The 68,825-nt window shown below is 59.2% G+C and overlaps 3 protein-coding genes across 7 annotated transcripts in view; all 3 read left to right on the top strand.

The window, feature by feature from the left end:
* The first annotated feature begins 11,649 nt into the window (after window positions 1-11,649).
* Window positions 11,650-24,236, top strand: LOC123349942. Of its 2 annotated transcripts, none has more exons than XM_044988251.1 (4): window positions 11,650-12,186; window positions 12,282-12,344; window positions 18,598-18,897; window positions 23,819-24,236. In XM_044988251.1, exons 1-4 carry the CDS (start codon window positions 12,162-12,164, stop codon window positions 24,040-24,042), a joined length of 612 nt encoding a protein of 203 aa, XP_044844186.1. In that variant the 5' UTR covers window positions 11,650-12,161; the 3' UTR covers window positions 24,043-24,236. The 2 variants fall into 2 exon arrangements, with proteins under 2 accessions (XP_044844186.1, XP_044844187.1); XM_044988252.1 differs by lacking the exon at window positions 23,819-24,236 and adding an exon at window positions 19,805-20,190.
* Window positions 24,237-33,113: 8,877 nt separating this feature from the next.
* On the top strand, window positions 33,114-59,143 carry LOC123349939 (protein jagged-1b-like). 4 transcript variants are annotated; one of them, XM_044988248.1, is made up of 14 exons: window positions 33,114-33,119; window positions 36,738-36,802; window positions 43,414-43,716; window positions 49,221-49,284; window positions 49,657-49,911; window positions 50,141-50,201; window positions 51,111-51,241; window positions 51,871-51,990; window positions 52,895-53,008; window positions 54,067-54,180; window positions 55,015-55,061; window positions 55,800-55,976; window positions 56,485-56,587; window positions 57,026-59,143. In XM_044988248.1, the coding sequence occupies exons 3-14, from the start codon at window positions 43,456-43,458 to the stop codon at window positions 57,337-57,339; spliced, it is 1,761 nt and encodes a 586-aa protein (XP_044844183.1). In that variant the 5' UTR covers window positions 33,114-33,119; window positions 36,738-36,802; window positions 43,414-43,455; the 3' UTR covers window positions 57,340-59,143. The 4 variants fall into 4 exon arrangements, with proteins under 4 accessions (XP_044844183.1, XP_044844181.1, XP_044844180.1 ...); XM_044988246.1 differs by lacking the exons at window positions 33,114-33,119; window positions 36,738-36,802 and adding an exon at window positions 41,031-41,134 and having other exon boundaries at window positions 52,895-52,990; XM_044988245.1 differs by lacking the exons at window positions 33,114-33,119; window positions 36,738-36,802 and adding an exon at window positions 41,031-41,134.
* A 4,632-nt stretch (window positions 59,144-63,775) lies between these two features.
* Window positions 63,776-68,825, top strand: part of CALM3 (calmodulin 3) — an 11,613-nt gene continuing 6,563 nt past the window's right edge. The window contains exon 1 of the mRNA XM_044988255.1: window positions 63,776-63,993. Coding sequence (XP_044844190.1) covers window positions 63,991-63,993 — 3 coding nt within the window. The 5' untranslated portion in view covers window positions 63,776-63,990. The remainder of the gene's footprint in view (window positions 63,994-68,825) is intronic.

The following is a 68,825-nucleotide window of genomic DNA, read 5'->3' as shown; positions in this document are numbered from 1 at the left end:
TTGTAGTTTCCTCAGGAAATCAGTGGTGTCACGGAGATAGCTGGGCATGCTGGTGGCATAGGGTCTGAGTAGAGAGTCCACATATCCAGACAGTCCTTCAGTGAGAGTTCCAATGCCCGAGATGATGGGGCGTCCAGGATTTCCAGGTTTGTGGATTTTGGGCAGTAGATAGAATAGCCCTGGTCGGGGCTCTAAGGGTATGTTGACTTGTTCCGGTGTTAGTCTCCAACCTGGAGACTCTCATCAATAACCAAACTTCCATACAAACGGACTTCACTAAAAAAAGACAGGAGATCTACATCACTCACTTCACCTCTCTACAAAGGAAAAAGGACTGTAAGCTGTCTAAACTCCTACCTGCCACATGGGGCCACAACCGTGATACCCCTAACCCACCCAGCAATATCGTCAATCTATCCAACCACACACTCAGCCCAGAAGAAACGTCTGTCCTATCTCGGGGACTCTCTTTTTGCCCTGCCACCCCCACCAACATGATACAGTTCTGCGGTGATCTGGAAGCCTACTTTCGCCGTCTCCGACTCAAAGAATACTTTCAGGACAACACTGAACAGCGCACTGATACACAGTTACCCTCCCACCAACAGCACAAAAAGAAGAACTCCACATGGACCCGTCCTGAGGGTCGAAATGACAGTCTGGACCTATACATTGAATGCTTCCGCCGACGTGCACAGGCAGAAATTGTGGAAAAACAACATCGCTTGCCTCATAACCTAAGTCGTGCAGAACGCAATGCCATCCACAGCCTCAGAAACCATCCTGACATTATAATCAAAGAGGCTGATAAAGGAGGTGCTGTTGTCATCATGAACAGGTCTGACTACCAAAAGGAGGCCGCCAGACAACTCTCCAACACCAAATTCTACAGGCCACTTCCCTCAGATCCCACTGAGGAATACACTAAGGAACTGAACCATCTACTCAAGACACTCCCTACACTAACACCGGAACAAGTCAACATACCCTTAGAGCCCCGACCAGGGCTATTCTATCTACTGCCCAAAATCCACAAACCTGGAAATCCTGGACGCCCCATCATCTCGGGCATTGGAACTCTCACTGAAGGACTGTCTGGATATGTGGACTCTCTACTCAGACCCTATGCCACCAGCACGCCCAGCTATCTCCGTGACACCACTGATTTCCTGAGGAAACTACAATGCATTGGTGAACTTCCAGAAAACACCATCCTGGCCACCATGGATGTAGAGGCTCTCTACACCAACATCCCACACGCTGATGGAATACAAGCTGTCAGGAACAGTATCCCTGATGATGCCACAGCACAACTGGTTGCTGAGCTCTGTGCCTTTATCCTCAGACACAACTATTTCAAATTTGATGACAATATATATCTCCAGATCAGTGGCACCGCTATGGGCACCCGCATGGCCCCACAATATGCCAATATTTTTATGGCTGACCTGGAACAACGCTTCCTCAGCTCCTGTCCACTCACGCCCCTTCTCTACCCACGCTACATTGATGACATCTTCATCATCTGGACCCATGGGAAGGAGACTCTGGAAAAATTCCACCACGATTTCAACAGCTTCCACCCCACCATCAACCTCAGCCTGGACCAATCTACATGGGAGGTCCACTTCCTAGACACTACGGTGCAAATAATTGATGGTCACATTAACACCACCCTATACCGAAAACCTACCGACCGCTATGCCTACCTTCGTGCCTCCAGCTTCCATCCCGGGCACACCACAAGATCCATTGTCTACAGCCAAGCACTGAGGTACAACCGCATCTGCTCTAACCCCACAGACAGAGACCAACACCTACAAAATCTCCACCAAGCATTCTCAAAACTACAGTACCCGCACGAGGAAATAAGGAGACAGATCAACAGAGCCAGACGTGTACCCAGAAGCCTCCTACTGCAAGACAAACCCAAGAAAGAAACCAACAGGACTCCACTGGCCATCACATACAGTCCCCAGCTCAAACCCCTCCAGCGCATCATCAGGGATCTACAACCCATCCTGGAGAATGATCCCACACTTTCACAGGCCTTGGGTGGCAGGCCAGTCCTCGCCCACAGACAACCTGCCAACCTGAAGCATATTCTCACCAGTAACTGCACACCGCACCATAGTAACTCTAGCTCAGGAACCAACCCATGCAACAAACCTCGATGCCAACTCTGCCCACATATCTACACCAGCAACACCATCACAGGACCTAACCAGATCAGCCACACCATCACTGGTTCATTCACCTGCACGTCCACCAATGTAATATATGCCATCATATGCCAGCAGTGCCCCTCTGCTATGTACATCGGCCAAACTGGACAGTCTCTAAGGAAAAGGATAAATGGACACAAATCAGATATTAGGAATGGCAATATACAAAAACCTGTAGGAGAACACTTCAACCTCCCTGGCCACACAATAGCAGATCTTAAGGTGGCCATCCTGCAGCAAAAAAACTTCAGGACCAGACTTCAAAGAGAAACTGCTGAGCTCCAGTTCATCTGCAAATTTGACACCATCAGCTCAGGATTAAACAAAGACTGTGAATGGCTTGCCAATTACAGAACCAGTTTCTCCTCCCTTGGTTTTCACACCTCAACTGCTAGAACAGGGCCCCATCCTCCCTGATTGATCTAACCTCGTTATCTCTAGCTTGCTTCTTGCTTGCATATATAAACCTGCCCCTGGAAATTTCCACCACTTGCATCTGAAGAAGTGGGTATTCACCCACGAAAGCTCATGCTGCAAAACGTCTGTTAGTCTATAAGGTGCCACAGGATTCTTTGTTGCTTTTACAGATCCAGACTAACACGGCTACCCCTCTGATACTTAACATGATATAGGAATCCTGAGTATGTATCTACCGTGACCCAGCTGGACGAGTCTTAACTGTGCCTTAATAGGCAGTAATAGGACACAATACGTCTTAAATGTTTTTAAGAAAATGTCCCCTCTAAGCAATGTCATTTCAAGGGCACACTCAAACTTTAAGGAAGTCAGTAAATAGACCTGTTCCCAGGCTCTAACCACCTGGGAGGCTTAAGAACCCTCCAGGAACTGTAAAACAAAACCAAAAACGGTCCCAGGAGTCCATAGACTAATTCAAGAAAGAAAACGGTTTTTATTTTCCGTTTGAAAGACCAGCCGTAACGTTTTGTTCGGTGTTATGAACGTCAGCGTTACGAGCAGCCTCCAGTCCCGAGGTGTTTGTACCTCTGAGGTTCTGCTCTCTGGACAATAACTTCCTCTGATTTCCAGCAGGAGGTACTGAAACGGGTAAGGGACGCACTGGCTGTGACACTGAAAATAAAACAGACCAGCTTTGTGGGAGAGACTTAAGGAGCTCAGCACTCAACAGCTCTCTCCTGGTTCTCAGCCCATCAGCCTGGCGGAGGAGCTATTTACCTGCATGAGGTTCTTTGAGTGCCCTTCTTGTGCCAGGGCTAGCGCAGCTGCTGGCAGCGGGGGTGCGAATGAGCCCACAGTCGCCCGGCCGGAGAGGGGATTTGGCAACCTCTGTGCAGGGGTGGGGATGGACAGACAGCTCCCCGCTCCTGGCACGGAGCAGCCGGGGAATATACATTTCCCACATCCTGGAGTGGCAGGGTGGAGGGGCTGCGGGGGAGCGGCTGGTCCGGCTCCTCCAGGACAGGCCTGGAGGCCAACAGCAACTTCTGACTCAGAGCCCAGTTAAGGGCTGTGGGTTTCTCTCGCAGCCAGAGCACGGAGGAGCAGCTCGCTTTCCTGTTTGCACTCCTCTGTGGCAGGAAACTCGGGGGGGAGGGAGGAACAGGTGCCCTCCCCCGCACTTCCTAAATGACACCCCTGTAAAGAGATGCCGAGGGAGCCTGGGCTGCTGTGGGGCGCCTCGGACCCTCCATCTGCACTGGACAGGGGGGCCCAAGAGCCCCCCTGTCCCCACCCCCAGGGCAGGCAGTGGGTGTGTGGCTTCCTGGGTGGCTCATACCATGGCCGGCTCTGGCTTCCGGCCTGGTGGCAGGGCCTGGTGGGGGGAAGAGGAGGAGCGGGGGGGGCACAGTTCTCCCCACCCACACCCACTTCTACATGGGTTCCGGTGCTCCGGGGGCCCCCAAATTTGCTGGGGCCACTGGGCCCCATCCGTTAATCTGCCACTGGGGAGAGGCGATGCTGGAGGGAAGGATTCTGAGGTGTTGTTCATCATGGTGCATCCTCTTTCGGGTGAAGGTTCACACCAACGATTGGTCAATTCAGCAGGTGGTCCCCTCGCTGAGCTCCCACAAAGCAGCATCCGCGAGTAATGTTCGGTGCCCGGCAGGGAGGCTCCACCCCACCTGGTGACCCGGCCTCAGTTTACCCGTCTGGCTACAGCAATGCCATAGGCCTGGGCATGGAGCCGTCAGCCCTTGGGAAACTCCAGTGCCGAACACTGCTGCATCCACTCAGCAGCTGCTGCGAGCGCATCGTTCCTGTCCTGAGCGCAGGGAACAGAGTCCAGGACCCAGACCTGAGCCCCAGAGCCTGGCTCCAGGGATCTCAACCTCCGGGAAGAGACTGATCCATAGCTCCGCTCCTCTGACCCAGTGGGCCTCTCCCAGCTAGGGTGACCAGAGAGAAAATGTGAAAAATCAGGACGGGGGTGGGGGGTAACAGGAGCCTATATAAGAAAAAGATCCAAAAGTCGGGACTGTCTCTATAAAATCGGGACATCTGGTCACCCTACCAGGGAAGGCGCTTCCGCAACCCCCCCGAGGCATCTGTTCCATTGTCCTACTGTTCTTACAGTGAAGGGAGATATAATCTAAACCCGCTGGGCTGTAGTTTGAACTCACTGCCCCTTGGCCTGCCCTCTGCGGCAGGAGAGAACAACTTTTCTCCATCTTTTTTATGGCAGCCTTTCAAGTATTTGAAGACCGCTATCGTGTCCCGCCTTAATCTCCTCTTTTCCGAACTAACCGCACCCAGCTCCTTCAGCCTTTGCTCATATGGCTTGTGTCCAGCCCTTTGGATGCATAGATAGATAGATAGATAGATAGATAGATAGATAGATAGATAGAGGGGGTGTATTGGGGATAGATAGATAGATAGAGTGTATTGGGGATAGATAGATAGATAGATAGAGTGTATGGGGATAGATAGATAGATAGATAGGGTGTATTGGGGATAGATAGATAGTTAGATCGATAGATAGATAGGGTGTATTGGGGATAGATAGATAGATAGATAGATAGATAGATAGGGTGTATTGGGGATAGATAGATAGATAGAGGGGGTGTAGATAGATAGATAGATCAGGGCCACCCAGATAATTCAGGGGGCCTGGAGTCTTCAGCGGCAGGAGGCTTCCGCCGCCGAATTGCCGCCGAAGACCCAGCACTTCGGTGGTGAGTCCCAGTGCGGAAGGACCCCCCTGCCGTGGGTCTTCGGGACACTTCAGCAACGGGTCCCGGAGCGGAAGGACTCCCCGCCGCCGAAGACCCGGAGCGGAAGAAGCTCCGGGGCACGGGCCCCACGAGAGTTTTCCAGGGCCCCTGAAGCAAGTGAAGGACCCCGCTCCAGGGGCCCCGAAAAACTCTTGTGGGGGCCCCTGCGGGGCCTGGTGCCTGAGGCAAATTGCCCCACTTGCCCTCCCCGGGCGGCCCTGAGATAGATAGCTAGATAGATGGGGGGTATGGAGATTAGATAGATAGATAGAGTATATGGGGATAGACAGATTTTAAAATATTGGATTTAGCCCATCTTGTGTCTTCTTTACAGTAACTTGTGTCAAGAAATGGGCTTGTCGGGGAGTTGAACTTAAGCCCTCACCCCCCTGCAGCAAGAGTCATACCCGTGGCTAAGCTGCACAGCTGGAAGGCCTGGCAGTCAGCAAGTGACCTGCTATAATTGTCACCACGAGGTCTTTGCTCAGCAGATGGGTCCTGAGCGCCACCTGTTGGCAGAAATGCATCATCTCTCTGCAGTGTTGTAGCCACATTCGCCCCAGGATATTACAGAGACAAGCTCTCAGCATCTTTGTCACTCGTCTCTGGCCCCTTTCCAGTTTCTCTACATTCTTCCTATGCAATGGTGACCAAAACTGGACATAGGTGTCCAGCTGGGGCCTAACCAGCGCCGAGCAGAGCGGTACTATCACCTCCCGTGACTTGCAGGCTATGCCTCTGTTAATGCAACCCAAAATTACACTTGCTTTTTTTGCAACAACATCGTGTTGCTGATGCATGTTGAGGTTGGGATCCCCCACAACTCCCAGCTCCTTCTCGGCAGTGCTGCTGCCAAGCCAGTTACCCCCCATTCTGCATGTTTGCGTTTGGTTTTTCTTCCCTAAGGGAAGCACCTTCCATTTGTCTGTGTTGAATTTCATTGTGTTGTCTATAGCCCAGTTCTCCAATTTATCAAGGTTCCTCTGAACCTTAGCTCTATCCTCCAAAGTGATGGGAACTTCCCACCAATCCCACCCCGCCAGAACAGATCCCTGGGGAACCCCACTCAAGATGTCCCTCCAATCCGACATCATTCCATTAATAGTCACTCTTTGTTTGCAGATGTTTAACCAATTATGTATCAACTTAAGAGTATTTCCGTCGACCCACATTTCTCCAGCTTACCAGACTGTCATGTGGGACTGTGTCAAAAGGCTTGCTCAAAGTCCAAGTATTTTACGTCTACCACATTCCCCACATCCACCAAACCAAAGAAGGAAATCAAGCTTGTTTGGCATGATTTGTTCTTATTAAATCCATGCTGGCCGCTAGGGATTACTGAGACAGTCTGTGCCCTTATGTTCACCCTTTCTACAAGACTATGATCAGCTTGGTACAAAGTATGTCTTGTGAGGTATCATTTAAAACCTCATAATTTGCTGATCATTATTGTCCTCGTAAAATATGTGTGGCAACATTGTATGTAAAGTTATGAAATTCTACTGTATCAGATCTGTTCCAAGTCTGGGGAAACTGCTTCAGACCAGTTCCCCAGAGACAAAAGGCTAGCCAACATCTCAGCCAGGTGTCAACATAATCAAACAGACCATCACCTGGTTAAATGACCATTCTTTAGTAGGGAGGAGGGCATGAGTGAGAAATTTACATTTTGGCAACCGAACAGTTGAGGCTTTCCATGCAAACAGACTTGCTGTCACCTGAACTCCAGATGGAATAATAGAATCATAGACTATCAGGGTTGGAAGGGACCTCAGGAGGTATCTAGTCCAACCCCCTGCTCAAAGCAGGACCAACCCCCAACTAAATTATCCCAGCCAGGGCTTTGTCAAGCCTGACCTTAAAATCCTCTAAGGAAGGAGATTCCACCACCTCCCTAGGGAACCCATTCCAGTGCTTCACCACCCTCCTAGTGAAATTGTTTTTCCTAATATCCAACCTAAACCTCCCCCACTGCAACTTGAGACCATTGCTCCTAGTTCTGTCATCTGCCCCCACTGAGAACAGCCGAGGTCCATCCTCTTTGGAACCCCACTTCGGGTAGTTGAAAGCAGCTATCAAATCCCCCCTCACTCTTCTCTTCTGCAGACTAAACAATCGCAGTTCCCTCAGCCTCTCCTCATAAATCATGTGCCCCAACCCCCTAATCATTTTTGTTGCCCTCCACTGGACTTTCTCCAATTTGTCCACATCCCTTCTGTAGTGGGGGGACCAAAACTGGACGCAGTACTCCATGTGTGGCCTCACCAGTGCCGAATAGAGGGGAATAATCACTTCCCTTGATCAGCTGGCAATGCTCCTACTAATACAGCCCAATATGCCGTTAGCCTTCTTGGCAATAAGGCCACACTGCCGACTCATATCCAGCTTCTCATCCACTGTAATCCCCTTTTCTACAGAACTGCTGCTTAGCCAGTCAGTCCCCAGCCTGTAGTGCTGCATGAGATTCTTCTCTCCTAAGTGCAGGATTCTGCACTTGTCCTTGTTGAACCTCATCAGATTTCTTTTGGCCCAATCCTCCAATTTGTCTAAGTCACTCTGTACCCAATCCCTACCCTCCAGTGTATCTACCTCTTCCCCCACCTTAGTGTCATCTGCAAACTTGCTGAGGGTACAATTCATCCCATCATCCAGATCATTAATAAAGATGTTGAACAAAACCGGCCCCAGGACCAACCCGTGGGGCACTCCGCTTGATACCGGCTGCCAACTAGACATCGAGATGTTGATCACTGCCCGTTGAGCCTGACGATCTAGCCAGCTTTCTATCCATCTTATAGTCCATTCATCCAGCCCATACTTTAACTTGCAGACAAGAATACTGTAGGAGACCGTATCAAAAGCTTTGCTAAAGTCAAGATATATCACATCCACTGCTTTCCCCATATCCACAGAGCCAGTTATCTCATCATAGAAGGCAATCAGGTTAGTCAGGAACGATTTGCCCTTGGTGAATCCATGTTGACTGCTCCTGATCACCTTCCTCTCCTCCAGGTGCTTCAAAGGATTCCTTGAGGATCTGCCCCATGATTCCCCAGATTTGTCGTCTTCCCTTTTTTTAAAATGGGCACTATATTTGCCTTTTTCCAGTTGTCCGGGATCTCCCCCGATAACTACAAGTTTTCAAAGATAATGGCCAATGGCTCTGCAACCACATCTGCCAACTCCCTCCGCACCGTTGGCTGCATTAGATCTGGACCCATGGACTTGTGCATGTCCAGCTTTTCTAAATAGTCCTTAACCTGCTCTTTCACCACTGAGGGCTGCTCACCTCCTCCCCATACTGTGCTGCCCAGTGCAGCAGTCTGGGATCTGACCTTGTCTGTGAGGACCAAGGCAAAAAAGCATCGAGTACTTCAGCTTTTTCCACATCATCTGTCACTACGTTGCCTCCCCCATTCAGTAAGGGGCCCACACTTTCCCTGACCACCTTCTTGTTGCTAACGTACCTGTAGAAACCCTTCTTGTTACTCTTAACATCTCTTACTAGCTGCAACTCCAATTGTGCCTTGGCCTTCCTGATTACACCCCTGCATGCTCTAACAATATTTTTATACTCCTCCGTAGTCATCTGTCCAAATTTCTACTTCTTGTAAACTTCCTTCTTCAGTTTAAGCTCACAGAAGATTTCACTGTTAAGCCAAGCTGGTCGCCTGCCATATTTGCTACTCTTTCTGCACATCGGGATGGTTTGTTCCTGTGCCTTCAATAAGGCTTCTTTAAAATACAGCCAGCTCTCCTGGACTCCTTGCCCCCTCATATTAGCCTCCCAGGGAGGCCAATTCAGTTAGGGCGGATGTGGCAACTGTTGGGAATAGGTCCCTTTCGGCCTAAATGAATTGCCCTCGTTAGCACTGACCCTCCCATTTTTTCATGTGCTGCGTGTTTATACCTGCCTCTGTATTTTCCACTCCCATGCATCTGATGAAGTGGATTTTAGCCCACGAAAGCTTATGCTCAAATACATTTGTTAGTCTCTACGTGTCTGTGCAGCACCTGGCACGACGGGGCCCTGATCTCGGTCACTGTGTGTCTGTGCAGCACCCGGCAAGATGGGCCCCTAATCTCAGTCACTGTGTGTCTGGGCAGTGCCCTGCACGACGGAGCCCCGATCTCATTTGGGATCGCTGCCGTAATACAAACGAAAATCATGTTCTTTTCCTGAGTCAAGCTGAAGCCCAGCTAGTGGCTAGATGTGTTGTTCTCCTGAGTCCAAACACCAACCTACCGTCGAAAAACAAGTTCTGTCTCTCAGAGCCGTATCAGACGGAATTGCTCCTGAGCCAAATGCTGGCGGCGAGGAGCTGGGAGAGGGGACATGTTGGCACAGCTTCAAAACTAAAGCAGTTCTAGCTCCAGATGTGTTTACACTTGAAACTTGGTGCTATGTGGGTGGCTCAGTGCACAGGGATGTGCAACAAGTGCCGAGTGAGCCGTGCATCCATGTTGCAATTCTATCCCCCCGTGAAGTGGCTTTCACCCCGCTCACTGCAGCCCCGCTGCCCGGCGATGGTTCGAAGCAAACGCTCAGCATTCCGGTCAGACATTCCCAGGGTGCCTTGCGCTGCTGCTGGGCTCTGGGCATTCTGGGATTTCCCACGCTGTGCATTGTGGGATGCCTGCCGGAAATTCCGCGCTGGAGCTGTTTGGTCCCGCCGTACACAACATGAAAAGGCCAGAGGAAGGCCAGAAAAATACAGGGAGTCAAACGAACGCGGGGGGCAGCAAATGGGAAAAAACAGGCGAGGGGCCAAGGTTCAAAGTCAGGGCTCCAGCATGGGGGACGGAGCGCAGAAACTTGGACAACGCTCCTTGCGCTGCGAAGGAAGCCAAGGCCGCCGCCCAGAGGAACTCCACCCAGATGCACAAAACGGAGGAAGCGTGGCCGAGCGCTGTGATCCACATGGAAAAGGGGGGCTTGGAGGGCCCCCAAGGAGGCGCCGCGTCCTTCGCCCCATGCCGAGGCAGGATGAGTAGAAACAGCCAAGACAGAACGCGGGATTAAATCAACTGAAATCAACCAGCCTTTTCTCCTCCATCTTTTCCTGGGGCCGCTTCCCTCCGTGGACCGTCGCTGTTGGGCACCTGGGACTGACTGGTGCCACAGGCCTGGAAGCTCGCCCCTCCCCATCAGGATTTGGCACTGGTGAGGCCTCATCTGGAGAACTGTGTCCAGTTTCGAGCCCCACACTGCAAGAAGGATGTGGAAAAATTGGAAAGAGTCCAACGGAGGGCAACAAAAATGATTCGGGGGCTGGAGCACATGACTTATGAGAAGAGGCTGAGGGAACTGGGCTTATTTAGTCTGCAGAAGAGAAGAGTGTATGTGGGGGGGTGGGATTTGAAAGCTGCTTTCAACTACCTGAAGAGGGGGGGTTCCAAAGAGGATGGATCTAGGCTGTTCTCATTGGTGGCAGATGACAGAACAAGGAGCAATGGTCTCAAGTTGCAGTGAGGGAGGTCTAGGTTGGATATTAGGAAAAACAATTTCACTAGGAGGGTGGTGAAGCACTGGAATGGGTTCCCTAGGGAGGTGGTGGAATCTCCTTCTTTAGAGGTTTTTATGGCCTGGCTTGACAAAGCCCTGGCTGGGATGATTCAGTTGGGGATTGGTCCTGCTTTGAGCAGGGGGTTGGACTAGATACCTCCTGAGGTCCCTTCCAACCCTGATATTCTGTGATTCTATGATTGGTTCCGGTCAGCTGTCACGGGCACTGCTGTCACGAAGGAGCTGTCCCATGGAGTCACGAGGCCGGGCAATGCACGGCAGGCTCTCAAGGGCTTTTGCTGCTTTCAATACACTTGTGCATTCCCCCCCGACCCCCTCACGCCAACTCATCAGTCACCTCTGAGCCCTGCTGGTGGATCAGAAACTGATGTGAAATCCAACAGGCCCTGCACTGCAGGATCCCGGTATGCTTCAGACTAGCCACAGCTGTTAAAGCCAGGGCCCAGCCTGGCTCCACCACTGGAGCTAACACCAAATGACCCCAGCTGGGGAAGGTCGGACACTCGGGGTTCTGTGACCCTTCTTGGCTGTTCAGCTCAGCTCTCCGCTCCCCCCGAAACTGCTGCTTCCCTCAGGCCCCGCCGGGGCTCAGGACGCTGCTGTCAAAGCGCCACTTAGGCCGAGCGCCTGCCTCAGTTTCCCCACCGGCCAAGCAGGGACTGACGCTGCAGACGCAGCTCTCTGGCCAGCTTCGGGGTTGGGCGGCACCTGCACCAAGGGGCCCTCATTTCTGGCCCCTCCCTGCATCCTTAATCCTTGGGTCTCCCACGGGCCGGCTAGGCAGGATTTGGGGCGCCTGTGCCCTGACGTTCCACCTCGGGCAACACTCTGTCCTCCTCCGCCTCCCCCCCCCACATTGCATCATCAGCAACCTCAGCCCACTGGGTCCAGCCCATGCGGCCCCAGGCTGATCCCTGGCAGCCAGTGCTGGGATGAGCTCACAGAGACTGGGAAGGGGGAAATGGGGGAGGGGGAGGAGAGCAGAAATTCAGCAGTCTGGTTGCCAACCCGCCAGGATTGTCCTGGAGTCTCCAGGAATGAATCGTTCCTTGGAGCTTATGTCACGTCATGAAACCTCCAGTTAAAACGTCCAACCAAAAGGGGCCATCCTGGGTGGAGATACAGGACCCACCCCCGGCATTCGCCAATATATAGCCAGGGAGCTGCCTGCCAGCTACAGATCTCCACAGGGAGCCAGCCTGGCTTGGAGAACCCAGCATGGCCCAGATCCTGATGATCTTAGGTAAACGCTGCCGGCTGAGCCCGCCCGCCTGGCCCTGGGGAGCAGGGTTCAATGGGGCCGTGGCACTCACCCCTCTTCTCTTCTCCCCCCCTTAGCGCTTGGCACCGTCCTGACCAACGTGACCCAGGACAGACCGTTGCCTTGGCCTTGGCACCCAGGTAAGATGCAGGGAGCAAAGAGATTCCCAGGTCTCTTTCCCTCCCCCCTTTCCGTATTGTGGCAGGATCTCCTTTCATTGAGCCTCTAGCAACCTAAGGGTCTGCTGGGAGGACCCCAGCTGATGGTCCCTAGATGGCTTTGCCTGGAGGGATGGAGCTGGGGAGGGAGGTGTGTATCCGCCCAGGGGTGTCTGGGGAAGGCTGGGATGGCAGGTGCTGCTGGTCAGGGTTGAGGTGCACTGGAAAGATTAAATGTGCGGGGAGGAGCCCAGGACTGGGATAGCAAAGGGGCTGCAGATCAGGATTTAGGAGTTTCAGAATTATGATGGGTGGCGGTGGAGCTCAGAGCTGGGACAGCAGGAGGCTGCTGGTCGGGAGTGAGGGGCACTGGCAGAACTTGCAGGGAGCCCAGGGCTGGGCTGGCAGGGGTCTGCGGTCAGGGCTGAGGGGCACTGGCAGAGCTTGGGGGAGCCCAGGGCTGGGCTGGCAGGGGGCTGTGAGTTGGGAGTGAGGGGCACCAGCAGAGCTCAGGGGACACCCAGGGCTGGGATAAGCAGGGGGTTGCAGTTCAGCGCTGAGGGGCACCGGCAGAGCTTGGGGGAGCCCAGGGCTGGGATAGCAGGGGGCTGTGATCAGGGTTGAGGGGCACCAGCAGAGCTTGTGGGGCACCCAGGGGTGGGATAAGCAGGGGGCTGCGGGTCAGGGCTGAGGGGCACCGGCCAAGCGTACTGGGAGCTCCCTGCAATAACCACTCCCTGTGAGACCCAAAGGTTAATTCGGGCACCGGTTGGGCATTTAGGCTGATGGGCTGGTCTCACCCGGGTCCCCACGGCTCTGGACGTGTGTTACTTATCGAAAGAAACGTGACTCCGCCTCACTTTTAGAAATTGTATTAAAACGATTGACCGACCCCAAAGAAACCCCCGGAAGCCAGTCCCCGGAGCAGAGCTGCCCAGAGTGCCACCAAGCTAAAGCTCCCGCACTCCAACCAGCCAGTCCAGGTCGAATCTGTTGCATGGGAACGAAATCAGGAAATCGGATCCATGCAACAAATTCTCCGCCCTTCCACCGCGGGGGGCAGGAGCCCAGGACCATCTGCCCATTTCATTGGCCGCCCCAAGCCTCAGATCTTCACCAAAGTCAGTCGAATCCGGGGTGGTTGCTGCTGAATTCTTTGGCTGGAGAAACCAAATGATTGCGCAGTGTCAAACCGCAGCCCTGAGCTGGTTGGAAAACCGTTTGACTGTAGGGCCAGTGTGGCGGTTAACCCTTCCCTGCCCCCCAGAGAGATTTTCCATCGGGGCCCGGCTCTGCTGGGCAAAAGTCGGCCAACTTGCGGGCAGCTTTCGGTTGCGCAGGGCAGGCAGAATGCAAAGCTCATCTGAAGCCCTGGCCTTGGCCCAAAGGGATTTTTAGGCACCGAATTACCTTTGAGGATCGGCGACTTTGAGGCTGTCGAGGGCTGTTTCAACCCAGGGGTTTTCCCTCTGGCGCCTTCCCTAAACCCCCTTTCACCTCCTAGCAGGAGGGAGGAAGAAGGCTGGGATGGTGCCGGCCGACGTAAACAACAGACAGAAAGCAGCGGACGGGGCGATACGATACTTGCAATAGCCGGGAGGGTTCTCGCTCCAGCTCTGAGGCCGTGGGACTCCCCTGGCGCGGCCGTGCAATTTCACTAGCAGGTTCCCGTCGGGTTCAGGGAGACTGGTGGCGCCTGGCTGCTGGAGCTGTTGGCTTCTCTCTCCCCGAGGCAGCCGGCTTTGGGGCTCTGGGGCACCCCCTTTCTTCGGGCAAGGCCGTCTCCAATGTTCTCCCATTTGGCTTCATTGCGTCAAGGCCTTCGGTGCAGTCAGGGGTGCGGCTGGGGCACCACACAACATGGGCCAAGCAGTTTGGACATAGCTCCTTAGCATCCCTTGAGCGAGAGACAGATCAGCCCAGTAGTCTGGGACGTGAGCCAGCAGAAGGGGTCGACCTGGGCTCCATTCCCGCTGTGACCTTGGCCAAGTTTCCGTGCCTCAGTTTCTCCAGATGTGTTGGGCGGAGGAACGCCACAAAGATCATGAGGTGCTAGGCTGAGAGGTGCGGGAGACGTAGCTGTGGCAGACAGAATTTGGGGGAAAGTCCTCCTGAAGCCAGCAATTTAAAGCAAATATTTGTTCCCACTAAGGTGACCCTCCCCCGCAAAAAATCTCCAAAATACAGAGCAGATCCTCCTTTTAGGGAAGCTGCCACGATGGCAGCCGGATGAAAAATGCCACCACTTGACGGAAAATCCATCCCCAAATCCTTATGAAAATTGAAGCCCACTTAGCAACGAGCAGCCACTCGGTGTTTGTGCGTCCACCGAGGGAAACACGCCTCTATGCAGCATATGTGCAGATGGCCTATTTTTCCTTGGCCCCCAGACAACTCTCGAGAAACGTTATGTGGCAGAATCAGCTGATAGGTCAGCCAGTTTCTCTTGCAAAACTTCCATCTCGCTGGAGAAAAGTTACTTAAAAGTTTATCCGAGAAAAATAAACATGAATATAAAATGTAACAACGAGCCCTCGCCCTTAGTAGCAGATCGAAAGGAGGGCAGCGGCGACGGCCCCATTGTACAGCTCGGGAAACTGAGGCAAGGAACGAGGCAGTCACCCGGATAGCGTGAGTCCCCTGCAGTGCCTCTCCTGTCCCGCTGGGCTCCATGCCCAGCCCTGATTCCCGGAAATATAGGCTGATTTCTGCCAGTTCTTAACTGCAATAATTTGTGGCTCCCGGAGAGCGGCTCAGATGGACGGAACTTAGCTGAGGAAAGATGATGCTCCCGCGGCAATGAATGGGGACCTCAGTGGGGACGGAAAGTGCATTTCAAGTGTCAGGGATATTCGGACACTTCCGAGGGGTGTGTGTGAAAAAGCTGAAAATTTGAAATTTCCCACCAGAGGAACGATCTGAAATTCTTCCTTCCGAGAGGGACTTTTCCCTTCCTCCTGTTTAGACTCGAATGAGTTAAGAGCGGGCAGGACCCGGCCCTTCCAAACCTGGTTTGTTCAGAATCTAGAAACTGGAGGCGGGTGAGATTTTTTGGCCAGACTGTTTATTTGATGACCAACACGCCCTCAGTCAATCCGACACTGGTCGACAATTTGACCCAAGTAGATTCAGCTATTCACAAACTGGCTGGAGGACCATGCACACGTAGCCCTTAGGGTAGGGGTCCCCAAAATGTTGGCGTGCCCCCTAGGGGAGCATGGGGGGGTGGGACAGCCCCCACAAGGGAGCACCCCCCAGCCCTACTCTGTCCCCAGCTAAGTTTGGGGACCACTGCGTTAGGGAATGGCGGGGTACCATTTTGCCCTCTTTTCTGAATTAACCTTTATCGCAGTGGTTCAGCACCTGTCCCCACCTCCAATCCCTGGCGTGGAACAGATGCCAAAGGAAGTTTTCCAATTCACCAGAAATTCAGAGTTGGGTCGGCCGGAGCTGACAGGGTTGGGTTTTTTTGTCCAATTTCTCAGACCCATCCCTGACCCAGAGAATCACTGACTCCCCCAGCACCACTGGGAATGGGAAAGCCCAGGCTGGAAATGTCCCGCCCAACGCCATGTTGATGCTTGTTAACACTTTCCTAGCACACGATTCCTTTCGAAAGGAAAAGGCGTTTGGCCAGGACATAGCCGAAAGCTTCCATTCGGAAAAGGCGGAGCCTTTCGATCGTAGCAATGCGCCTTTGGCCATTTCTTTCCCCCAGAACAAAACCTCAAGGAAATTGGCACCTTCCCATGGAACATTGCAGGTCCATTACCAATTTTCCAGCCATTGCAAATATACTATTAAATAGTATTAGACTTGGCGGAATTTGGTGGGTTTTCTTTAATGATTGTGACCAATTATATCAATGTTTATTTTTAGGTGTTTATTTTTATTTCTATCTCTTTAAATTTTCACAGGAAATTAGGGTAGGTCAGATGATTATTTAAGGACGGTCTCTCATAATCTCTCAAGAAAAACTTTTCTTACTTTGCCTGTCTGTTAGTGCTGATGAGTATTGAGGCGTCCTGGACTCATAGGTCGTGCCCAATCTTGGCCCCGCACAGTCCCTGGGGGGAACCCCCTTCAGTGCGACAGCCCTTCTCGGGGCTCCACTCTCTCTCGGGGGTTAAGCCCCCCCACCTCCTGGAACCGCACCTCTCTGAGCCTTAGCATGTCTGTCTCTCCCCGTGGCTGCCTCAGGGAGTCCCCCGCTCTGGACCCCCGGGGCTTCCACTCCCAGAGGGAATAATGCCACCCTGCTCTCTAGCCCGGAGCGATTCTCAGCCAGCGTAACACAGGAGGGTTTATTGAGCGTCTGAACCCAGCACAGGAAACTCACAGGGCCTCAGGCCTGGCCTCCCTCAGCCCAGCACATCCCAGTCTCCCTGCATCCAGGTGGGCTCTGCCTGCTCCCTCTCTCCAGCCCAGAGCCCCCCTGCTTCCCAGCTGGGCATCTGATATCACCTCTCCCAAGCCCCGCCTCAGTCCATTGTCTTCTGTCCAGGTAAACAGGGTCGCCTGGGCCTCCTCTCCTCTCCTCCGTCCTCTGCCCCTCTGGCTGAAACCGGCTGGTCAGGTCACCGGGGTCCTCTCTCCGCAGCCCATTGTCCTCCCACTGGCCAGAACCGGCTGTGACTCCTGAGCTGGGCCTGCCAGTCACCAGCTGCTGGGGTCTCCGTTCTCCAGGCCATTGACCGGGGTCCCAAGTTCAGTCACTGGTGCTCTGTACCAACAAACTCCCTCTCCCATCACCTCGTTAAACCAGGGACACTCAGGGAAACCGAGTCTCACCCTCTCTGCATGAAAATTGTAGGAAAAACCAAGAATCCGCACACGAGGGAAACATTTTTTTCAGTGATTTGGGTGTATTTGTGAAATTGATTTGGGTGTATTTGTGAAATTGATGTTTATTGGCCTTGACTGATAAAAATTGAATCCTTCCAGAACTAAATAGTAAACAAATACTGTAGAACCTCAGAGTTACCAACTGATTGATCAACTGCACACCTCATTTGGAGCCGGACGTACACAGCCAGGCAGGAGCAGACACCAAAAACTAAAATAAAGATAAAGGCCAATACAGTACAGTGCTGTGTTAAATGTAAACTACCGAAAACATCAAGGGAAACTTCGAGATTTGACAAGGTCAGGGAACTGGCTCTGTGCTTGTTTCATTTAAATTAGGACGGTTAAAAGCAGCCTGTTTCTTCTGCGTTGTTAAGCCTGTATCAAGTCAATGTTCAGCTGTAAACGTTTGAAAGCCCAGGCCTAACGCTGCGTTCGGACTGACGAACAATTCAGAGTTACGAACGACCTCCATTCCCGAGGGGTCGGGAACCCCCAGGTTCTCCTGTGTGTAGACCACTCGGAGGTTCTATCTATGTAGCCCGCTAGGTGAATATGAATGTGATCATTTGGGTATTATATGCCGCATCCCATTCATATTTTAATATAAAACTTGAAATCAAATCAATGGAAATGACTCTGTCTAAACAAACAATGACCCCTGTACCCCCAAAAGACTGTAAAGGGACTGTGCAGGACGGGGCGCAGCCAAGGGCTGGAAGGTTAGGGGGGAACAGGTGTTTCCACAGTGAGTTTCTGAGCTGTGATCCTGCCTGTTGACAACCCGGGGAGATGGCGGTCAATTAGAGTGACCCCTGGGCTGCTCTAATCCACGCTGGGAGCCTCGCTGGCCTGGAATCTGAGCTGTAACAGGGTAACCTAAGGGCTAGGAGGCCTGGGGCCAGCCCAGCCCTGTTCAGTTAGCCCACCTGTGCTGTAATTAAGTGCATCCCAGCCCGAGGGGGTGGGACTTCAGGGGGTCAGGTGATAGACCAGCTGGGCCTTATAAAAAGGCTGCGAGTGCTCAGGCTGGGTGTGGACCTGTCGGTGAAAGGTGACCCAGATGGGACTGGGAGCTTACCCAGGCCACGGCTGGCCTGAAGGGCACCAGAACCTTTTTGTAATAGGGACTTTTGAGCTGGCCGTTTGTTGCTGGGGAAGGGGTGACATTGGCTGCGACTAGGCCATCAGGGCTAAGACCATCTCCAGTACAGACCGGGAGGTGTGGAGAGCCCTTTCTTTGGAAGGGAAACTGAGGCAGGGTGCGCTGGCTAGCAGGGGGCACTATGGGGCGACTATGCCCTATGCCACACCTGCACAGAACCGGTCCCAGTTCTGTGCCCGTGGGGGAGTGTGTAAGACTCCACTGTGCGTGGCTTTTTCTTGCCAGATCTGTGCCAAGCCTTTGGGTGCCAGGAGCCGGTGAAGCAGGACGAATGCGGGAAGGAGCTCTATAATATCCAGACCCATCTGTGCTGCGATAACACCACACACTGGAAGGTGAAGGAAAAACCCAGCCCGACTTACGACTGCTGCGGCTTCGAAGTCTACGATCAGAAAACACAGGAGTGTTGCGAAGACCTAAGCATAAAGCCCAAGCAGCACTGCAGACAAAAGGGCAAGCAAGCCGTCCCCTACAGATCAGGTGCGGAGAGATGCAGCTCTCTCTCAGCAGCGCCAGGTGCAAAGGGTAAGTAGGAATTGCCGGAGTGAGGAAAACTTGGTTACTTCAGCCCCGGCCTCTCCCAGCAGGGGGCGCTGTGGGGAGTGGGGCAGGAGCCAGCTGTGGGGTGCTCCCGGCTACTCCAGCCCCAGCCTTTCCCAGCAGGGGGCGCTGTGGGGAGCAGGGCAGGAGCTGGCTGTGTGGGGTGCTCCCGGCTACTCCAGTCCCGGCCTCTCCCAGCAGGGGGCGCTGTGGGGAGCCTGGTTTAGTTCCCTGGTGTCTGCCCTCCAGACACCCGCCAACCACACTGATCTTGGCACGCGCTGACCCAGGGCCCCGCAGCCGCGCTCGGCCACTCGCTGTGCAACCTGTCGCCCCAGAGGGCCTTCAACACCCCGGGCCTCGCGGGGCTGCCTCTCTTGAGACGAGAAATCGAGGGGGAGCAGTGGAAACAAAGAGCCGCAGGTTCAGGAAACCCCACGCCCCCCTTTCCAGCAGGCTTGTTCCCAAGAAGCCCTGTCCATCTGCTTCCTCTCTCAGGATCAGACACCAGGCTTCTCCCCCTGGCTCTCTGCTGCCCACCCCCACCGCCTGCAGCCAGGGAAATCTTTCAAGCCACACTAGTTGCGATGTGTCGTGAGGCCTTGGGCGGTCACCCCCCATTGTTGGAAGCTCTTTTTCCTATGTAAAAGGGCTTGATTGCTCCTGCGGTGGATCCTGAAGGAGGGCGTGTGGCCCAGCCACTGGCTTTAACGAGGGCTGTGATGGTCTTGAGGTCTCAGCCACTTGCAGACCTCTGGGCGCCATGACTTCCCGGCATGTATCCCACCCTGTCCTATAGTCCTGAGCCCAACAGCGCTCCTGGTCTGAACCCCCCAAGAACCACTCGGTCTCTATCACGCTGGCATCACTTTTTCCTTGTGTCTCTCTGCAGGAAGAAACGGATGATGCAGAAGACAAGGGCCCTGCGGGCAGGAGGTCTCAGCAGGGGGAGGGGTGGGGTTAGCGGGGGGCTGGTGTTTTTTATCCTGGGTGCGCTGTGGGATGGAGGGAGGGGTGGGCACAGCTTGGGTACACTGGGTGAAGTGCAGGGGAGAAGAGTCCTCGGGTGGGGGGCCTGGGAGATGCAGGGACTCTGGAGGTGGGCACTGGAGAGGGCATGGGAGCCACAGGAACCTAGTGCGTGGGCACAAGCGAAGGCACAGATCCTGCCCTCAGCCCCCCAGGGGCACAAGCTAGAACCCTCACCCCTCCCAACCCCCTGCCCCAGCCCTGAGCCTGCTCCCGCACCCCAAACCCCTCATCCCCGGCCCCACCTCAGAGCCCTCACCCCTCCCAACCCCCTGCCCCAGCCCTGAGCCCGCTCCCACACCCCAAACCCTCATCCCCGGCCCCACCTCAGAGCCCTCACCCCTCCCAACCCCCTGCCCCAGCCCTGAGCCTGCTCCCACACCCCAAACCCCTCATCCCCGCCCACCTCAGAGCCCTCACCCCTCCCAACCCCCTGCCCCGAGCCTGCTCCCGCACCCACACCCCAAACCCCTCATCCCCGCCCACCTCAGAGCCCTCACCCCTCCCAACCCCCTGCCCCGAGCCTGCTCCCGCACCCCAAACCCCTCATCCCCGGCCCCACCTCAGAGCCCTCACCCCTCCCAACCCCCTGCCCTGAGCCTGCTCCCACACCCCAAACCCTCATCCCCGGCCCCACCTCAGAGCGATCACCCCTCCCAACCGCGTGCACCAGCCCTGAGCCCGCTCCCACACCCCAAACCCCTCATCCCCGGCCCCACCTCAGAGCCCTCACCCCTCCCAACCCCCTGCCCTGAGCCCGCTCCCACACCCCAAACCCCTCATCCCCGGCCCCACCTCAGAGCCCTCCCCCCTCCCCCCTACCCCAGCCCTGAGCCCGCTCCCACACCCCAAACCCTCATCCCCGGCCCCACCTCAGAGCCCTCACCCCTCCCAACCCCTGCCCCAGCCCTGAGCCTGCTCCCACACCCCAAACCCCTCATCCCCGGCCCCACCTCAGAGCCCTCACCCCTCCCAACCCCCTACCCCAGCCCTGAGCCCGCTCCCACACCCCAAACCCCTCATCCCCAGCCCCACCTCAGAGCCCTCACCCTCCCAACCCCTGCCCCAGCCCTGAGCCCGCTCCCACACCCCAAACCCCTCATCCCCGCCCACCTCAGAGCCCTCACCCCACCCAACCCCCAACCCCAGCCCAGAGCCCGCTCCCACCCCAAACCCCTCATCCCCGGCCCCACCTCAGAGCCCTCACCCCTCCCAACCCCCTCCCCCGGCCCTGAGCCCGCTCCCACACCCCAAACCCCTCCTCCCCGCCCACCTCAGAGCCCTCACCCCTCCCAACCCCCTGCCCCAGCCCTGAGCCCGCTCCCACACCCCAAACCCCTCATCCCCGCCCACCTCAGAGCCCTCACCCCTCCCAACCCCCTGCCCCGAGCCTGCTCCCGCACCCCAAACCCCTCATCCCCGGCCCCACCTCAGAGCCCTCACCCCAACAACCTGCCCGAGGGCTGAGCCTGCTCCCTCACCCCACACCCCTCACCCCCCCGCCCACCTCAGAGCCCTCACCCCTCCCAACCCCCTGCCCCAGCCCTGAGCCCGCTCCCACACCCCAAACCCCTCATCCCCGGCCCCACCTCAGAGCCCTCACCCCTCCCAAACCCCCCTGCCCTGAGCCCGCTCCCACACCCCAAATCCCTCATCCCCGCCCCACCTCAGAGCCCTCACCCCTCCCCCCTACCCCAGCCCTGAGCCCGCTCCCACACCCCCACCCCCTCATCCCCGGCCCCACCTCAGAGCCCTCACCCCTCCCAACCCCCTGCCCCAGCCCTGAGCCCGCTCCCACACCCCAAACCCCTCATCCCCAGCCCCACCTCAGAGCCCTCACCCCTCCCAACCCCCTGCCCCGAGCCTGCTCCCGCTCCCGCACCCCAAACCCCTCATCCCCGGCCCCACCTCAGAGCCCTCACCCCTTCCAACCCCCTGCCCCAGCCCTGAGCCCGCTCCCGCACCCCAAACCCCTCATCCCCAGCCCCACCTCAGAGCCCTCACCCCTCCCAACCCCCTGCCCCGAGCCTGCTCCCGCTCCCACACCCCAAACCCCTCATCCCCGCCCACCTCAGAGCCCTCACCCCTCCCAACCCCCTGCCCCGAGCCTGCTCCCGCTCCCACACCCCTCATCCCTGGCCCCACCTCAGAGCCCTCTTCACTGCCAACCCCCTGCCCCGGCCCTGAGCCCGCTCCCTCACCCCAAACCCCTCATCCCCAGCCCCACCTCAGAGCCCTCACCCCTCCCAACCCCCTGCCCCGGCCCTGAGCCCGCGCCCCCACCCCAAACCCTCATCCCCAGCCCCACCTCAGAGCCCTCACCCCTCCCAACCCCTGCCCCGGCCCTGAGCCCGCTCCCACACCCCAAACCCCTCATCCCCGGCCCCACCTCAGAGCCCTCACCCCTCCCAACCCCCTGCCCCAGCCCTGAGCCCGCTCCCACACCCCAAACCCCTCATCCCCGGCCCCACCTCAGAGCCCTCACCCCTCCCAACCCCCTACCCCAGCCCTGAGCCCGCTCCCACACCCCAAACCCCTCATCCCCAGCCCCACCTCAGAGCCCTCACCCCTCCCAACCCCCTGCCCCAGCCCTGAGCCCGCTCCCACACCCCAAACCCCTCATCCCCGGCCACCTCAGAGCCCTCACCCCTCCCAACCCCCTACCCCAGCCCTGAGCCCGCTCCCACACCCCAAACCCCTCATCCCCGGCCCCACCTCAGAGCCCTCTCACCTCCCAACCCCCTACCCCCGCCCTGAGCCCGCTCCCACACCCCAAACCCCTCATCCCCGGCCACCTCAGAGCCCTCACCCCTCCCAACCCCCTGCCCCGAGCCTGCTCCCGCACCCCAAACCCCTCATCCCCGGCCCCACCTCAGACCCCTCACCCCTCCCAACCCCCTGCCCTGAGCCTGCTCCCACACCCCAAACCCCTCATCCCCGGCCCCACCTCAGAGCCCTCACCCCTCCCAACCCCCTGCCCCAGCCCTGAGCCCGCTCCCACACCCCAAACCCCTCATCCCCGGCCCCACCTCAGAGCCCTCACCCCTCCCAACACCCTGCCCTGAGCCCGCTCCCACACCCCAAATCCCTCATCCCCGGCCCCACCTCAGAGCCCTCACCCCTCCCCCCTACCCCAGCCCTGAGCCCGCTCCCACACCCCAAACCCCTCATCCCCGGCCCCACCTCAGAGCCCTCACCCCTCCCAACCCCCTGCCCCAGCCCTGAGCCCGCTCCCACACCCCAAACCCTCATCCCCTGCCCCACCTCAGAGCCCTCACCCCTCCCAACCCCTGCCCCGCGCCTGATCCCGCTCCCGCACCCCAAACCCCTCATCCCCGGCCCCACCTCAGAGCCCTCACCCCTTCCAACCCCTGGCCCAGCCCTGAGCCCGCTCCCACACCCCAAACCCCTCATCCCCGGCCCCACCTCAGAGCCCTCACCCCTCCCAACCCCCTGCCCCGAGCCTGCTCCCGCTCCCACACCCCAAACCCCTCATCCCCGCCCACCTCAGAGCCCTCACCCCTCCCATCGCCCTACCCGAGGACTGAGGCTGCTCCCTCACCCCAAACCCCTCATCCCCGGCCCCACCTCAGAGCCCTCCCCCCTACCCCCTACCCCAGCCCTGAGCCCGCTCCCACACCCCAAACCCTCATCCCCAGCCCCACTCCCCGATCCCGCACCCCGAGCTGGAGCCCGCACCCAAACCCCCAGCCCTGAGCCCCCTCCCACATTCCAAACCCCTTGGCCCCACCCCTGCCACACATCCCCTCCATATTGGTGCATATAATAAAATTCGCTCTGCACATGGATGTAAAAAATTAGAGTGAACATTGGTGCATGTGCTAACTGGGGTAAGCCTGGCTCTTGAACACCTTAGATGTAAGCAGCGCTTGTCTGGTGACTTTCGAGGAGGTCAGTGACGCTGCCCTATCGATAGCAGTTGTTAGCCAATCCCAGGGCGCAGACAAATTTCTACATCTCGATTGGCTGCACCCAAGAAGATTCCTAGATTCCAAGGCCAGAAGAGACCCCCGTGATCATCTAGTCCGACTTCCTGCGCAACCAGCCCCGAGAACTGCCCCCAGAGCATTTCCGGTTTGAGTTAATAACCCAAAGTAAAGTAACCCTTCTAATTTCCCTCTTGTCATGGACTCATGGGACTTGTGCCTCTCTCGGCTGCGTACGGTCCCTGGGGGGAGCCCCCTTCAGAGCAACAGCCCTTCTCGGGGTCCACTCTCTCTCAGGGGTTAAGCCCCCCCCCGCCTCCTGGAACCTCACCTCTCTGAGCCTCAGCACACCTGTCTCTCGCCATGGGCCCCCTCAGGGAGTCCCCCCGCTCTGGGGCTTCCACTCCCAGAGGGAATAATGCCACCCTGCTCTCTAGCCCGGAGCGACTCTCAGCCAGCGTAACACAGGAGGGTTTATTGAGCGTCTGGACCCAGCACAGGAAACTCTCGAGGCCCTCGGGCCTGGCCTCCCTCAGCCCAGCACATCCAGGTCTCTCCTGTATCCGATCACCCGGTTGCTAGGGTCTCCCATCTCCAGGCTATTGTCTGGGGTCCCGGCTGCTGGGCATGTTCACACCTGGCCCTCTGTAACAACAAACCCTGTCCCACCACCTCGTTACGCACGCAGCACACAGGGAACCCGACACTGCACAGTATTCATGCAAAACTCTAAGAAAATCCCCCACTTCATCACACTGCTGAAGCACCAGTCAGAGCGGGCAAGCACCCATCTGATGGGTTAGTCAATCGCAGGGTGACGATGAGCCACCCAAGGGATGCAGCTGCGGAAAGCGCAACGAGATCCCAGGCGAAGCATTTCCAGGAGCTGGGGAAGTGCAAGGCACGAGGAATTGCCTGGTGTCTTTGCATTCAGTTCTGGTCACCTCTGGGCAAGATGGATGAATTCACACCAGACCAGGTGCGGAGAAGAGCTCCCAGGCTGGACGGGGGGGAATGTATTGGGGGGCTTACGAAAGGCAACTGGAAGAGCTTGGCTGGCAGAAAGAAGGCCGAGTTGGGACGTGAATATATTGGTTAGGGAGGAGGAGCACCAGGGACCTATCGAAGAGCTATCGAAGCTAAAGGTTGACCCAAGACCAATTGGGGATAAACAGAGCAGGGATCAACATGAGCTGGAGACTAAAAGACGGTTTCTGAGCATCAGAGGAAGGAGGGTCTGGAACAGGACTTGGGGGCAAACAACCAAACTGGTTTGAAGATGGCGCTTGAGAAGTTTATGGACGGATGGCTGCCCTAGCAGGGTCTGGACATCATAACCCAGGGACATCATAATCCTTCCAGCCCTGTGTTGGCCTAGATCCCCTATGCACCAATGGGATGACGAAGGCAAAACATGCTCCCCCCGACTAGATCGCTGGGGGAGCAATATTTACTTCAGGATCTCTCTTGCATCTCGGCCTTTACAAAGACTTGTATACCTTTGGGCTGGTCTCCCCAAGGAACGTACATCAGTGGAATTACATCTCTCCAGGGCGTGAAAAGTCCACCCCCCTGAGTGGCGTAGTTAAGCCGACCGAACTCCCAGTGTAGCCAGAGCTACGTCAACAGAAGAATTCTTCCATCGACTTAACTCCGAGCTCTCAGGGAGGTGGATTACCTACGCTGATGGGAGAACCCCCCCTGTCAGCCTAGGTAGCGTCTATACTGAAGCACTCCAGTGGCCCAGTTACAGCTGCACCTCTATAGTGGTTGATGTGTAGACGTATCCTCAGGATGTGTGTAATAATGCAGGTTCTCAGCCATTGGCTTCATGGTTCAATGACCTATTGTTCCTAGGGGAGAAACATTTCCCCGGGGGAGAAAGAATTCTTGATACTTAGCTCCATAAATGCTTGTTCTCGCTTCTGTATTTTGTATTATTATTTGAGATTTAATATTTGGTTATTTTTTAAGTATTTCATGGTGCTTGGGATCTTGTTTAGTTAATATAATATGATTAATTATGCTATAATGAATGTTATTAAAATATATTTGGCAACTGGGGTGCTGTATGATACGAGCCGTATCTTCCTTTTTGTTTTCCTTTGTGGCGATGTGAGTAGAACAGGGAAAAGAAGCAGAACTTGGGCTTTACTCAAAACTCTCAGGGGGAGGGGTGACATACCAGGGGACAATCCAGACCTGGGTAGGGGGCTGGGCTGTGTCACCCTTGTCCTGCAACCCTGGGTGCCTTGCAATGTTTTGCTAAAGTCACTCCCACCCTGGGCCGCTTGCAAACAGCCGTCCAGCTTGCAAACCCCACCCGGAGGGTCCGTGGGGAACTGCTGCCTGCCAGCCACACGCTGGCTGTCACCAGCCTGGGTTATGCCGCAGGGTGACCCCAACGCACCCCCAGTCTCAGAGTTCACCCCAGAAATGTGTGTCCTGCACTGCCCAGCCCTCTCCTGGACCGTACAAAATATTTTAAGGCTGTCGTTCCTTAAAGGGATCAATATGCCTGGTTATGATCTCAAATACTTATCCAGACACTTCGGGTTGAACACACTGGATTAGACAGAACAAGTTGATTCATTACAAAGAACTAGATTTTAAGTGACGACAAATAAGAGTCAGAACTGGGTCCAAGAACATTAAAACTCAAACGCTCACCAATGCCTAACATAGCAAACTGTCCATGCCAGGCAAAGTTTCTCACCACATGCTGATGACTAAGCTGCAAAGGAAAAACTCCGGCTGGACGGTGCCAGCCGACTCCGGGCTCCCGGGGCTCGGGCAGTTTCATTGTAGTGCTGACGTCAGGGCCAAAGGAGCGCAGCTTTTCTCAAGCTTGTGAGAGGTCCCCTGGTGGGGCGCGTTTGGTTTGGCCTCTGCCTGTGTTGATAAAAATATGGGGGTGGGAATCAGGAGCGAAATCCCAGCAATCGGCCAGTGGCTCTGGAACAGTTTTAGTAGTGGGGGTGCTGAAAGCCAGCCCCCTTGCCCCTGTCCATCCTCCCCTCCCCCGAGACTGGGAGCAGGGCTGTGTCTCCGGGAGGGGGGACGCAGACAGGGATAATAGGGCTGAGACCACAGCTGTGGTCGGGCATGGGGCCAGGAGCGGAGCCTGGGACTCCTGGGAGTGAGGGGCCGGGCACGGGGCCAGTGGCCAGGGAGTGAGACCGGCAGCTGGGGCCCCAGGAGCAGCGCTCTGGGCACAGGGCCCGGCATTGGGCCAGGCACAGACCCAGTGGCTGGGGAGTGGGGCCAGCAGCCAGGACCCAAGCCCCAGGTGAGGTTGGGGTTGGGGAGCGGAGTGCGGGTGGAGGGCTCGGCCAGGGCATAGCACCCCCAAGTTTTGGATCAGAGTCAGCAGCTGGGGAGCGTGGTGCAGGGCCAGCAGCCCCACATAAAACTTGGGGGTGCTGCAGCCCCCCCTGCACCCCTACTTCCCGCACCTATGCACGCGGCCTGACTTTGTGGATCTTTTTCACTCTGTCATTTGCATTTTTGTCAGCTGAAAAACCAACCAGCAGACAGCGACTCCTCCCCGCTCGGGTTGGGCTGTCTGGCCAATGACAGGGGGCCGGCCTTGCAAGGCCCAATCCTGCACAGCTCAACTGGGGGGCAGTCAGTGCGGGGGACACGGGTGAGAAAAGGGGTGACATTGGCTCCTTGGTGCAAAAAGCCCCAGACGCCTCAGGCCAGCCCAGCACTCTGGGGGTTCCTGGCTTCCAAAGAGAACGGATCACGTGGCGCGCAGGGTTCGCGCTGGTGGGGGAGACACGCCGAGGGGGAAAGGGCTGAGTGGCTCGTAGTAATAAGCTGGGGGGTCAATACTTTGGGGGATCCTATTGGGGTCACCCTAATTATTAGGCTGGTGGCAGCCGGGGTAAGACCTTTATGCATTTAGGGTGGCGCCTGCAGTCAGGGCTCTGAGCCAGAGTGGCCTGGGATTAAGGCACCCAAGCTTACAGGGGAGAACCCCCTTTACCGGTTGGGGTGAACCCCAAAGTCGCTTCCGCCATTCGGGCTCATTGTGCACCCCGGGGCGCCTTGCCTCCCTCCATTCCCCCACCCTGCCATCCCCTGCTACTTCAGGTGCTCCCGGCAAGCCCAGATATCCTCTCCCAGCAGGGGGCGCTGTGGGGAGCAGGGCAGGGGTGCTGGCTGTGGGGGGAGCTCCCAGTTCCTCCAGTCCTGGCCCCTCCCAGAAGGGGGCACTGTGGGGAGCAGGGCAGGGGTGCTGGCTGTGGGGGGAGCTCCCTGTTCCTTCAGTCCTGGCCTCTCCCAGAAGGGGGCACTGTGGGGAGCAGGGCAGGGGTGCTGGCTGTGGGGGGAGCTCCCTGTTCCTTCAGTCCTGGCCCCTCCCAGCAGGGGGCGCTGTGGAGAGCAGGGCAGCAGTGCAGTAATTCCCCCAGCTGTAATTCCCCTAGTCTGCCCCAGTGGATCGCAACCGTACCGCGGTGGAGCGGCTCATGTGTTCCCATGATCCCGAGCGCGCTGCCAGCGGGAGCTTCACCTTCCTGGGGGTCGATTCCACCTCCACCCGTCCTCATCAGCAGAGCCGGCAGGGGAAGAGCTCATCTCTCGTCGGAGGCTGCCGCTGGACGGTGGGCGTTCCCTTCCCGCTGGATTAAGCGCCTCATTGGGGCACAGACTGCGTGGACACTGCTGGGCAGCAGGGGGCGCCGCCTTCAATGGCATCCCACCCAAGCGTTGCCCACGTTCACGGCCGAGTCCCATGGCCATCAGCAGGCAGTGACGGTGCAGACCAGCGAAGGCTGGGAGCTCCCGTCACCTGTAGTGGAGGCAGCGGGGGGCGACGCAAGGGGCCTGATGCCCACCTTTCTTTTAAACAGCGGCTCTGGGGGTCTGGCGAACGGCAAGGATCCCGGGGCAGGCGAAGTGGGGGTGAGAACCAGCCCAGGCCTGGTTTTTCTGAGGGAAACGGGGGGAGGAAAAAACAGCAGGGGAGAGCAGGCGCCCGTCCCCCCACCGCCCCCGAGCGCTGCTGCAGAACCAGCTGGTGGAGCCTGGCGCGAGGCTGCCCCGCGCTGGCAGAGATGTGGGCCGGTTGCAAGGGACCCAGCAGCTGGCACCAGAAAGGATGAGGTGCAGTCAGGGGGAAGCCAGGGGCTTGGGACCCCGGTGACCAAGTCACGTCAGCAGAGGGGCGCCAGGCACAGGGCTGAAAGGGAGAAAGTCCAGGGCAGGAAAGACAGAGATAGCAGGGAGATAAGGTGGGGGCGGGAATATCTTTTACTGGAGCAACTTCTGTGGGTGAGCGAGACAAGGTTTGGAGCTCCCCAGAGCTCTTCGTCCAGCCCGTTAACGGGCCTTGGAAATCTGGGCTAACTCCTTAGGCTAAACAATGTGTTGGGGACGGGACTCTCGGAGGTCGTTTCTCAGGGACCAACTGCGCGGCATGCAGAGATTGGCCATGTTTCCACGACCACATTCTGTGGCTCTAATTCCGTCGGCACGTGGCCACTTGCGTGTGTGTGCCCGTGGCTCCTTGTGTCAGCCGGCCTCACCAGGAGTCCTGGTCCCGATTGCACCGTCAGGATGGGGGCATCGTGGGACGGGTCGTGCGAGCCAGCAACAGGCGACGGAAGCAAGCAGCGTCTGCGCTGAGCTCACGACATCGCCCGCGACTCTCCGTCGCTCGGGGAGGGGGTGTTGCAAAATGGGCAAGGAGAGGCACTTACGTCGGCGGGAGCCCAACTTAAGGCAAGACCTACTTAGGCACTGACTCTGCGGGTGCTCCGGGGCTGGAGCACCCATGGGAAAAAATTAGCAGGTGCTCTGCACCCACCGGCAGCCAAGCTCCCCCCTCCTCCTCCCTCCCAAGCATGCTGAATCCCCGCTCCTCCCCCTCCCTCCCAGTGCTCTCCCCCTCCACCGCCTAACAGCTGTTTGGCAGTGCTTAGGACTTTCCTGGAGGGAGCGGGAGGAGCGGAGATGCTGCATGCTCTGGGGAGGAGGCGGAGAAGAGGCAGGGAAGGGGCGGGGACTTGGGAGAAGGGGGTGGAATGGCTGTGGGAAGGGGGCGGGGCTGGGTTGGGAAAAGGCGGGGTGGGGCAGGGACTTTGGGGAAGGGGTGGAATGGGGGTGGGGTGAGGGCAGTGCAGGGGCTAGGCCAAGGGCGGGGGTGGGGGGTCGAGCACCCATCGGGCAGAGGGGAAGTCGGCGCCTATGCCGCCACCGCTCGGTCGACACAAGGCAGCTTACAGCTAACCCTGTAGTGTAGACCAGGCCGGGAACAGCCACGAAAGGGACGCTGCCTTGAAGGAGGACAGACAATGCTCGGGAGGGTTTCAGTGGTAGCCGTGTTAGTCTGTATCAGCAAAAAGAACGAGGAGTCCCTGTGGCACCTTACAGACTCACAAATGTATTTGGGCATAAGCTTTCGTGGCCTAGAACCCACTTCATCAGATGCATGAAGTAAAAACCTCATTGTGATAGATGCCATCATGTGCCAGCAACGCCCCTCTGCCATGTACGCTGGCCAAAGCAGACAGTCTCTACGCAAAAGAATAAATGGACACAAATCTGACATCAGGAATCGTAACCAGGGGGAGAACACTTCACCCTCGCTAACCACTCGGTGACAGACCTGAAGGTGGCATTTTTTCAACAAAAAAACCCCACTCCAAAGAGAGACTGCAGAACTTGAATTAATATGCAAATTAGATACAATTAACCTAGGTTTGAAGAAAGACTGGGAATGGTTGGGCCATGTAGCGGGGTGAACCCCCGCTCCTGCCCTGAAGGGTTAAAAACAGCCCTGGGAGGGGTGGTTGGAGAAAGCAGCTTTTAGGCTGGGCTGATTGGGGGAAGTGGCTGCAGCTGGGGCCATGCCCCAGACAGACTCAACTGGCCCTATAAAGGCAGAGAGGCCGGGGGTAGATCATAGTCTCTCTCTGTTGGTAGAGGGAGAAGGGCCTGGCTGCAGGGAGCTAGAGACAGAGTACTGGAGTGGAGCAGGGCTGGGGAAAGGCAGAGGAGCTGGGGAGCTCAAAAGGTTAACAGGTACTGGGGGTTGCAGAGGGCAGCCCAGGGGTAGGCCAAGGCAGCAGGTCCAAACCCACCCTTGCCAGTGATGAGTGGCTGATACTGCAGTTGCCCCAGGGCGTGGTGGCTAGGCAATGACTGGCAGTAGCCATACGCTGAGGCGAGGTGGGGATAGACGGTGGGGGTTTCCCAGGGAGGGGAGACCCTGAGCGAAAGGGGTTACTGCCAGGGGGCAGCACCCCCATGTAAAAAGGCACCGGGGTCTAGGGAGGGACACGGGGGCCAGAGGACAGGTGGATCCCTGGCCTGCAGAGGGCGCTCCAGAGCTGGAATTGAGCTAATTCCCAGAACAGACCAGCAGGAGGCGCTGCAGGGGTGAGTCCGCACATCTACAGGCCATTACACTATCATCTCAATTATCACTTCAAAAGGTTTTTTTTCTCCTGCTGACGATAGCTCATCTCAATTGATTGGCCTCTTCCAGTTGGCATGGCTACTTCCACCTTTTCACGTTCTCTGTATGTATAAATATCTCCTGTCTGTATGGTCCAGTCTATGCATCTGATGAAGTGGGCGGTAGCCCACGAAAGCTTATGCTCAAATAAATGTGTTAGTCTCTAAGATGCCAATACAGACTAACACGGCTGCTACCCTGAAACCTTCCCTTGAATGGTTCCTCGTATTAACTACTTATGCTAAACAATCTGTCCCACCTTGTATTTAGCTATGACCCTCTGCCTGCTGTCCCCAGACCAGAGGAAGAGCTCTGGGGAGTGCCAAAGCTGCTCTCTCTCACCGGTGGAAGTTGGTCAATACAAGATGTTACCTCCCCCACCTCGGCTCTGCCATTAAAGAGCAAAAGGCTTCAGAAACCAGGTGAAATCAAGTTGTAGCAAAAGTAAGGAAATTGTGTGGCCTGTAAAACACAAAACCCGGACAGCGGCTGAAGGCAGAGACAGGAATATTGAAATCGTCAGCGAGCAGATGGATGTCGGCTGCAAAGCAGTCAAAGGAGAATTGTTCTTGTAGAGAAGCCAACCCATCGGGCCCAGGCAGATCTGTCTTCATTTAGGCTGGGCTCAGAACAGTAAACAAGGATTGCACAAGAAGGCTTACGGAGGCTGAAAACGGAGAGCGTGAGACGCTTTCGTCAATGTAAAGTGGTGCCGATCAAGTGAGTTTAATTAAGATAAGGGGAGTTCCTACGCAGCAGAGAACAGTTTCCGGCAGTGGTTCTCAGCCAGGGGCACACGGAGCCCTGGGGGCACACAGAGGCCTTCCAGCGGTCGCATCATCTCATCTGGATGTTTCATAGAATCATAGAATTCAAGATCAGAAGGGACCATTATGATCATCTAGTCTGACCTCCTGCAAGATGCAGGCCACATAAGCCGATCCACCCACTCCTTAAGCAAGCGACCCCTTTTACAACAGGCTACGTAAACTGCGCTAGCAAAGCCAGTACAAACTACAATTCCATACAGTCACCGGGTCAGTGCTCTGGAACGACTCCATACGAAGCCAGTCCGGACTCTGGGGGACCCTCCTCTCTCTGAGCAGACTGTCTCCAGGGCAAGAGGCTTACACAGCTCTGACCTCGGAGCATTCAGCATCCGCTTCCACACCGAGTCCGCCCGGGCAGGGCTCCTGGGGAAGCCAGAGGGCCCTGCACCCCAACTCTGCAGTCAGACGTGACTCTCAGCCAGCCGGTAAAACAGAAGGTTTATTAGCTGACAGGAACACAGCGTAGGACAGAGGTTGTTAGCACAGAAATCGGTGACTTTCAGCCAAGTCCATCTTTGGGGGGAGGGAAGCCGAAGGCCAGCGCTCTGGCCCTCCCTTTGTGCCCCAAGCCAGCCAAGACTGATCTGCTTCCAGCTGCCTGGCCCCTGCCCGGCCCATTGCTCCTCCTCTGGTCTTTGTCTCACTTCCCGGACCAAGAGTCACCTGGTCACACCCCCTTCTGGGTCTCAGGTTACTAAGGGGCGGCCAGAGCATCCGTGCAGGCAGCTGGAGCAGCCCCCGCAAGAGTCACACCCCCTTATTCCCACCACCTAGGCATTGGAGCAATACACAGGGAAACTGAGGCACACTCAGCAGTCATGCAAAACAGTAAGACTCACCTAGGCTGACATGCAACATAACCAGGGAGAACCCCCCACTTCGTCACACAGCCAATGACTGGTTTACACCACTCTGCGTACTAGACACTGAAATGTAAGTACGAGATTTATATTCCAACTGATTTCTTTTATAATTAGATGGTAAAAATGAGAAAGTCGGCGACTGGTCCGTACTCGGGTGGCAGTGACGCTTTTGTATTGTTAGGTCTGATTTTAGTGGTGAAACGCGGGGGGACGCCAGACGGATCAGACTCCTGAAAGGGAGACGGTCGTCTGGGAAGATTGGAGCCGCTGGGTTACGGGGCAAACGTAAGTAGCGGTTCCGGCTAAAACAACTGGCTCGGCTTTGCGTGCGTTCTGCTTGACTGTAACTGATGGAGATTAAACATCATTTAGCCTCTATATTCTCTTTCCCTCCCCTTACGGCCCTGACTCAGAACTCCTCTGTCAGGCGCCATTCGGCCCTGCCCCGGCAAGGTGGGCCTTGGAGCGCAGACTAGAGCACCCCAGAGACAGGTACCTGGTTTACAACCATCGCTTCTCTGGGAGGCTCTTGTCATATGCTGGAGTGCACCGCCCCCTGCTGGCCAAAGTGGGAAAGAGCCCCCACAGGAATCCCAGCCATAAAAGCCTTCATCCCTGGCATGCAAAGGGTAAGGCTCAGTGTCCAGCTCCTGCCCCTGCTCCCCACAGTGCCCCCTGCTGGGAGAGGCTGGGAGTGGAGTAGCCAGGAGCACCCCCCACAGCCAGCTCCTGCCCCGCTCCCCACAGCGCCCCCTGCTGGGAGAGACTGGGGCTGGAGTAGCCGCACCCCACCCCGCCAGCTCCTGCCCCGCTCCCCACAGCGCCCCCTGCTGGGAGAGGCCGGGGCAGGAGTAGCCGGGTGCCCCTCCCCCCCACCAGCTCCTGTGCACTCCCCACAGCGCCCCCTGCTGGGAGAGGCTGGGAGTGGAGTAGCCGGGAGCTCCCTCCTACAGCCAGCGCCTGTCCTGCTTCCCAGAGTGCCCCCTGCTGGGAGAGAGTGGGATTGGTCCTGGCAGAGTAGGGCAGCATGGGGGTATCTGAGCACTGGCCCTGGGAGCCTTGGGGCTCTGCTCCCTTGTGCCTTGCAGTGCCCAGGATGGGTCTTTGAGCCCTAGGAACCCCAGTGGGCTCCGCTCAGGGCTTCAACGGGGCCCCGATCCCGGTCGCTGTGTATCTGGGCGGCGCCCGGCCCGACAGGACCCCGATCTCGGTCGCTGTGTGTCTGGGCGGCGCCTGGCCCAACGGGACCCCGATCTCGGTCGCTGTGTATCTGGGTGGCGCCCGGCCTGACGGGACCCCAATCTCAGTCGCTGTGTGTCTGTGCAGCACCTGGCACATCGGGGTTCCATCTCCGAGCTCTGTTGAGTCCCATATGCACCAACACAAATAATCCTAATAACAACACACTGATCCTGATCTCATGCTAATGTTACAGCCGTGGTCAATCCTCTGGGCCAGGTTCTCCTCCCATTTACACCAAGGTTAATGGGCGTGACTCCACATCTACCCTTTTCCAAGGGAAAGCAGAGTCAGACTGTTTGGCCTGCTCTAGCTCCTTTCAGATGAGGACTTGGAGCCCTTGGTGAACATTAACTGACTGAGCCTCAGAGCAAAATGGGTCAACGTCAGCAGCCTCCATTATAAAGATAGGGAAACTGAGGCACTAAGACTGTAGGCGACTTGTCCAAGGTCACCCAGCAGAGTGAGGAATAGAACCCAGAAACCCTGATTCCCAGCTCCCCCGCTGTAACCACTAGACACCACTCCCCTCATGGAGCTGGGTGTAGACGCATGGCCCCCCTCTAACCATTCACTCTCACTGCCTTGCTGCTCTGCCATGCATGTGCCCAAGTAAGTGCAGGGCACGGCGCAGGACTGGTAAGGAGGATGGCTGGAGGCCAGTAAGAGATTTAAAGGCAGCGCCTGATGCATTTTAACAGCCCGTGCTCATACCAAGGTGCCCTGGCAGGGGGCAGTAACTGAATCCAGCATCACAATACCAGGGAGGGGAGAGGCCACGCCCAAGGCACGGGCAGCCCTGGGCAGGCCGCTGATGCAGAAGGCGAAGGCGGTGCTGGTGCTGGAGGGGGTGGCAGGCTGCGGCTGTCCCAGGGGAATTTGAGCTGAAAACGACCCGCTCCATCATACAGCAGGGAGGCAGCGTGTCCGGGGGACAGAGCTGGGGGCACTGGGAGTCGGGACTCCCAGCCCAGGTCTGGGAGGTGAGTGGGGCCTAGCGGTTAGAGCGAAGGCCGGCCTGGGATCTGGCTCTGGCTCTGACACTAATGTAGATGGCTCAGCAGGCAGCGTGGATCATTTCAGCGGCTGGATTCCTAGCCGAGCATGGGGGGTGGTCCTGGGGGGATCGGGGCAGAGGTTGGCTAGGAGCACGGCCGTCTCCTCTGCGTCCTTTGGCAGCGAGAGCCCCTCCCCAGAGCTGTGGCCACGTCTGTGTAGCACTGATCGCAGCAGGGCCCCATCCCCACCCAGCTCACCCAGGCAGGCTTCCCGCGAGGCAAGAGTTAACCCCGCACAGCCGGCCCGGCTTGCCAGCAATGAGCCCTTTTCAGTTTGCTCAGCCCTGCGTGCCCCGGCCTCTTGGGAAAGCCGTGACCTTGGCTGTTCTTTTCTCTTCTCTCCTCCTGTCCGTTTGGGCCCGCTCCCACCCATGGGACACAGCCCCCCGCCCCGGGGTTGGCAAACACAAAGAGGCTTTATCCGGCTGTTGGGCTGGGGAAGGGGGGGCCAAGGGTTTCTGTTTACATTGCCACTAAATAAACTGGCTGCGCCGGGGGGGCTGTGTGTGGGGAGAGGGATGCAGCAGTTAAAATAAGGGGGAGATCGGGGGGACCCCGCTGCAGGGAAGACGAAGCTCCCTTGAGAACGCGCCCCCTTGCTCTGGGGAAAGGACATTTCTTTCCAAGTCCATTTCGTGCTGGCGAAACTGACGTCCGATCTGGTTCCCATCCGGATCCAGTGGGGAGGGGCGGAGTCTGACGGTTCCCCCACGTCACGAGTTTGCTGGGTCTCCCTGGTGTCGCCTGCCACAAGCCATCCTGAAGGGGCCACGGAGCCTGAACTCTCTTACCCAGACGCATGTAAGGAGAAGCTGCCTCAAAGCCAGGCTTCGGTCTCAGCCCCACAGGGGCAATGGTTCAAAGTTTGCCGCTCCGGCCCCGTCTGCCCCTTGATTTACCATCAATAATAAATAATTTGTGTTATAGCAACGTCAACCAACAGAATGAGAGACCGTCCCTGCCCCCAAGGAGCGTTGGCAGGCAAAGGGTGGGAGGGGGAAACCGAGGCACCGAGTGGGGACATGACTCACCCACGGGCACCGGCAGAGCTGGACCTACATCCCAGGCATCCGGCATCCCTCCAGCAGCTGAACCCCAAGGGCAGCCTTTCCTTAGAGAGACAAACGCGTTGATGGGAGCGTTGGTCCAGCCCTATGCGCTGACAAATTGCTGTTTGAGACCCGGCCTGTTAGGGGGCTCCACCAGCCCTGCCTTTGCCCTGTAGGTGCCCTTCTCAGCCCCTGAATCCCTTCCAAGCATCCTCCTGGGGTACCCAGCCCCCTGATCCCCACAGAAACCCCAGCTCCTGGCCCCAAAGGAGCCGTGTTCCCCAGTACACCTGTGCCCCCCTAGCCCACCGCTCCTGCATCACGCTCGGTGCTTGCGGTCAGATCCCGCCAGGAACACCGGGGAGCGACGGGACCAAACGGTGAGCTACAAAGCCAATGCGCGAAAGGTGAGCTAGGGCCGACACTTAGCCGCTAGTTCCCTTTCCCAGCGCCTCAAGTCACCCCCAATTCTCACCCCAACGTTCAGCCTTTCGCAGCGTTTGCTGGCCCCCGGGAGCCAGGACCCCGTCTTTCAGGTCCCTCCGCCCTGCACTGTACCGGATCAGTCTCTCGTCTTTATTGTCTGCCGGGTTGGTCCCAGGGTATTAGAGAGGCAAGGTGGGGGGGGGGGGGAATCTCTTTGATTGCACCAGCTTTTTGGACACCAAAAATCATGGACTGGGTCTGTGGCTCATAACAGTTGGTAACCCACTAACCCCCTTTGTCCTACGATTGCTGAGGTGTTCGCTGCCTCCTTCCCCTGGCATGGTCCCTTGCAACACTTCTTACACTAAACAATCGGTTCTGCCTGTTATTCGGCTGTGCCACCCCGAGCCCCTTTTCCCAACCCTGGAGAAAAGCACGGAAGCTGGTCTCTCTCTCTCGCCACCAGAGGCTGGGCCAGTAAAAGATATTCCCTCTCCCGACCTGGTCTCTTTTATCTTTAGTCACAGCCGGGGTGATCCCCTCCCTGTCCTTTCCTCCCTTTTCACTTCCAAGCGGTTGCCATGTTCGTAGTCTGTCTCTGATGGTTTTCCGTTGACTTTTCTGGGCCGGTATAAGGGTGGACAGTCGAGCGATACATTCTGTAACGGGCTAGCCAGCGATGGGGGGGTGCAATTCCCTCCCGCTCGACTGGGCCCTCCCCGAGACCTCTCATCCCCTGGTGACACACTTTCATTCGCAGGGCATAATTTCCTGTACAGTTACATTATTCCTTAACTATCATCCACATGCACATCTCACAATGACTATGAGCGGGACCCTACCAAATTCACGGTCCATTTTGGTCAATTTCACGGTCATAGGATTTTTAAAAATCGTACATTTCAGGATGATTTAGTTGGGGATTGGTCCTGCTCTGAGCAGGGGGTTGGACTAGATCAGTGACTCTCAAACTTTTTTACTGGTGACCCCTTTCACGTAGCAAGTCTCTGAGTGCGACCCCCCTCCCCTTATACATTAAAACACTTTTTTATATATTTAACACCATTATAAATGCTGGAGGCAAAGCAGGGATTGGGGTGGAGGTTGACAGCTCGTGACCCCCCAAGTAATAACCTCGTGACCCCCTGAGGGGTCCTGACCCCCAGTTTGAGAACCCCTGGACTAGATACCCCCTGAGGTCCCTTCCATCCCTGATATTCTATATGATTTCAGCTATTTCAATCTGAAATCTCATGATGTTGTAATTGTAGGGTCCTGATCCAAAAAGGAGTTGTGGGTGGGGGAGGCCGGTTGCAAGGTTACTGGAGGCGGGGTTGCAGTACTGCTATCCTTACTTCTGTGCTGCTGCTGGAGGCAGCGCTGCCTTCAGAGCTGGGCAGCTGGAGAGCAGTGGCTGCTGGCTGGCAGCCCAGTTCTGAAGGCAGAGCCTCTGCCAGCGGCAGCGCAGAAGTAAGGATGGCCTGGTATGGTACTGCCACCCTTACTTCTGCCCTGCTGCCTGCATTGCTGGGCCCTCAGTCAGCAGCTGCCATCCTCCAGCCACCCAGATCTGAAGGATAAAAGCACACAGAAGGCCAGATTTCACGGTCCACGACGCATTTTTCATGGCCGTGAATTTGGTAGGACCCTAACTATGAGCGTGGGTAAGTGACCGGCTTCCAGCGGAGACCCCACACCGTGAAAGCAGTGTATTGGGTATAGCGCGTTTGTCAGGTCTGAGCTGCCAGTTGGCACCCATGGGCTCTGTGTCACGGGGGCCCACCGCCACGGTCGCCTCAGTGAATTCTGGGGCATCCCAGCCATACTGCCCAGGGCCAAGGCCGAAAGCAGGGGATTTGGGGTAATGGCCTACTGCCAGGCCTTGCATGGTGGGAAGGGGAACCCAGCAGGAGCCTAGCGACACGAGCTCCATGGCGATGTCACTGACATCGTTAACAGCGGGATCAGGGGCCGGGAGTGGCATTCGGACTGGGGAATGCTACTAGAAGGGTGGAGGACTGGCTGACTCGGGGTGGGGGGACAGGGAATGGGACACGAGGCCTTTCCCCACTAGGGGGCTCCGGCTCTGATCCGGCCCCAGGGTGGGGGAACTGGCTGGCTGGGGGTAGGGTGGGAATGGGATATGGGGCCTTTCCCTGCTAGGACAGCCACGGGGAGTCTGCTCCGGCGCGGTCCATGCCACACATGACCAGCAGGGGGAGCCAGGAGCAAAGCTCTGTCTGTGCAGGGCGCTGGGGGATGCGTCAGGGAATTGGCTGCGTGAGGCGGCGGGGGGGGGGTGAATGGGGGGACAGATGCTGAGCTGTGAAATCCTTCCCGAGGGGCTGAGAAGGCGCAGAAGGGGGCGGGGATGGCTGTAGGGGCGGGGGAGGGGCTGGGAATACAATCCTACTGGCCGGGGGCACCAGCTGCTGCAGTTAATGCTCCCTGGCCGGGGCACTGTTGTGGGGGAAGTTCACAGCACCTGGGTCCCCAGTTGGCCACTAAGAGAGCACTGCCGTGGGGAAACTCACAGCGTCAGAGTTCTCAGCTGGGCACTGGCAGGACACTGCTGTGGGGAAGCTCGCAGCGCTGGAGTCTTCACCTGGGCACCACTGACAGGACACTGTTTTTCTCAGGCTCTATAGCTCCCAGGCCGGCCAGGCGAGGGTCACCCAGGGTGGCTCTGTCCTGGCTTTGCCACATGCTTTTAGGAGCGACACCTGGCTGCCTTTCCCAGAGTAACTTTACTGTGTGCACAGCCCGAGTGATCCTGGAGGATCCCAAAGCACCTAACCAGTGACACCGAGAGATCCCTCACCCAGCACTGAGATGCAGCCACCTCTGAAGTGCGATGTGGCAATACAGCGATCCCTCACCCCGCACTGAGATGCAGCCACCTCTGGGGTGAGATGTGGCAGCTATTTATTCTTCAACCACACACCTATTGTCCTAATTTCTTTGGGCTGAAAGGGGGTAATTGTTTAGACCAAGACTGCTCACCCAGCGTTAAAACAGTCACCTCTAGGGCGGGGGAGGGCAACTGTTTGACACCCCTTCCCCTGAATGACAGTTTAGGACAGGAAGTGAAGAAGACTCCTGATGCCTACGGGTGATGAAAGGATGGACTGATGTGTGTGGGCGGGGGGGTGTATTGATGGATAGATGGACCGATGCATATGGGGGTGTGTGGATAGACTGATGCATGGGGGGGTGGATGGATGGACCAATACATAAGGGGGATGGATGGATGGAATGATGTGTATTGGGGGGATGGATGGACCAGTGTGTATGGGGGGGATGGATGGACCAATGCATAGGGGGGATGGACTGATGCATATGGGGGATGGATGAATGGACCAATGCATAGTTGGGGGGATGGATGGATGGACCTTTGCATATGGGGGGATGGACTGATGCGTAGGAGGGATGGACGGATGGACCGATGCGTGGAGGGTGATGGACCGATACGTGGGGGGAGAGGATGGATGGATGCATGGGGGGATGGATGGATGCGTAGGGGGAATGGATGAATGGACCGATGCGTGGGGGGCAATGGACCGATACATGAGGGGGTGGATGGATGTGTAGTGGGGGGATGGATGGATGCATATGGGGGATGGATGGGTGGATGGATGGACTGATGCGTGGGGGGCGATGGACCAATAAGTGGGGGGGGGGTGGATAGATGCATAGTGGGGGGATGGATGGATGTGTTGGGAGGATGGATGGATGGATGGACCGATATGTGGGGGGGGGCGATGGATGGACGAGTAGGGGGGATGGATGGATGCATAGGGGGGTTGAATGCATGTATGGATGGATGCATAGGGGGATGGATGGATCGATGTGTGTGGGGGGGGTGGATCCTGCAGTTTCCCGAAGAACCCCTGATTCCCCCCCCCGCCCCGGCCCGCTCCTGCCAGCGAGGGCGGGTGGGTGTGTGTGGGGGGGGGGGAACCAGCTTCCTCCTTTCATTAGCAGGGAAAGTTCTTAATGACTTGGCCGGGGGCTGGGCTGGCCCCACCCCATCCTGCATGATGTCAGGCGGCTCCCGGCGAACGCACCCGGCTGGGAGCCGCTCAGCGCCGCGGGGACCCGGCTGGGGAGGCAGCCAGTGGCTGGGGAGGCTCCGGCTTCTTTATGCCCCGCGAGCAGCGCGCTTGGGACTCCCCGGTCCGGGGGGGGCGGGCGGCGGCGGGGGGGCCGGCCGGAGGGGCAGGTGTGGCGGGGGAGGCAGCCAGCCAGAGACAATGAGGCTGGGAAGCTGCTGGGTCGTCTGCGTCCTCCTCTTGCTTCAGACGCGGCCCCAGGTGAGTCCTCCCCCCCCCCAAACCCCAGTGCCCCCCCGGGGGGCTGCCCTTTGTCTGGGAACTTGCCACTCTCCGGAAGCCGGGGTCCATGGGGCAGCCCTTCCCTGGCTTGGGGGGGGGCTGATCCCCCTGGCAGGGGGAGCCCACACCCCCCACAGCACAGCGGGGGTCCCTGGGAAGGCCGCCCCCCTGCCCAGGGGGCGCTTGGAATTGGCGAGGAGCAAGGGGGCCGCTGGCCCGGGCGGGCGCCCCAGTGGGTGGCCTCCAGGCGGGGGCAGCTGAGGTTCCTCCCCCCCCCAGTCCTGTGCCCCCCCAGATGGGGTGTGGCGTAAATTGGGGTGGTGGGATTTAAAGGTGACACGAGGGCGAATGCTGGGAACCCCAGCTGGGGAGAGCCCATCCAATGGGTCTGACTCCCCTTGGGTCCGTCCACACCCATCCTGCCCAGTGGGCCCAGCCCTCCGTGGGGCACCTGGGCCTTGCCTCACCCTCGGGATGCCGAAGGGAGTTCGGTGCTGGGGAAAGGGGCCCCCTGAACTCTTGTTTCTGCCTGGAGCAGGGGGGGCAGCAGGGGGGGCAGCGGGGGGGCAGGGGGCTTGCCCATGGGTCTGAGCCCTGCGGGGGCAGCTCTTCTGGCACATTCCAGCCGGCCTCCGCCCACCACACCTGGGCTGGCTCAGCGCTTGGATGGGAGGCGGCTGAGGAACCGCAGGGTGCTGCAGGGAGCCGGGCGGGGGCGCTAGAGGGTGCCGTGCTCCCGGAGGGTGCTGGCTTTCGAACGAGACGATCAACCAAGATCTTAGTGACCGTCACAGATGTGACCCCAGGCGTCCCGCTGGCTAAATCCACCGTCAGTGATTCCATTTGACTTCCCCCCATTCCCGCTGCGGACTCAGTTGGATGGAGGCATCTTCCAGGCAGTCCAGTGCTGTTAAACAGGGGCTGCGCCCCACCCCAGAGGTGGCTGCATCTCAGTGCTGGGTGAGAGATCCCTGAATAAACAGCAGTTGCGCCCCATGCCAGAGGCAGCTGCACCTTAGCATGGGGTGAGGGATCTCTGTATATTTGCTGCCTTGGGCCTGCTACTCCATCTAACGGTGGGTCCTGTTTCCTCCGGCTGGGCTTGGGGGCTGAGCTAGGGGGGCGCCACCAGGGTCTGGATCTTGGGTTTGGCGTCTCCCTGCCCAAAGCCAGAAATGGTCCCCGGTCCCAATCCCTCCTTCCTCTGAGCCAATCTCCCTGGGAGATCAGGGTTTGAGACCCGGCTCCTGCACAGGCTGGGGACCTGCCAGGGGGCCAGGTGGGTCTGGGGGGGGATGGGAGACACCCCGGGGAGCAGCTGCTGAGACTCCGTCAAAGGCCCAGGTGCCCCTCCCTCCGAGGAAAGCAGAGCAGAGGTGAAAGCAGGCTCATAAAAGACCAGCAACGCCCTGCTATTCCCCGGGAGGTTGTTTTCCTTCCGGCGGCGACGTGGTGGGGCCCTGGCGCCCTGGGGCAGGGCACGATCTGGTGGGGTGGGAATATTCCCTGTCCCCCCCTTTCCTCGCACTCAGCTCGGGGCTTGCCTGGGATCAGAGCTGGAGGGGCGCAGCAGTGGGTGCAGAATGCCTAGACCCACACCCCAGCCCTTGAGGAAGGGGGGGGCTCTGTGGGGTTGGCTCCGGGCGTTCACTGTCCTGTGGCGGGGTCCATAGGTACTGCGTGAGCTGCCTGGGTGTCAGCGTCGGTGTTCCTCCCCAGCGTTACATGCTGCCTGGATGCTGCGCTCTGCCCCAGAGGTGGCTGCATCCCCATGGAGCTGTGGCAAAGCCCCAGAACTGTGGGGTGAAGCCAGGTCCGGGAGAGAACTTGGCAGCCGTCTCTCTGAATTCCCTGGGTTGGGTCCAGCTCCCAGCCCTCAGCCTCAATCCCTAGTAGTGATGCCCGGCAGGAGTTCGCCCCTCCCTGCTGCTTGCTTGGGGGCCTGAGATCATCGTGACACCCCCCCCCTCCCCTGCATCTCATGAATGACAGCAGGGGCTGCTTGGATGACAGCAGGGGCTGCTGCTGTTACTGCAAAGGGTGTGGACATGCCGCTGCCCCCCGCTGGATGGAATCAGCACCACTGTGTGTCATGGGCCCTGTACTGCTCAGAGCTGGCAAGGGATTCTCCCTTCGCGCCTGCAGCACAATGGGAAGAGCTGGGCTTTCAGAGCTGGGAGGTTGTGAGCTCACAGTGAGCAGGAGGGGAGGTGTGGGGGGACTCTGACCCACTGTAACTGGCTCCTCTCCACTTCCAGGTCCCCGAAGCAGCTGGCACCTTCGAGCTGCAGATCCGGCTGATGCACAATGAGCGGGGCGTGCTGGCGGATGGGCGCTGCTGCCGGGGCGGGACACAGCTGCCATGTCCCGCTGGGGTGCAGTGTCAGACTTACTTCCGGGCCTGCTTGAAGGAGTATCAGCTGCGTGTCCTCCCTGGGGGGCCCTGCGTGCTGGGGGCCGGCGCCACTCCCGTGCTGGGGGGCAACACGTTCACAGCCAAGCCCAGGAGGGGCGCAGAGCATGCGGGCAGGATCACCATGCCATTCCAGTTCGCCTGGCCGGTAATGGCCCCGGAGCTCTTCCGCTGGTGGGCGGGGGGCTGTGGTGTCATGCTAGGCAGCAGCAGCTCTGGGCTGAGCTGGGTGTGCAAGGGGGAAGGGTTTATCTGCTCTGGGTGTGCAAGGGATGGGCTTTATCTGGCGTGGGTGTGCAAGGGGGAAGGGTTTATCTGCTCTGGGTGTGCAAGGGGGAAGGGTTTATCTGCTCTGGGTGTGCAAAGGGGAAGGGTTTATCTGGTCTGGGTGTGCTGAGGGGTATTTGGTCTGGGTGTGAAGGGGTGGGGTTTATCTGGTCTGGGTGTGCAAAGGGGAAGGGTTTATCTGGCCCGGGTTTGCAGTGGGGGAGGGTTTATCTGGCCTGGGTGCGCTGGAGGGGATGTGTGTGTGTAATCTGGTCTGGGTGTGAAGGGGTGGGGTTTGCCTGGCCTGGGTGTGCAAGGGGGAAGGGCGTGAAAGGGGTGGGCTTTATCTGGTCTAGGTGTGCAAGGGGGAAGGATTTATCTGGTCTGGGTGTGCTGGGGTGTGAAGGGGTGGGGTTTGTCTGGCCTGGGTGTGCAAGGGGGAAGGGTTTATCTGGTCTGGGTGTGAAGGGGTGGGGTTTGTCTGGCCTGGGTGTGCAAGGGGGAAGGGTTTATCTGGCCTGGGTGTGCTGGGGGTGGGAGTATCTGGTCTGGGTGTGAAGGGGTGGGGTTTATCCAGGCTGCTGGATGCAGACAACCAGCCCCTGGGGACGGGGCCATCCACCGTGCCAGCCCCAATCCACCCATCTTGCCTAGGCCTGGGGTCCCCTCCAGAGGCTCCATTCAGAGCAAGGATGGGTTGGGAGAGTGATCCTTGCTGTAAGCAGACCAGGGCTCACAGAAAGTGCCTGTTGAGCTGTCATGCCAGCTGGGAGCAACAGATGTGGAGAGGGGAGCAGGGTCTAGTGGTTAGAGTGAGGGGGCTGGGAGCCAGGACTCTTGGGTTCTATCCCTGCTCTGGGAGGGGAGTGGGGGCTAGTGGTTAGGGTGGGGAGGGCTGGGTATCAGGACTGTGGGGCCATGTTGCTCACCTCTCAGGCAATGGTGTGAGGAGGCCCCCAGAAAGAGGGTGGGGTGGAGCTGCGGAGGGTGGTGTGTCTGGTCTCTCGTCTCACCCGGCCCCCCGGGAGACTGTGGCAGATGCTAAATCTCTCTCCATCTGTATGAATTAGCGGGTGGCCTAGTCTGCTCTGTGATTTATTGATCCTGGGCTTCGTCCAGCTCCCGCCCCCTGGGCATCTCAGCCCTTCGCTCTCCCGCTTCCATTCCAAAACCACTTCCGTCGAGCAGCATTATCAGGCGTTGCACGCAGCCCCCGGCACAGAGCACGAGACAGTCCCTGCCTTGAACAGCTCGCAGTCTGAATGCACAAAGAGTGAGGAGGGGAAACTGAGGCACGGCAGGGCAGTGGCTCAGAACCCAGGGCTCCCATTCCCTGAGCCATGAGGAGCTGGACCCCATCACAGGCGCTAGATCGATCTCTGTGCTTGTGCGTTCCCTGCCCTCACCCCTTCTCTGTGGAAGCTGGGGGAGTTCCCTGCTATCCTTGCTTTGGGACTCCCCTCAGCCCCCACCCCCAGACACTGGCAGCTGCCAAAGGAACAGACTATGAGCACACACACAGCACCCTCCCCCTGGTGCCCCCAGCTCTCTGCATCCTCCTTGCACTGGGCTAGGGGGCCACTGACACCATCTTGTACTTGCAAACCTGGCAACAGAACCCAGGCATCCTGGCTCCCAGCCCCCACCCCTGCTCTAACCACTAGACCCCACTCCCTCTCAGAGCTGAGGATAGAACCCAGGAATCCTAGCTCCCACACCCCCTCCATTCTAACCACTAGACCCCACTCCCCTCTCAGAGCTGAGGATAGAACCCAGGAGTCCTGGCTCCCCTCCCCCGTTCTAACCACTAGACCCCACTCCCCTCTCAGAGCTAAGGATAGAACCCAGGAGTCCTGGCTTCCCCCCCCCCCCCCCGTTCTAACCACTAGACCCCACTCCCCCCGACCCCGAGTTGGTATCTCCACCCGGCTCTTTCAGATGCCCTCGGTGGAGCTGTGGGCAGAGGGCCGGGCAGAGATGAATGCACACAAAGGGCCCAGCTGATCTGTATGCAGAGAGGCCCATTCTGCCCACTCACTTGGCCCAGGCACCTCCGGCCGAGGGACGCTGGGAGCCCGTGACCCGCCCTGGTGGCATGGGGCTTCCTGGAGCCTTGGCGGGCTTTGACTCAAGCGGGTCAGCGGCCCGCCCTGCATGACCTTTCCCAGGGCCGGGATCCAACGCCGCCCGCTGATCCCAGCGGGACGGGAAGGGGTCCTGGGCTCCCGCAGCACCCACGCGCCCTCCCCATTCCCCACCGCCATAGGGAGAGGCGGGGGGCTCCCCCACAGCGCCGCCTGCTGGGAGAGGCTGGGGCTGCAGTAGCCAGGAGCTCCCCCCACAGCCAACTCCTGCCCCGCTCCCTATACCCCCTCCCCAAAGAACCCTCCTCTGCATCCCACTTCCGGCACCCAGCCCCTAGCTGTGCCCCAGGTTCCTGCCCCCAGCGTGGGTTTGAGCTCGTCGCCGTCTACTTGGCCATGGCCGCTGCTCAGCGCGGGGCCCCCACCTCCCTTAAGGCGTCCCCGAGCCACCGGCTGGCGGCGCTGCCCGGCGCCCTCATGCCACGGGCCCCAGCGCTGAGTCACGGATGTTCACGGGCTGAGATGGGGGCGTGGGCTGGAGATGGGGCCTAGAAGCACAGCGCCCCCTAGCGCCCTGCTGAGGTGCTGAAACATGGGGTGCGGCCAGGTGAGGGGGGGACAGCGCCCCCCAGTGCCCGGCTGGAGGTTGCCTTTATAGCGGTAACAGCTACCTCACCGTAGGACAGTGTCCCTTTGTAACGGCTCGGTGCAGCCTGCTCAGGGCCAGCCTGCGAGCACACGCATGTCGGCGCACACGCGTGTGACACAGGCCAAGGCTGCCCACGCCCCACGGGGAGGGGGTGGGGCTCATCCGGAGCGAGGGCCCCTCCTTGACTCTGCCAGTCGACAAGGCTCCCAGCGGGTGTCTCTGCTGGGGTAACGGGGGATGCGCCGCTGGCAGACTCAGCAGGGGCCAGGGATTCATTGGGCTGGGGAGACGGACCTCCCCTCTCGGTCCCAGAGGCAGGGTCCCCTCTGCATCACGACCGAGGGGCATCAGCAGAGCCTGGAGGAGGGGAGCCCGGGGCTGGGCTAGCAGGGGGCTGCAGGTCGGGATTGGGGGGCATAGGCAGAGCTGCTGATGGACCCTGGGTGGGGCTGGAGCCCGGGGCCCTCTGCAGCGCCAGGCAGGCCCGGCCCTGCATGGAACAGGATTTCTGGCAGATGCCAGCAGTGGGAAGTGGAGCCCGTCCACGCCTAGCCCATGGGGCCTGTGTGTCAGATGCTGCCCGGGAAGTGCGGGGCTGTGGCCCCGCCCCCGTCCCTCGCCCACACCCAGGGGGGAAGCAGAAGGTAAATAACTTAATTAAATAACTTCCCTAATTACGAGGAAGACACTTACCCTGCACCCATCCCGCACCCTCGAGCCAGCCGGCAGGGGTGCGGATGTACCAGCTGTTATAGGCCAGGCTAGCGGAGTATGTGTGGCGAGCTTCCCCACAGCAGTGCCCCTGCCGGGGCCTCAGGTGTGGTGAGCTGTCCCACAGCAGTGCCCTGGGCTGGATCCACAGGGGAGTTCTGTCTGGAGCGAGGCTGCTGGGCATGGGAAGAGCCTGGGGGGGTCTGCTGCAGCCCCCCCCCCATACACAGGGCTCCCCCTCCCACCAGGCACTGAGCGGGGAGTCAGGCAGGATTGCGACAGGGCCAGGATGCTACTAGAAGGGGATGTTGGGGGGGCGGTGGGACTGGTTCAGGGGTCCCTGGAGTATGGGTGAGGGGAATACCAGGCTGGATGGACCCAATGCTCTGATCTGGCACACCAGGGAGACCGTGTGTGCATGCGCATGCACCACTGCCCTCTCCTCCTGGGTTCAGTCAGACCTGCTGCTCCGTATGTCACAGCCCCTATACTGCTAGCAGCTCATGGGGAGTCTCCTTTAGTTGAATGGCATTTGCAGCAGCTGAGCTCTGTCCCCAGTGTGGTTGTTCCCCCAAGTGTTATAGAAGCCCCAAGGGGACGGAGGACCCCCCCCCCCGCCCCCAGGCTCTGAGCGTAAGCATAGATGGGGCTGCAGGGTGTGTCGGGCTGGGAACATGCAGTGTCCACGGGAAGGGGGTGGCGGCTCAGTGCCCAGCCACCCGTGAGAAGGGAAATCAGCTCAGTCAGTTCAGCTAAAGAAGGCAGCGTCTGGGGCTGACGCCCTCGCTGGGCCCCGGGGGGCATTGGCAGGGGTGGGGGCAGGGAGCCCCCCAGCGTGGGCCACGCCTGGAACATTACGTGGGCAGAAGGAATGTTTTGGCGCAGGCAGCAGCAGCTGCAGGAGGCGGCCAGGGATTTCTTCAAGTAGAAGCCCCCAGAGTGACTCCAGACCAGTGTGGGGTGGTGAGTCGGACCCTCCTCTTTGCCCATCTCCTCTCAGTGCCCGGGCCCCAGCCAAACACCTTCAAGCCGCCCCTCTGGGCCCAAGCGCTGACACCAGGGCGTGGCATGGGAGAGCCAAGACGGACCTCGCCAGGACCCTGAGCTCCAGCATCCGCCCCTTTGAGACATATCCCTGATGCCAGACCTGCATTGGCAACCTCCATCTGTTAGCCCACCCCTCCACCCCCCACTTGGAATGAACAGAGCTCTGCTCCCAGCTCTGCTGCTGGCCTGCCGGGGGAGCTTGGTCATGCCCCCCCGTGCCTCAGTTTCCCCACCAGTGAAATGGGGATGATGACGCTGACCCCCTGGGGACTGTTATGGTTTATCGGCCGCCTCCCATGCTGTCCTCCATTCGTGCAGCACCTTGCGCTCCCACGCCGCACACAGCAGGCACGGCACCTCGGTAACAGTGCAGCCACCTCTGAGGAGGAGAGGAGACAATTGCCATACAACAAAAGGTTGGCGGAAGGGACTCTGAAAATGCCCAGCGATCGTCAGTTTCCTCCCACAGTGGGCAGGAATTCATCGCCGTGGCCTCCCTGCAGCAAATGGGAGCCAGAGCTCCTGGGTGCTATCCGTAGCTCAGGGGTGGGACAGTGGGGGTCTAGCAGATTAGAGCAGGGGGAGCTGGGAGTCAGGACTCCTGGGTTGTATCCCCAGCTCTGGGAGATGAGTGGTGTCTAGTGGTGAGAGCCGGAGGGGCAGGGGGAGCTGGGAGTCAGGATGCCAGCTCTGTGTGCCTCAGTTTCCCCAACTGTGCAGTGGGGTTAAGGCTCCCCACCAGCCATGAGAGCTCATAGACCCTGAGACAGGAGGCATTAGGTCGCAGAACTGGTCAGTCTCACCCCCAGCCCTGGAACACTCGGGTCACAAGTTGGGGGGTGGGGGTCGGTCAGCGACACCTGGCCCCTCTAACCCTGTGCTTTGATCCCCCAGCGTTCGTACTCACTGATCCTGGAAGCCTGGGATGCTGACAACATCACCGGCCCTGGAACCCCAGGTGAGGCACCCCAAGTTGGCCAGCTCCCCCTGCCCCCCTCCCCCCGTCCTAGGGCCAGATCGAAGCCAGCACCCTCTAGAGGGGAAATGCCTCATGTCCCATTTCCTACTACAATGAGCCAGCCAGTCCCCAACCCTGGGGCCAGATTGGAAATAGCGCCCCCTAGAGGAGAAAGGCCCCATATCCCATTCCCCACCCCCCTGAGCCAGCCAGTCCCCCACCCTGAGGCCAGATCAGAGCCAGCACCCCTAGAGGGGAAACGCCCCATGTCCCATGCCCTGCCTCTCTGAGCCAGCCTGTGTTGGAGCTCCCCACCTGGGAGGGGTGCAGCTGAGGCAGGGCAGGGCAGTGACGGGCTCCCCTCTCTGGCAGGCGGGGGGTCCCTGGTGGAGCGGGTGACACGGTCGGGGATGCTGAACCCGGGCGAGGGCTGGCAGGATTTCCGGCACCACGGGCGGGGCACAGCACTGGAGTACCGGCTGCGGGTGCGCTGCGCCCCCCACTACTACGGCGCCGCCTGCAACCGCCTGTGCCGGCCCCGCGACGACTTCTTCGGCCACCACGGCTGCGACGCCACCGGCAGTAAGGTCTGCCTGGACGGCTGGACGGGAGAGGAGTGCACTCGGGGTACGTGCCAGGGCAGGGGGGGCACGGTGCCCGCGGGGAAGGGCAGGAGATGGGAGACACATGAAAATGGGAGAGGGGTGGAACAGAAGAGGGTGCTTAGGGGGGCACGGTGCCCAGGAGAATGGGAGGGGGGCAGGGAGGGGGGCATGGTGCCCACAGACAGGGGAAGGGGAGGTGAAGGGGGCATTCCCTGCCCCTAACCCCCCCACCCCCATCATTTCTATCGCAGCCATTTGCCACCAGGGCTGCGACGAGCTACACGGCTTCTGCGAGGAGCCTGGAGAATGCAAGTGAGTGAAAAGGGCCCCCACCTGCCCACTTCCCCAGACCTCCCCATAACCCTCTTCCACTCCCCCGCTGGTTTCCTACCTCAGCCACCTTGGGAAGTGGAGGGGACCCCAGGGATGGGATGGAGAGAGAGTGGAGCGGTATGTGGGGGGGCTGTTTTGTGTGGGTTCCCTGGCAGGCTGCTGAGGTCCCCTCCAGGCCTGCCCCTGCTGCCAGGCCGACTCTCCCCTGGGCAGGATGGGAGGAAGTGCCAGCGGCCAGGGCTGCCCGCTGCCTCCTGCCGTTTGGGGACGGGGCGGTCGGCTGGGCCGGGCCCAGGAGGGGGGAAGTGCTGGCGTCAGGTCAGGGAAGGGAACTCCAGGCGGTTTTCCTTCGCTGACAAGGCCTGGGGGCTTTGCAAGGCAGGGAAACAGCCCAGGCAAACCCACCCCACCCCATGCAGAGACAGAGATAGAACCCAAGAGTCCTGGCTCCCAGCCCTCCTGCTCTAACCATTCAACCCCACTCCCTTCCCAGAGCTGGGGATAGAACCCAGGAGTCCTGGTTCCCAGCCCCTGCCATTTAACCACTCGACTCCACTCAGGGAGCTACCCCCATCTCCCTGCCCAGCTCTCTCCCTAACAACCCCCCATATGGCATCGTCTGACTCTCTGTGGCCCCCTTCGGGCTCCAGCTGCCCCCTGCTCTGCCTGTCCCAAACCCCAGGAACCCCCAGGGCCGGAGATTGCTGGAGGGAGGGGGTTGGTCATGAGCAGAGGCAGCCTCCTCCCCCGCTCCCCCCACGCAGACGTCCCCGGGGTCCCCAGAGGACCAGACGCCTGTGGCTGTTGCTGAGGGTGGCTCCGTGCCAGGCTGCCCCCCCCACCCCCGATGTGCGGCCATCTCTCCCCACCCTGGGTCTGTCTGCCCAGGTGTCACTACGGCTGGACGGGCTCCAACTGCGACAAGTGCATCCCCTTCCCCGGCTGCCTCCACGGGACCTGCACCGAGCCCTGGAAGTGCGACTGCGACACCAACTGGGGCGGGCTGCTGTGTGACAAGGGTGAGCAGCTGGGTGGCTGGGTGTGTCCCGCCCCACAGCCCCCGCCCCACAGCACCCCCTGCTGGGAGAGGCTGGGGCTGGAGTACCCAGGAGCTCCTCCCACAGCCAGCTCCTGCCCCGCTCCCCACAGCGCCCCCTGTTGGGAGAGGCTGGGCCTGGAGTATCTAGGAGCTCCTCCCACAGCCAGCTCCTGCCCTGCTCCCCACAGCGCCCCCTGCTGGGAGAGGCCATGGCTGGAGTACCCAGGAGCTCCTCCCACAGCCAGCTCCTGCCCTGCTCCCCACAGCGCCCACTGCTGGGAGAGGCCATGGCTGGAGTAGCCAGGAGCTCCCCCCACAGCCAGCTCCTGCCCCGCTCCCCACAGCGCCCCCTGCTGGGAGAGGCCATGGCTGGAGTAGCCGGGAGCTCCCCTCACAGCCAGCTCCTGCCCCGCTCCCCACAGCGCCCCCTGCTGGGAGAGGCCATGGCTGGAGTAGCCGGGAGCTCCCCTCACAGCCAGCTCCTGCCCCGCTCCCCACAGCGCCCCCTGTGGCAGGTTGGCTGGGTTCTCCTGCCCTGGCAGGATGGCAGGGCAGCCCTGGGGTCAGTGGAGTTTTGTTGGAGCTGAGCCAAGCCCTTCTCCCCCCCAGACCTGAACTACTGTGGCTCCCACCAGCCCTGCCGGAACGGCGGCACCTGCACCAACGCGGAGCCGGACGAGTACCAGTGCCTGTGCCCCGCGGGCTTCCGGGGCCGGGACTGCGAGAGGGGTGAGGGGGCAGCGGGCGCTGGACAGGGGGTGGGATGAGGTGGGGGTGGAGAGGGATGGCTTGGGGGGGACCCCGGCTTCTCCACCTGTCCCCACGGCTGCTCTCGTGAGCTTTGGGGCACCCATGGGGTGCGGGGAGCTGGTCCCTGGGGGCCCCATTGAGATGAAGGCTCTAGGGCCCAGCAGCAGTGGCTGGCAGCCTGCAGGGGAAAGATTTGGGGGTTGGGCTCCTCTTGGGAATGGGGGGATGGTGGGGGGCCCTGGTGGGGACCAGAGGAGAGGGGGATGGGGGCTGAAAAGAGGCCTGGAGGGGGATGGAGCTACAGAAGTAGGGAGGCCAGGGGGAGGGAGACAAGGGGCATGGGGGTCCTATTGGGAGATGGGGAGTTCAGGGGGCCAGGGGGGAGAGCTGGGGGCCGGGGATGCTGCTAGGGATTTGGGGGTGCCCTGGGGGAAAAGGGCTGAGGTCCTGTCGGGGTCCTGGGGTGCTGTGAGGAGTCGAGTGGCTGGGGAGAGGGGGACGTGATGGGCTCAGCTGGGGGGGCAGGGGAGGGACTGGGGGTGAGTGGAGCAGAGGAAGCTGTGGGAGTGGGGTGGAGGAGGGGGTGGGGGCCGGGGATGACCCCACTGGAGATGGATCCCCCCAAGGCTCAGGTTGCCCCAAAGCACCGTGAGGCAGGATCCCTGACCGGCCTTGGGAGGGAAGAGGCTCCTGCCTCAGGACCGGGCCTTGCTCTCAGGGGCCCCCCGGCCCAGCCGGACATGCAGCATCGCTTGGCATGATGCCATGGCTGGAGGGAGGGTGCCGGCCCGACCCAGGGGCCCTATGGGCCCGGCTGAGCCCGTCCCACTTGCTGTGGGGGTGCCCGGGGTCCCGCCCTCCCTAACCGCTCCCTCCCCGGCAGGGCTGGACGAGTGTCTGCCGGAGCCCTGCGCCCACGGCGGAACCTGCCACCCGCTCCCGGATGGGTTCAGCTGCACCTGCCCACCCCAATGGACCGGTAAAACCTGCCAGCTGGGTGAGGCTGAGCCCGGGGCACTGAGCTCGGGCACCCCCTCCTGCCCCCCATGCCCTGACACCACCCCATGGCACCTCCCTTCTGTCCCCCATGCCCTGACACTGCCCCATGGCACCCCACTCCTGCCCCCCATGCCCTGACACCACCCCATGGCACCTCCCTCCTGTCCCCCATGCCCTGACACTGCCCCATGGCACCCCACTCCTGCCCCCCATGCCCTGACACTGCCCCATGGCACCCCACTCCTGCCCCCCATGCCCTGACACTGCCCCATGGCACCCCACTCCTGCCCCCCATGCCCTGACACTGCCCCATGGCACCCCACTCCTGCCCCCCATGCCCTGACAATGCCCCATGGCACCTCCCTCCTGCCCCCCATGCCCTGACAATGCCCCATGGCACCTCCCTCCTGCCCCCCATGCCCTGACAATGCCCCATGGCACCCCACTCCTGCTCCCCACAGACTGACACAACCCCCTGCCCCATGGCACCCCCCTCCTGCTCCCCACACGCTGACACAGCCCCCTGCCCCATGGCACCCCCTCCTGCTCCCCACACGCTGACACAGCCCCCCTGCCCCATGGCACCCCCTCCTGCTCCCCACACGCTGACACAGCCCCCTGCCCCATGGCACCCCCTCCTGCTCCCCACAGACTGACACAGCCTCCTGCCCCATGGCACCCCCCTCCAGCTCAGACCCTGCCCAGGGCCATAGAGGTGGGGGGGGGGAGGAGGGGAAGCCACAGCAGCCCTGTGGCGGGAGACAAGCCGCGTGACGGGCACACGGGGCTGCTCACTTCGTGGTGGCCAGTCTGAGCCGGGCGCCGGGCCCTTGGGGGCTGAAAGCCAATGCCCACTGAGTCGGGGGTTCCCAGCAGGACAAGGGCCCACGATCCCCAATCCCCGAGCCAAGGGCTGGACAGGCACGGGGCGGGGAGGGACGGACACGCGTCTGGCCCTTCCCACTGACCCCACCTTCCCACGCTGATCCCACGCGGGGCCACCGGCCCCCCTCGACCGCGCTCTGCCCTGACCCCAGCCCCCCCCCGCGACCACAGATGCCGACGAGTGTGAGCGGGAGCCCTGCGTGCACGCCCGGGGCTGCAAAAACCTCATCGGGGGCTACTTCTGTGACTGCCTGGAGGGCTGGGCCGGCCCCAACTGTGAGACCAGTAAGAGAGCGACCAGCGGGCCGGGGCTGTGGGGGGCAGGGCCAGGCTGGGGGGTGGGAGGGGGCACAGCCTAGGTGTGGCCAGGAGAGGGTGGCCAGGAGGGGGCAGGGCCGGGCCGTGGCTGGGAGGGTGGCGGAGGGGGGCTTAAGTGCTGCCTTGGAGGGGTCTGATTCCCAGTGCCCCCCCCCCGCTGGGGGTGGAAGTGCAGAGGACTTTACCCCCTCTCTGATCTCCCCGTATTCTGGGTCCTGCCTGGCCCAAGGGTCATTTGGAAGAGCCCCTATGGGCCCTGGACGGCAGGGAATAGCCACCACAGCGCCGTGCACCCCAGCCATCCCCCTGCGCCAGGGGGTGGGATCAGAGCCATGACAGCCACTCCACACCGGCCCGGGGAGTCCCAGGGGGCTGCTCCCACCTCCTTCCCGCTATGGCCTGAGCGTGACCGAGAATCAGGCCCCTCATTCCCAAGCCCCCAGGCCGTTGCCCCTGGCTGGTGCTAATCGATCCCACCACTAGGGAAACACAAACACACACTCACACGCGATTGGATGGGGCGTGTGAGTCGCCGGTTTGAATCCTGCCCTAGCCGGTAGGGGCCCAAAGCTGATGGCTGGTCCGTACCCCCCCACCCCCCTGCCCCTGGTTGGGATGCAGTGCGAGAGCCCTGCCAGATGCCTGGGGGTGGGTCCCGGGGCCCCATGATGCCTTGCAGCTGATCCCCCTTCCCATGGTGAGCTGGGGCTGCAAGGCAGATGGGGTGCTCGGCTTGCCCCCCAGGGTGCCCCCCAGCGCTGCCTTGTCTCTCCATGACCCCCGGCTCCTCTCCACCTGCAGGAGACGACGGCTGCCAGGGGCGGTGCCGCAATGGGGGGCAGTGCCAGGTGGGTGTGTGCCCCCTCTGACGCGCCGGCGGCAGGAATCACCCCTCCCCTCCCAGTCTGGAGGCAGCACCTCCCCCCTTAGCTCCCCACCCCAAGAGCAGAACAGCGACGTTCCCACTGCAGCCTGGGCCAGGGAAACGGAGGGACCCCAGAGAATGTGCAGAGCCCCTGCGGGGAGGGGGACAGACACGGGGAGCCCCCAAACACTGGTGAGGGATGGGCATGGATGCTGGGGGGCCCTCAAAGGCTGGTGGGGGGTGGGAATGGACATGGGGGCAATCCCAAAGGCTGGTGGGGAGAGGGGATGGACTCACGGGGGACCCCAAAGGCTTGGGGGAGAGGGGATGGATTTGGGGGGACCCCAAAGGCTGGGGGGAGAGGGGATGGATTGGGGGAGGGACTCGAAAGGCTGGGGGGAGAGGGGATGGATTGGGGGGAGGGGATGGATTTGGGGGGACTCCAAAGGCTGATTGCTGTGGATACTCATGGTGCCCCATCCCCCTGCTGCTGGGGGGTGGGAACGTGAATGTGCAGTGCCCTGAACTGGCCACACCTCAGCCCTGAGGTCAGGGTGTTGCCACCTCCCTGAGCCCCCTCCTGCCCTAATGGCCCGTGTCAGGTTGCCCCTTGGGGCCTGGGAGGCTCCGTCGCCATGTCGCTGAGGGGTCTCGTCGCCATGGGGAGCTGGTCTCTGCTATGCCAATGCTCCTCCTCCCCCCTCTCCACTGTCCCCCCCAGGCGGTGGGTACCGGGCACGTGTGCTCCTGCCCCGCTGGCTACACGGGCGCGGCCTGCGAGACGGAGCTGGGCGGCTGTGCCAGCACCCCCTGCCAGCATGGAGCCCGCTGCCAGGAGACGCCAGGGCAGGGGGTGGCGTGTAGCTGCCCGCCTGGCCTCAGCGGACCCTTCTGCGAGGTGAGGGCCGCGGGGGTGCCGTGAGGAGAGGCAGACGCCATGTCAGAGATGGGAAGGGAGAGGCTAGAGGTTAGAGCTGGCGGGGGGGAGGGGCTGGGAGCCAGGACTCCTGGGTTCCATTCCCAGCTCTGGGAGGGGAGTGGGGTCTGGTGGGTTAACGTGCGGGGGGCGGGGTTGGCTGGGAGCCAGGACTCCTGGGTTCTATTGCTCTGCCGCTGGTTCCCCCACATGACCCTCTGCAAGTCACTTCCCACCCCCAACCTGCCTTTGTGCCTCTGTTTCCCACTTCTACAAATTGGGGACCGTGATCCTGTCCCACGGAGGCTGTACGGCTTCAATGGGCCAAATCCAGTCCGGCGGGGGTGGGGCAGGGACTGGATCAGCCCACTGGGGCTGCACAGACCACAGGCCCCCTGGCCTGGCAATCTCCCTGCCCACCCCCACCCCGCAGTGTGGTGCCAGCCAGGTAGTGCTGGGCCCTGCTATCTCTGCTCTCCCTGTGCCCTAGGTCTGGCTGGATCTCTGCTCCCCGAACCCCTGCCCCAGAGGGGCTTCATGCCTGGGTGGGGCAGGCAGCTACGTGTGCTCCTGCCCGGAGGGGGGCTGCGCAGGTATGGCCGGGCGTGGGAAGCGGGGGCTCCTTATTGGCAGCTACTAAGGGGACAGATGCGCGGGGCGGGGGGCAGGTAGGGGGCAGCTCTGGTTCGTGACAGGTGGGAGAGGGGCAGGGAGGTTCGCGTGTGGGAGGGGGCAGGGAATTTTGAGAATGGTGCCAGGGCTTGGGAGGGGCACATCCCAGGGCAGGGGAAGGAGGGCGGGCACCATGCCAGGCAGAGGGGCAGGGAGCTCCAGGCTGGCGCTGGGGGGGGAGGGGCTGGGGAGGGGACGACAGGGCCCAGCTGGTGCCGTGGCAGGGAGGGGTGGATCGAGGAGCTATCTCAGGGTGGGAGGAAGGTTGAGCATGGGGCAGAGGCCCGGGGCTGACCTTTCAGGGGGCGGTTGGCACTGTGGGCCTGGCACTCCCTGCTCACCGCTCTCTCCTCCCGCAGAGGCCGCCGGCCAGACCCTGCTTTATGCCCTGCTACCCCTGGCGCTGTTGCCCCTCCTGGCCACCCTGCTCTGCGCCCTCCTGGCGCTGTGGACCCGCCGGAAAGGCCGGGCGCTGCCCCCGCAGGAGCTGCTGGCCAACAACGCCCCACACCTCATCCACAATGCCACCCGGGGGGACCACAGCCAGCCCCTGGACAAGGGGGGGCTGCCCTTCCCCCTGCCCCGCGGCCTCCCCAAGACGGACATCTCCAACCTGGAGAGAGCCAAGCTCAACGAACTCAACGTGCCGGCCGGCCTGGAGCCCAAGCTCTGATCCAGCGTGGGGGGAGAGCGGGCTGGACCCACGTTGCCCCCCGATGCTGCGGTATAAGGGGACCGGGGTGGGGCTCGGCCCTGCACTGGGGACCCTTATGCCCCCTGATTCCCCCCAGCTCTGCTAAAGCACCTTAACCGCCCCTCCGTGCCAGGGGGGAACATTCGCTCTCCTCACCCCACCAGGCCAGTGTGGGTCAAACCCAGAGGGGCGCCCCCTGGAGGGGGGGTAATTCAGACCAGCCGGTTGAGGCTGCCCCAGTTCATCACACAGGTGGAAGCTCGCCAGGGGAGGGGAACCAGATGCCCATGGTAGCTGGGTCACACCTCGAAGGAGCCTGGCCTGCCAGCAATCTGCAGCCGGGGGTGGGCGCTGTTCCCCTGCCAGCTGCTCCAGCGCAAGGTAACAGGCTGGCTGGCGAGGATTCCCTGCCAGGCTGCGTGGCCTTGGCCAGTGAGCTGCATGGTGGAAGTGGAATGGGCACAAGGGAAACTCAACTGGTATATTGTGGGCAACTGGCTGGCTTGGGGGATGGGACACGGGGCCTTTCCCCTCTAGAGGCACCGGCTCCGTTCCCCCTGAAATTCATTCCCAGTGTCAGCGTGAAGCAAGTTTGCAGGACTCAGCCCAGTTCCTAGCGGGACCAGTGTCCACATCCCTCCTGTTCAGCCCTCACTCCGGTGTCTGTGCTCCATGAACAGAGACCAGATCTGCCCACTCCCAGGAGCTCCAAGCCCCACCATCCACCCCCACCCATCACCCAGCCCCATCTGCTTCTGTTCTGAGAAGTGCATTGGTCCTGCGCTAGGCCCCTCTGTCTTCAAGCCACCCATTTGGGAAGGAGTAGCTGAGGCTGGAGGGAAATTTTCCATCTAAATCATTTTTCTCTACAGGAAATTGGGTTTTCGACCAAAGGAAATTTGTCTCAAAAAGCACCTGCTCCCCAGGGAAGATGCCACAAAAATCAAACACCCAGACACCAAAATATTTCAATTTAGAAGTGGCACCCCAGTGCCTCATGGGAGTTGTAGTTCAGTTGCCTCAAGCTTTTCTTCTCTATGGGCTGGGATTTGCGATTGGAATACATTTCCCATGATGCACCGTGGCCCAGGTCATCATAGGAGAGGTAGTACAACCATGCAGCCTGGACTACAGAGAATGGGAGCGTGAGGCAATGGGAACTACATATCCCATGATGCACCACAGAGTCCCTTGGTGGAGAGGCAGTTGCATCTGAGGAGCGCCTGGCTATGGTGTGTCATGGGAGATGGAGTCTGGCTGGGGAGCCTGGAGAATAGAGAATGAGAGCTTATGGCACTTGGACTACATCTCCCATGATGCACCATGACGTCTCATCTTGGCCACATGGTTGCATCATGGGAGATATAGTCCAGTTGGAGAGCCCAGGCCATAGAGGTAAAGAGGAGCATGTAGCAACGGAATTACATCTCCCATGATGCACCGCAGCAGCATTTCCAAATCAAGCTATTGCAGTATTTGGAGTTTCTGCCAGAAATCAACATTTTCCATGGAAACCCCCCCACCCTTTTCAATCAGCTCTTTATCTAAGGGACCCCTTGGAGATACACACACACGGCCTCCCTTGCCTTTCTACTGGACCTGTGATTAGGAAAAATAAATTATTCTGTGCCAGAGTCAAGGCGCACCCCCCAGCATTGAGGGGGAGGGGATGTGTACTGCAGCACCCCCTGGTGGGAGGTGTGTGCATGTGCTGAATGTATCTATGTTGTATGATACTGTACAGATTCCTTCGTAGAGTTTTTGTGACCTCTTTGCTTTTTTGTACCAGGTTCTATCCCGCCCCCCGGCGTGAGACGAGCTCGCTCAGGGTGAACAGTATGAACCACAAATAAATATTTTCCAAGCCTCACCCCAAGGCTGTGAGACTTTTTGTCTTGAGGCGGGGAGGCAGTCAAACGGGAGGAAGATTGAGAGATGGCTGAGCACCGTGGAAAAGGAGGGAGAAGAGGATTAGACCACGAGAGTCAGGACTCCTGGCTTTTCATCCCAACTGTTATGGCTAGAAAACATTTTTTTTAAAATGAAGGCTGAGATTCGACTGTACCACAAGCTGCAGCATCAGCCAAGGGCCTGTCTTGCTGATGGCTTGGTCCAGCACGATACCCCACTGACCTCTACTGGTTGGCATCAGAACTTCTGAGCTGAATGTCATAACCCCTATACTGCAAATGGGGATTCTCCGGTAGCTCAAGAGGTTTTCAGAGCTGAGGGATCTGGGCTCTAACCCAGCTGCAGCCATGGCACATGAAGCACCACAAGGGCCAACGTGGGCAGGAAAGCACTGCCCCATGGTACAGCTGGAGAGTCAGGGAACCCCCGGGGTAAAGGATGAGAGGAGGGAGCAGAGATGAGGACAGGGGGAACAGAGGCACCATGGAAAGCCAGGGAGGCAGTGGGAGGAGAGCGGAGCCTGGGTTGTGTCCTTGCTTGTCAGAGGGATGTGCTCGGGGCTAGCGAGGCAGCTGAGGAATCTGGGCCTTGCTCCTCTCCATGCCCTTTTCATTTAGACCCCACTGGAGCGTTAGTGGTAAGAGGGTGAAGGGAGAACTGCAGGCCTCCTCCTCTGAAACTATGAGGACTGATGGAGAATCTCCACTAGCTACCCGCAGTATGGGGGCTATGACACACAGCTAGGTAGTACTGATAATAGCCAGCAGAGGGCAGCGGTGGCCACACACATAGTGTGCTCTCCTTGCCCTCATCCCAGACCCTGGGGAATTCAGGTTGGCGGTGCCGTGTTTCCTGCTGATTCACAGCGAAACTCCTGCAGGGTTTCATGGACGCGAGGCCGTAGGGAAGAGGCACCGCCCTTGGCAGCTGTTCCCTGTTCTAATGCCCCCTGTCTCCACCCAGCTGCAGCTGGAGGAGCAGCTGGTGTCCAGCCAACTGAAGCACCGGCGCCTGGACGGATCCCTGGCTGCCAGCAGGATGAGACCTGCCCTGCCTGCAGCGCTGGCAGCAGGGAGAAGGTGCCAGGGGTCCTAGCGGAGGCAGGATCCATAGGGAAGCAACGGGTGGGGAATCTGAGGTCGGTCACAAGTCACTGCTGTCTGGTTCCCCCCATGGCTAATAAGCTGTGGGGAAAGGGTGGGGTTTTGATCCCAGTCTCACCTGGCCAAGTGTCTACATCCCAGAAACCATCAGCACAGCTGGCCCCTTCCCTGGGTTGGCAACTTCAACAGATGCCAGAGGCTCGAGTCCCTGGTTCAATCCCCAGCGCTGGCCAAGGTGGTGGGCGAGCTATTGCCCAGGGCTTGTTTTAGAGGCTGCGGCCCTGCCAGGCGAACGGGATGAAGGAAGTGACCACCGGTGCTGCTGAGAGGGACGAGCCCCCAGGAATAGTTGTGGCATTCGGGATGTTGATGGGGCCGGTATGGTGCGGGGGGCGGGGGGAGGCTAGTGCCTGCTGGAGAGAGAAAAGCTGGGTTAGAAAGATACTGTAGAGGGATCAGAGGTGGGTGGATGGATAGATACGGGGGAAGGAAGGAAGGAAGGATGGATAGAGAGAGATACTGGGGAGCGAGGGATAGATAAGGAGATATACTGGGGTAGGGTGACCAGACAGCAAATGTGAAAAATTGGGATGGGATGGGGGGTAATAGGAGCCTATGTAAGAAAAAGACCCTAAAATCGGGATTGTCCCTATAATAAATCGGGACATCTGGTCACCCTATACTGGGGCAGGAAGGATGGATGGATACGGCAGAGAGAAGGAGACGGCTAGATTGGCTGCAGAGGAAAGGAAGAACAGCTAGAGAGTAGACAGATAAAACAGATGAGCTACGTACTGCAAAGGGGTAGATAGATCCCGTGGATGGGGGGGGCGGAGGGAGAGAGAGAGGTCGACGGATATTGCGGATGGAAAGAGGGAGAGGAAATAGATCCTGTGCCGGGAAAGACGGGGGAAAAGTAGGTAGCTACTGAAAATAGAGCTGGTCGAGAAAATCTATCCGGCTGCCAGAAGGCGAACTAGCCCAGATCCGCAGCCAGCAGGTCCCTAACCATGGAGCAAGGATTGGGCACAGCTGGCAGGGGATTAGAGGCGGGTGGAGGGGGAGGCAGGGGAGCTGTGCCTCCCCTCCCATTTCAGGCGGCAGGTGTGGGAAGTCAATGCAGGCCCCACAGGCTTTGTCTGCCACCTAGCGGCCGAGAAGGGGAGGCAGAGAAGCAGGGGGTCTACGCAGGGGGTTGGGTGTGGGGTGGAGGATACTAGTGGCTGGAGGTGTTTGGTGGTGCCGGGGATGGTGGGGGCTGTCAGGAAGTGGGGGGTGGAGGGAGCACAAGTGGGGTGTTGGATTGCAGTCAGCTGCTGGGTGGGAGGGTGCCACGGGGAGGTGGCAGTGTTTGGGAGCGCTGGGGATGTTGTGTGGGGAGTCAGGGTGGGGGACGGAGTGGATCCTTAGATATTTCAGAGGGAGGCGGAACTGGGGAGGATCCAATGGGTCATGAACCGGGAGGGTTAAAAGTGGATTTTTGCCAGCCGCAGACAACTCCCGGGATCTGGGGTAACAAAATCCTTGGGGTCACTCCCTCAAGGCCCATCAAAACCAGGCTCGCAGCAGCTGAGCCGACGAGCAATTTGTGGAACCTCTCGTCTCAGGATCACGGGGATCAAACCAGAGCTTGGGAAGAGACACGGAAGGAGGGAGATGGGGAAGGGGGTGTGGGGCAGGGAAGGGGATGTGGGCTGAGCATGCATTGACATCCCCCCCATCTCTTCCTGGGAAGGGGAGTCCATTCCATTCAATGGGCCAGGTGGTGGGGGGTACGGAGGGGCTGTTCCTTAGTGGGTCACACCAGCTGCCCGCCAGACTCACCAGGGTGTGAATGCAAAGTCTTGGGGGACCAAACTGTAGGGGACACCCCTTCCCTGAGCCCCAAATAGACAATGGTGTAGACCAGAGGTGGGCAAACTATGGCCTGTGGGCCACATCTGGCCCGCGGGACCCTCCCGCCTGGCCCCTGAGCTCCTGGCCAGGGAGGCTAGCCCCTGGCCCCTCCCCTACTGTTCCCCCCTCCCCCGCAGCCTCAGCTCACTGCACCACCGGCTAGGGTGACCAGATGTCCTGATTTTATAGGGACAGTCCCGATAGTTGGGTTTTTTTTTTATATAGGCTCCTATTACCCCCCACTCCCTGTCCCGATTTTTCACACTTGCTGTCTGGTCACCCTACTGCTGGCACAATGCTCTGGGCGGCCGGGCAGCACAGCTGCAGACCGGTGGCCTGACCTGGTGCTTTGTGCTGCGCGGTGGCGTGGCTGGCTCCAGCCGGGTGGCACGGCTGCCTGTCCTGGTGTCCGCACCGCCAGCCAGCAGTGCTCCAGGCAGCAGGGTAAGGGGGCAGGGAGCGGGGGGTTGGATAGATGGCAGGGGAATTTGGAGTGGTGGTCAGGGGCCAGGGGTTTGGATAGGGGGTGGGGTGGTCAGAGGGCGGGGAACAGAGGGGCCGTCAGGAAGGAGAGTGGGGTGTGATGGGGTGTCGGGCAGGAGTCAGGGGCAGGGATTCTGTGGACAGTCAGGGGACAGGGAGAAGGGGTGGTTGGATGGGGCAGGGGTCCCGGAGGGGCAGATGGACACTTCACCCTGGTGCTGGGGGCAGACCCAGGAACCCAGGCAACTGAGGACAAAGCCAGGGCTTGTGAACTGAGCACAGGGGGGTGGGGCCCACAAAAATAGTTCAATGATAATACACACATGGTATTAGCATAGGGGCGTGGCCAGACACGATGGAGGCGTGACCCTGAGAATAGGAGATTTGGTCAATGATACTATGGGCGCGGTATAGGCGTGGGGCGTGGCCATAATTGATGGGGCGTGGTCCTGAGAGATGGGGGCGTGGCCTATCATACTATGGCCATTCCAGGCCCAAGCCATAAGGGGCGTGGGCTAATAGAATAGAGATGAATGGGCGTGGCCAAAAATTCAGGGGCGTGGTAAAATGGAAGTGCCTATTGCTTTGTTAATAAGGGCGTGGCTTTATATTAGGGGGCAGGGTCTTGTGTATCACGTGATCTCCGGGGCTCCGCCCACTCCCCTGGGTTGGTCCATCTTTCTGATGGGGTGGGCTTCTCTGGGCTGTTCCATTCCGGGAAAGGGGGTGTCCATGCCCCTCTCCTCCCCTCAGCTACCCTGGTCTGGCTGTGCCAGTCCCGTGATCCCCCTCCCGCGCTTGGTTCCATCCCCGTCTCCCCGCCCTCCCCCTAACATGGCCCGGTCCAATTTTTACGCATTGCAGGTGAGCAGCGTCCAATCAGCGCCGCACTCTCATCCAGCCGCCGCCTCCGGACCAATGGGAAGGCGCTACACATTGGTGACGGGACCAAGCCGTGTGTTCCTGCGCGGAGAGAGAAAATAGTCCCCGGGACGGGGCGTGACGGCTGCGTCCGGCCTTCACTGCAGGCGCCTCTCGCTGCCCGTTCTGCTGCGGCGGGCCCGGGGGCGGGGCCAGAGCAGCGAGTGGCTGGCGGAGGGGCCTCGGAGGGGCGGGTGACAGTGAAGCGGTTAGCGAGTCCCGGCTGGTGCTGGTGGTGCCTCCCTCCCCCCACCCGCTGCTGCTGCCGCTGCCGCCGCCGCCTGGAGCCTCCTGCCGCCGCGAGCCGGACCCCGCCATGGTGAGGGGGGGCAGCACCCAGGGCATGGAGGCGCCTAGGAGGGGAAGGGGGGTGTCGATAAGGGGGGGTGCAGGGCTTAGGGGGCGCCAGGGAGGGGGGGTGCAGGGCTTAGAGGGTGGGGGCTAGGAGGGGGGTGCAGGCGCCAGGAAGGGGGGTGGGGGCGCCGGGAAGGGGGGGTGCAGGGCTCAGCGGGTGGTGGGGGGCTGGGGGCGCCAGGAAGGGGGGGTGCAGGGCTCAGGGGCTGGGAGGGGGGGTGCAGGCGCCAGGAAGGGGGGGTGCAGGGGGCTGGGGGCGCTAGGAAGGGGGGGTGCACGGCTCAGGGGGTGCAAGGGGCTGGGGGCGCTAGGAAGGGGGGTGCAGGGCCCAGGGGCTGGAGGGGTTTGGGGGCCCTGGGGGTGGGAGGGGGTTGGGAGCTGGGTTGAGTTGGGAGGGGTTAGGAAGGGGGCTGGGGGTGGGGGCTGTCTGCTGGGGGGGGTTCTGGGTTTGGAGGGGTGGGGGTGTCGGGTGGGGCGGGAGCTGTCTGCTGGGGGGTAGGAGGGGTTTGGGAGCTGGGTTGAGTGGGGGTTGTTAGGAAGGGGGCTGGTTCTAGGATTGGAGGGGCTGCGAGGGTTGGAAGGAGGGGGTTGGGGTGTTGTGGGGGAGGGAGGGGGTGTCTGCTGGGTGTGAGGGGTGCAGATGGGGGTCTGTGGTGATGTGTATGGTTTGGAGGGGGCTGGGGGTGAGGAGGTGGGGGTGGTAGTTTCAGGCTGTGTCTGGAGGAGGGGGCTGGAGGCGGGTGGCAGGGAGGGTGTCTTGGGGGTGGGCCAGTTGAGCTAGGGGTTGGATGGTACAGTGAGGAGCGGAGGTGTGAGGAGGAGGGACTGGGGTGGATTAGGTGTTGGAGGGTGGGTTGGGAAGGGGGTGGGCAGGATGGGCTGTGTGTTGGGAGGGTTGTGAAAGCCGGGTGTGTGGAGACAGATTGGGGATGTTAGGCAGGGGGTGTGGAGAGTCTGGCAGGTGAGTTGGGGCATGGGAGGGTTGGCGGCAGCACTTAAGGGGTGTCACAAGGAGACCGAAGGGTTGTAGTGTGGAGGGGGAAGATCTGGGGGGTTTAGAAGAGTTTGTACAGAGTGGGTTGGTTGCTGGGGTCCTGATAGGCAAGTGTGGGTGACAAGCTTAGGGGTCTGGATCTGTGCAGCTTGGGGATATAGTGCAATGACCTGGTAGAAGCTCTCTGGCTCAAGGGGGAAAGGTTTGGCGGTTTTGGGGGGATTAGCCGGAGAGTGTGAGGCTAGGATGGCTTGAGGTTATGGGAGGCAAGTGGGGGAAGTGATGGGCCTGGAGTAATTGGAGATCTGAGGGTTTGGAGGTAAATGAGGGGTGGGAAGGAACTCAGAGGGAATGGGGTTAGGGATATAGGAACCAGAGGTTGTGGGTGTTTACGAGGGAGACAGGACTTTGGAGTGTGTGGATTGGGACCATCTTGGTGTGGGTTAGATGCGCTAGGGGGTTGGTGGAGGAACTCCCAGAGCTGATGGGAGGAGGATCATGGGGTTGGCAGTGAAGTCTGAGTGGGAGATGACTTTGGGGAGTTCTGTGATGGCTAGGGAGAGGGATGAGGTGGGGGGGTGTGGCTGGCGTGGTTGGATGGAGATGGACTTGAGGATGGGTGGTATGAGGGTGCAGGAGGGCCTTGCTGGGGTTTTCAAGGTTGGGGGAGGGTGCCTCGTGAAGGGTTGGGGGGGACGAGAATCACTGAGGTTGGGAGCTGGTGTGTCAGTTACAGGGAGCAGCTGACCAGGGTTTTGGTTGAAGCGCCCTGGAGCTCGTCCTGAAGGAATGTGACCTTGGCGTGTGCTGGAGAGCGCACTTAGGAACTTGGTAACCTAGGGCTCGCCAGGCTGGATCAGACCAGGGGCTCCAGAATCCTGTCGCTGATGGTGTCCAGAGCAGGGTTCAAGAAACTCATTGGGTAGCCCGTAGGAGAGGGGAGACTTGTTGGCCGTGGGAGTGCTGAGTGGAGAACAGGAAGCTGCAGTGGGTGATTCAGCATGAGTAAGGAGTGGAGCCCGGCTGCAAAGGAGAGAGATTCCTACCTGAACCGGATCTTGGAAGGGAAACCCACTGAGCAAGCACCCAGATGGACATGAAGTTTAACCTCCTTCTGGCATGCCCAAGGGATGGAGGCTCCTCTTTGGGGAGGAGGATGGTTAGGATGCTGAGCTCCTGCTGGGCGGCAGATCCTGGTGCTACGTTGAGCTTTGGTCTTGTGCCTTGTGAGGTTACAGGCCCTGCCAGGTTCAGAACAGTGAAAGGAGCGGCCATACTGGGTCAGACCAAAGGTCTATCTAGCCCAGTATCCTGTCTGACAGTGGCCGGTGCCAGGTGCTTCAGAGGGAATGAACAGAACCCGGCAATCACCTGAGTGATCCATCCCCTATCATCCAGTCCCAGCTTCTGGTGGTCAGAGGCTTAAGGCCACCCGGACGGACGGCACGTGGTGGTGTCCTGGAGCATCCTGGCTAACCGCCATTAATGGGCGTGACTTCCATTAACTCATCTCCTTCTTTTTTGAACTCAGTTATACTTTTGGCCTTCACAACATCCCAAGACAAGAAGTTCCACTGTGCGTTGTGTGAAGCACTTCCTTTTGTTTGTTTTTTAAACCTGATGCCTATTAATTTCATTGGGTGACCCCTAGTTCTTGTTATGTGAAGGGGTAAATAACACTTCCTTGGTCACTCTCTCCACCCCAGTTGTTTTATATATCTGTATCATATCCCCCTTGGTCGTCTCTTGTCCAAGCTGAACAGTCCCAGTCTTATTAATCTCTCCTCACATGGAAGCTGTTCCATACACTTAATCATTTTTGTTGCCCATCTCTATATCTTTTCCAATTATATATCTTTTTTTTGAGATGGGGCAACCAGAACTGCACATGGTGTTCAAGGTGCGGGCATATCAGGGCTTTATATTGTGATGTTCACTGTCTTATCTGTCCCGTTCCTAACAGTTCCTAACTTTCTGTTCGCTTTTTTGACGGCTGCTGCACACTGAGTGGATGTTTTCAGAGAACTAGCCACAATAACTCCAAGATCTTTCTTGAGTGATGATAGCTAATTTAGATCCCATCATTTTGTACGTAATGTTGGAATTATGTGCATTTATATGCATTACTTTGCATTAATCTGCATTGTATTTATCTGCCATTTTGTTAGATCCCTTTGTCTCGTTGCAGTCTGCTTTGGACTTAACTGTTTTGAGTAATTTTATATCATCTGCAAACTTTGCCACCTCACTGTTCATCCCTTTTTCCAGATCATTCATGAATATGGTGAACAGCACAGGTCCTAGTACAGACCCCTCTGGGGGATGCCACGAATTCCCTCTCTCCACTGTGAAAACAGACCGTTTTTCCTACGCTTTGTTTCATGTCTTTAACCAGTTACTGATCCATGAGAGGCCCTTCCCTCTTATCCCATGACGGCCTTGCTTTGCTTAAGAGTCTTGGTGAGGGACCTTGTCAAAGACCTTCTGAAAGTCCACATGGACTCTATCTACCGGATCACTCTTGTCTACCTGTTTGCTGACCCCCTCAAAGAATTCTAATAGATTTGGGAGGCGTGATTTCCCTTTACAGAAGTAGTGTTGACTGATCAGCCCTTTATTATCTCTGATGGGGTGATGCAGGATCTCTTCCTTTCCCCAAAGCCCTCCAAATTCTCTAGTCTCTCCCCACTGCAGCAGGACAGAGTGCTGCTTCCAGTACTGGGGAGCTGTGTAATGACCTTCCACCTCTATGGATGGAGTCGCCTCATTCACACCAAGCCATGCGGGGGTGGTTTTCTCCCCCACAAACTGCCATCAGCTGTGGCTGCCTTTCCCTTTCTCAGTTGACTGGTAGATATTCCTGCCTAACGAATTAATCTTTGCTCACTGCTCTCTCCTTACCAACCTATGTTTCTGGAGCACCTTTCATCTGAGCTGTGTCTTACAAGATGTGCCTGTCTCATCACTGCCTCAGCAATGCTTACGCAGTAGAAAGACGAGAACTCTCTCCTACTGAAACTGCAGGGGAGTTTAGGAGGCTGAATAACTCTGCCTGGTTGGAATTGGGCCAGGATGTTGGGGCTAACGTGCAGTCTCTTAGGGAAAGTGCCTTGGGATTTTTAGTGACTGTATGGGCATCGGTTTCACCCTGCAGTTGAAGATACCTCGATGCCCGCCTGATGTCAGAAATCTCCATCGCTGCCCTGTATCTTCCCTGGAGGGTTCTCACGGCCTGATCCTGCTTTCGGCTCAAGCGTGGGTGGCTGCAGAATTCGATCTAGCTTTGGGGGAGCGACAGTCCCCAAGCTAATGAGCAAAGATGAAAACGTCCAATGCCCCTTGCCAGTCCCCTGGCGTGCGCTCAGGCCAGTGCCGGAAGCAGATGGAATTGGAGAGAGATTGGAGCAACTTGGTCCTGTAGTTAATTGTCTCTGCCTCAACATGAATGCCCTCATCTGACCCACTGTGGGGAGCTGACCCCACCCCCGTCACCCCCTATGGCTGGGAAAACTACCCTCCCTTCACTCAATTTTAGAATTGCTCTTTTGTCTTGATTCCCGCCCTGGCTGGCTGCGAGGCTGCTGCATTTCTAGCGGGTGCTGCTCCCCAAACGCTACCCTGGGGCTTTCTGCGGTGAGCCGTTCTCTGGAGCAGGGCATCGCTGTCCCAAAGGGAATAAGGCTACTAGGAACCTCCCTCTGGCTATTGATTTGACACATCCGGATACTATGGTGATAGGCTGCAGTATGAAACCTTCATTGCTGCTCTGCTCCGCCCTTGGTGCTGAAAGCCCCCAGGCACTG

Source organism: Mauremys mutica, chromosome 15, assembly GCF_020497125.1.
Source record: "Mauremys mutica isolate MM-2020 ecotype Southern chromosome 15, ASM2049712v1, whole genome shotgun sequence".
Lineage (NCBI taxonomy): Eukaryota > Metazoa > Chordata > Testudines > Geoemydidae > Mauremys > Mauremys mutica.
This window is presented reverse-complemented; position numbering and strand designations above follow the sequence as displayed.

Coding starts and splice junctions, on each gene's coding strand:
- LOC123349942 (XM_044988251.1), top strand. CDS start 12,162: ATGGCCCAGATCCTGATGATCTTAG. Junction 12,187..12,281: donor CCAGATCCTGATGATCTTAG/GTAAACGCTGCC, acceptor TCCCCCCCTTAG/CGCTTGGCACCGTCCTGACC. Junction 18,898..23,818: donor AGCAGCGCCAGGTGCAAAGG/GTAAGTAGGAAT, acceptor TGAACACCTTAG/ATGTAAGCAGCGCTTGTCTG.
- LOC123349939 (XM_044988245.1), top strand. CDS start 41,075: ATGAGGCTGGGAAGCTGCTGGGTCGTCTGCGTCCTCCTCTTGCTTCAG. Junction 54,181..55,014: donor CGGCCCCAACTGTGAGACCA/GTAAGAGAGCGA, acceptor CTCCACCTGCAG/GAGACGACGGCTGCCAGGGG. Junction 56,588..57,025: donor CCCGGAGGGGGGCTGCGCAG/GTATGGCCGGGC, acceptor CTCCTCCCGCAG/AGGCCGCCGGCCAGACCCTG.